The 72,089-nt window shown below is 34.4% G+C and overlaps 2 protein-coding genes across 4 annotated transcripts; both read right to left on the bottom strand.

The window, feature by feature from the left end:
• Positions 1-24,290: 24,290 nt before the first annotated feature.
• On the bottom strand, positions 24,291-39,788 carry ACD2 (accelerated cell death 2 (ACD2)). The gene is made up of 2 exons (XM_086440973.1): positions 39,368-39,788; positions 24,291-24,998 (listed from the first exon to the last, which is right to left on the bottom strand). Exons 1-2 carry the CDS (start codon positions 39,731-39,733, stop codon positions 24,390-24,392), a joined length of 975 nt encoding a protein of 324 aa, XP_086297099.1. The 5' UTR covers positions 39,734-39,788; the 3' UTR covers positions 24,291-24,389.
• A 581-nt stretch (positions 39,789-40,369) lies between these two features.
• On the bottom strand, positions 40,370-48,648 carry LOC147404881 (cold-regulated protein 27-like). 3 transcript variants are annotated; one of them, XM_086440976.1, is made up of 5 exons: positions 48,385-48,648; positions 45,200-45,412; positions 44,800-45,079; positions 40,894-41,006; positions 40,370-40,815 (listed from the first exon to the last, which is right to left on the bottom strand). In XM_086440976.1, the coding sequence occupies exons 1-5, from the start codon at positions 48,436-48,438 to the stop codon at positions 40,642-40,644; spliced, it is 834 nt and encodes a 277-aa protein (XP_086297102.1). In that variant the 5' UTR covers positions 48,439-48,648; the 3' UTR covers positions 40,370-40,641. The 3 variants fall into 3 exon arrangements, with proteins under 3 accessions (XP_086297102.1, XP_086297100.1, XP_086297103.1); XM_086440974.1 differs by having other exon boundaries at positions 48,376-48,647; XM_086440977.1 differs by lacking the exon at positions 48,385-48,648 and adding an exon at positions 45,792-46,097.
• Between the last annotated feature and the right edge of the window lie 23,441 nt (positions 48,649-72,089).

Genomic DNA, 72,089 nt, shown 5'->3' with positions numbered 1-72,089 from the left:
GAATGGATGAATTGTTTAATGGATTGGTGCACAAAATTCAATAAAATCTCAGGATTCATTTAAAATGTTATCAAGGGGGTGACACTGAAATTGGTTAAATTCACCTTCAAAGAGGTTTTAAGGGTTATCATGTATGTAAGCTCAATCGTCCATCGTCTAGCTAAGGTTGTAAATCCGGTCAGTTAGAGTAAACGTCAATATCAAGTCAACAGTCAGAAATGACCTCAAAATTTCTCAACATCGTCCAGTTGTTCTTTGAAGATCATAGTGCTTCAATCCCACCGGTTATAAGCAATATCTCAGTCCTCAGTCCTAATCAAACTCGTGTGGGTACTTGTCTTGAGTTTTCATGAGTCATTTGGGTTAGCTCGAGTCCTTTTTTCCAACAAGGTCATGTTTTCCTTAGATTGAGTCTACTCTTTCCTATTGAGTCAAGTTAGTTCATCGAGTCTATAGAGGTATCTGTTGCCCCATCTGAAATTAATCGGATAAAGGAAATTTTTGAATACTTCGAGCGTATTAACGAATTAACTAATAATTTGATAGATTTCATTTCTGAACAAGAAGATAAGAGTCGGGCTCAACCTTTAATTGAGAAAGGAAAGGTCTTTGACCTTGAAACAAAAAATAATTCCTAAAGAGATTCAAATAGAAACCATCTTATCCTTAAAGGAACACGAGGGATAATGAATTTACTCAGAAATTTCAAAAGACTTGTTCGTGTGATCATATGAGGGTATGTTAGGTACAAGCTTGGGTGTTGTTCAACACGGAATAGATACTCGTCTATATCGATGAAATCAAAGAAGATGTTATAAAATGTATCAGCACTATCCTTACATATTATCAGTCGATATAGGGGTACCTTTTGAACTGATCTCTGATAATGGGTCGTACTTCAAAACATAAATCATTACTCTATGTTTAAAGTTGAAGATCCGGAAGCACAAATCATCCCCCTACCGTCCTCAGATCAATGGAACGGTTGAAGTAGTTATTAAGAGTCTCAAGACTATCATCAGGAAAATATGTCAATCACATCGAGATTGGTCAGAAAAATTATCATTCACGCTATGGACATATCGAACTTCAATTCGATCCTTACTGGAGCTACTCCCTACTCCTTAGTGTATGGCATGGAAGTAGTCTTGCCAGTTGAAATGGAAATTCTGTCTCTCAGGGTCTTGTTGGAAAATCATTTGTTAGAAACAGATTGGGTTCGACAGCAGTATGAAGAATTAAACTTGATCGAAGAAAACGAGTTAAAGCCCTGTACCATGTGCAAGCTTATCTAAGAAGAGTCACCCGTGCATTTGACAAAAAGGTCAAAGCTCATCATTTACAAGTTAAGGATTTAACTATCAGACTTCAAAGAAAATTGAACACTCCTCCTCGACTATAGGAGAAAGTCTAAACCCAATAGGAGAAATTCATTCATTAAGAAAATACTGTCTGGAAAAGTCGTCAGACTTCAAGATCATGATGGAAGTGAACTACCAGAGTCAACCAACCTTGACCAGATCAAATGGTACTACATTTAAAGAGGCCATCTTTGGCCGAATCAATTTTCCTACTACCCAGTTCATTATCTCCTTTCTCAGCCCTTTGCAGCTTTTTTTTTAAAAAAAATGATGCCTTTTTCTTTCTCAGCCCGATCACCTAACCTAGGAGAGGGAAGATCTGAACTACGTTTTGGTCTGATCCCAAAAATTTGGGGTACGTAGGCAACCTGAGAAGTTACTTCAGGTCCGACCACATCAAAATAAAAAAATATATATATATTCCCCGACAAAGGAAAAATCTAAAAAGAAAAAAATTCAAAAGAAAAAGAAATATCATCCAAAATGGGGAAGAAAGTTCAAGAAAAAATTTTAAATGAAATGCCACACAAGGGCATTTGGGTTTTTGAGCCTCAAAATTCCTTTCTTTTTATGCCTAGTCCCAAGCCTACCTATAAAAGTCCTCCTAAGTACCGTGTGAAAAAGTCAAGGAGGGTAGCAAAGCATAATCAGACAGTAATTCTAGAACTTCAGAGGAGAAGAAAAAGATAAAAAAAAAAATGAAGAAGCCTGCTAAGTTGAAAACCCGGAAAGGACGACTTAGGCAAAAATTAAGGCAAGTTCGCAAGGTTGAAAATCTGAAAGGACAACTTTGGCAACAATCAGAGCAAAGAAAAAAGAAAGAGCTCGCTAGATCAAAAACCTGAAAAGGCGATCTAGGCAAAAATTAGAGCAAGCTCGCTAGATTGAAAACCTGAAAAGGCGATCTAGGCAAAAGTTAGAACAATAAAGAAAAACAGAAGAAAATCCAAGCTGAAAGCGGCCCGAGCTGAAACATCAGAAGTCCGAATCATCAAGTTCAATACTCAGCTTAAACCAGGCATAGATTCAGAAGCCACAAGTATCTTGTCTATGATCGATCTGAAAATTCTTACTTCCCCAAGTGAACCAATGGAGAGAATGGTGAATTCTATGATGAGTCTCAAAAGGAAATATTTTGTTTTCATGAGCCTGACTCAAAATCTTCAATAAAATTAATCAAAATTAAAAGTTGGATCTTTATTGCGCTTGTGGTAATCAAATATTTCAAACCTTCATACAAGGGGCATTTTTCTTTTTCCTCTAAATATGTAATTTCTCCTCTTATACCAGGGGCATTTTTTTTTTAATGATGTGTTCAATTATTTTCAATGCCATGTTTATTGTCAAACTAGAGACATTTTGTTTTTGAGCAATGTTAATCCTAAAAGATAATGAGAACTCCAAACTTAAGGTTACCCTCTTGATAGCAGTTTTTCGAAAAACTCTTGAGGTTCAAACTCAGCTTTTAAATTTATAAAACTTTTGGATAAAACCTTGAAGTTCAAACAAATGCATTTTGAATTTCACATAGGACATAGGGCATTCATTTTGCCCCAGATCTATTCATTCCCAGTTTCAACCCCTCTTTTTCCTTTTCAATCGTTCTTTCCCAGATTTATTCATTCATTCTCAGTTTTACTCAGTCAGATGCCGCCAAGGGTTTTCTTGGAATTATGCTCAGATGCCGCCAAGGGTTTTCTTGGAACTATGCTCAGATGTCGCCAAGGGTTTTCTCGGAATTATGCTCAGATGCCGCCGAGGGTTTTTTCGGAACTATGCTCAGATGCCGCCAAGGGTTTTCTTGGAATTATGCTCAGATGCCGCCAAGGATTTTCTCGGAACTATGCTCAGATGCCGCGGAGGGTTTTCTTGGAACTATGCTCAGATGCCGCCAAGGGTTTTCTTGGAATTATGCTCAGATGCCGCCGAGGGTTTTCTCGGAACTATGCTCAGATGCCGTCAAGGGTTTTCTTGGAATTATGCTCAGATGCCGCCGAGGGTTTTCTCGGAACTATGCTTAGATGCCGCCGAGGGTTTTCTCGGAACTATGCTCAGATGCCGCCGAGGTTTTCTCGGAACTATGTTCAGATGCCGCCAAGGGTTTTGTTGGAAATATGTTCAGATGCCGCCGAGGGTTTTCTCGGAATTATGCTAAGATGCCGCCAAGGGTTTTCTTGGAACTATGCTCAGATGCCGCCGAGAGTTTTCTCGGAACTATGCTCAGTTACCACCGAGGGTTTTCTCGAAATTATGCTTAGATGCCACCAAGGGTTTTCTTGGAATTATGCTTAGTTTATATTTACTTCATGCTCAGATTTGACTCATTTCCAACTCAAACTCTTTGAAATCTATCTCAGATTTTGAGCCCACACACTTGCAAAGTTGTTACATCAGTCAAGGAGAATTTTCTAAAATTCAAGGATCTGACACTGCCAGTGAGAGCTCGCGCTCAAGGACCTGACATTTTTCTAGTTCGGGGAGAGTTTTACGCTCAATGATCCGAATACCCCGACGAATTGTTAAATCAGGTTGCAAAATGAACTGTCACTAGCTTTGGCATTCGGATATCGCACTATCTACCAAAATAGATTTGCTATCTAGTTTGCTTCAACCCTCTGCCAAAGAGGGGCATCTGTAGACACCCCATTTTTGCATCCGCCTGATTAATCAAGTCGTCAACCCGATCGTAAAGGTTCCCAATGATGGATGTCTATTCCAATGCTTTATTTTGTTACCAGATATGTTTCAGAAATCCGGATGAGTTATCTCGAACTGACAAAACTTAGAAACCACGCTACACTAGGAAAATACGACCCCAGAAACATAGAAATCAACCAAAAAGAAGCTTCACGATAAAAATCACTAAAAATAACTAAATTACCAAAATACCCCTAACATCAAAACAACCCTAAAGCCTACATTACGCTTAGGAAAATCCGTTCAAATACATAAAACGACAAATCGAAACCAAATAAATCATTTTGCCAATTTTCACAAAATTTGACAAAATTACGAAAATACCCCACATAAAATTCACGACCATTTCACACACAAAATTTCATAAATGACAAAAACCAATATTCCCATTGAATTCCTTACGAAAAACTGATTCCAAAACATCCTGGAACATTGAAAAACGACTTAAAACGTAAAAAATCTTCTCCGAGGGTAAAATGGTAATTTCACAATTTTAATAATTAAAATTTTTGAAATTAATAAATAAATCATTAAATAATGTAAAGTGAAACATTAATAAAATTAATTATTAAAATTTAAACCAAAAAATTTATCAATCAAGTTTTCAAGCAAAATTGTTGAGGGTTCGCAAGATATTTCTTTAAGGACCCCTCCATTTGGGGGTCCAAAGAATTAAAGATATAATAGAGAGGGGTTTTCCAAAAATTTAAAGTCAATCAAGCAAGACTAAAGTCAAGATATTAAAGTCAATCAAATAAGACTAAAGTCAAAATTAAAGTCAATTAAGTAAGACTAAAGTCAAGTATTAAAGTCAATCTCATAAGACTAAAGTCAAAATCCTAAATCAAAACCCTAATCTAAATTAATCAAGTCAATCTCATAAGACTAAAGTCAAAACCCTAAATCAAAACCCTAATCTAAACTAATCAAGTCAATTTCATAAGACTAAAGTCAAAACCCTAAGTCAAAGCCCTAAAGACTAAGTCCATCTCATAAGACCAAAGTCAAAACCCTAATTAAAACTCTAAAAGAAATCCTAATCAAACCTTAATGCTTCTAAAAACTTTATAAATAGGAGCCTCCATACCCTATTTTCGTATCAAAGAAAAAACTCGAGAAAAAATAGGTGAAGAAGCCTTCACAACCTCCCCAAAACCCTAATTTTGGAGTCCCAACTCTTCCCTAACACCCCTACTTCGATTTTAGCCTAAAAAACACCTAGAAACCTTTCAAAAACACTCCAAAATCCACAACAAATTCAAAGCATCCAGATCCAAGAAGGAGATACCTTGCCTCGGAGATCAGAAATCAGATCCGGAGACAAAACGAAGCAAGGAGTACGGTACAATGAGCTATTTTCACCAGATCTGAGGGAATAGTACTTTTGCAGATCGAAGGTAAGATTTTTCATTATTTTTTTAATCTAGGTTTTGTCATTAGCGATGTAGTTATATTTGGAATAAGTAAAGACCGGCATTGGTCGGGCGGGGTTGGTGCCTAATACCTTCTAATCCCGTAACATGATCCCCGGATTCAGATTTCTGTAGTAGATTAGTTCTTTTTTATCCATTGTAGAGTCAGTTTGGTTCCTAAACCATAATAACTAGGTGGCGACTCCCAAACCTCAAGGGTCAAAAGCGGATCCGCGCACCCTGCGGATCGAGGGCTCTTTCACAAAGTCATGATCCTGTTCCTACATCTGATAACAACATTAGATGTTGTCAAGAATGGTCTATCCAGTATGACAGGAACATAGATATTTTTTCAATGTCAAGAACCACAAAGTCAGCAGAAAAATAGAAGTTTTTCACCTTTGTAATTACATCCTCCACAATTCCCTTTGGAACGTTAATTGATTTTTCGGCTAAACTCAATGTGATGTCTGTAGGTTTGAGTTTTCCCAAACCTAATTATTGGTACACAGGGAATGGAAGAAGGTTCACACTAGCCCCTAAGTTTAATAGACATTTCCTAATCATGGTATCCCTAATATGCATAGAAATTGTGGGACTGATAGGGTCTTTGAATTTAGGTACAATTGTTTATTGGATCAAATAAGAAGATTGAGCTATCATCACAGCCTTTCTTGGCACAAGGGTTTTCCTTTTAGCTATGATAAGATCTTTGAAAAATTAAGCATGGGAGGGAATCTGATGAATTGCATTTAAGAAGGGTATATTGATTTGTATGTTTTTAAACACTTCAAGAATCCCCTCTAATTATTTCCATTTCCTATTTTCTATAAGCCTATCCGAGAATAGGAACTTGGGAATAGCTAGTTGTATTTCACTTGGTGGAGGTGTTTTCTTTTGCTTGTCATCTTCCTCTATTGTAGATGCAATCGGGTTCTTAGCTTTTTTCTAGGGCTCATGATTCTCTTTGGGCCCGTGAACCTAATTGTCTACTAGTTTTTCATAACGTAAAATGTTGACTACTTGGATTGAGTCATTAGAGGAATCTAGGTGACTTGCTATCTCATATTGCCCTTTTTGAGCATTGGAAGCATGTCCTCTTGGATTTGGAATTGTTTGACTAGGGAATTGTCTCTTATTTCTCTCCCCAATAGATATAGCTAACTAACCAAACTGAACCTCCAATTTATTGATTGCTTGCGTATTACTTGATTGATTTGAGTTTGGTTCTATTTGATATGTATTTGTTGTTGCATGATTCGTTGTTGTTGCTTTAACAACTCAGTCATCATTGTTTCTAATGGGGAGTTTGTTTGTGCAATTAGGGGAGAGTAATTAGTTATAAAGTCGACAACAATCACCCTTTGATCAGAATGTTGAGAAGGTGAAGAGTATTGATGTTGCGAAACCAAAGTTAGGTTTGTAACAGGTTGAAAATGTTTATTATAAACCTTTTGAAAACTTGGAGCACTACCTTATTGGATAGGTTCATTTTGATAATAGAAAAAATTTGGGTGAAACCTATTGTCAGGGTGGTAAATCTGACTATAAGAATTTGGAGTAAGTTTCCTAAAGGTGATATAAGACCCAATAGCATTGGCATGATCTACTTTTACTATAAGTAAACTTGGACAGCTCTCGAGAGAGTATTTGAAACTTTTTGCATAAGAGACATACTAATTGTGGATCAATTGTGACATGTATTGGTAGGGTAGTCTCTTGGGTATTAGTTTTGATATTGAAAGCATCAAGTTTCCTATTTAAGTTTAGCACCCCACTGACTAGGCTTGACATGATATTTTTGAGATTTGGATCACTTTTGATCTTATTCATGCCTGGTCTCTTAGCTCTCATATCCTCTTTATCGAAATCTCCTAGGTTGGTACTCTAGTTTCGAGCATTTTCAATCAGTTCAACTAAGTACTCGTAAGCCTAATTTGGAATTTTATTCATAAATTTTCTTTTGTGCATTGACTCCAATAGGATACATTGGGCTGATGAAAGGCCTCGATAAAAAAAAAGTTGACCAATTGGGTTTTATCTATCCCATGGTGAGGGCATTTGACTAGTAGGTCATTGAATCTCTCCTATGTTTGGGAGAATTCTTCATCAGGTTGTCCTTTAAAATTTTGAATGGCATTCTTAAATTATTTAGTTTTTGCCATTAGAAAGAATTTGACCATGAATTTCTTTGATAACTCATCCCATATGATGATAGAGTTAAAAGTCAAGGAATTTAACAACGCTGCTGCATAATCCAAAAGGAAAAGAGGGAATAACCTTAATTGACACTCTCCTCATTCAAGTTACCATTTTTAAAGGTTTGACATAAGATCAAAAATTAGTTGAGATGGTTGTAGGGTTGTTCACTCTCAACCACATGAAATTTAGGGAGCATATTGATTGTAGCTACCCTAATTTCGAATTGCACTGCATTGGTTACTGGCAAGGCAATAAAAGAAGGTGGAGTGGTTATGTTAGGTGCGAATAACTCATTGAGAGTTCTTTGTTCTTCTATGGGTTAACGTGGGATAGGTGGTTGAATAAGTTGCTGATCCATGTTTAGGATAGGTATTGGATTGAGATCTTATAATCTTTGGATCAAATGGTTCAAGACGTTCTTGTTGAGATCTCCTACCTACCATATATTATAGACTTGCACAGAATACAGGAAGGAATTCACACGGCGCTCTATGGGCTCCTATAAAGTAGACAGTTCTTAACTGTTTCAAAAAAATAGTCTAAGCCTCCAATCCAATTCTCTAAAATCAAAGTCAACCAATTCAACCCCCAAATCAGAGGTGGTGCATAATACTGAGCAAGGACATTCTTAAATCACCTTCTCATTTAGAATAGAGATAGTCTATCCCCCTCATACAATAAGGTGCAGTGGGACAAAATTTTGCTTAGGCATTGATCTTGATCAAAAAGTACAATTGGTACAACTTAAATTAGCTTTGCCTATTGAACTCGATGAGCCATAACATCAAGTCTATTCAAATTTTAATTAATTTTTGGTTGATTGTGAATTCAATTTCCTAATAGGAAAAGAAATCAGTGATGAAATCTGATTCTTATCTTATTATGTCATCATTATAAGGAAGTCATTTTTACTAAGTACAATCCGAAGTGTGCAATTAATTCACCCAAATTTAGTACAGAAACCCATTGGCGGTAGTTTCATGGGGGAAACGAGTTTTACCTCTCTTTCTAGATGGGAGATGAACAAATTGCGTCGACTCGAGCCATTGACACCAATTTCAGTGTACGAATCCAATGAGTTGACACAATTGCATCCCACAGTCGTCTATCCCTAAAACTATTACATTTCGAGCCTTCTTGGTCAATTAAAACAAATTGTTTAAAACTAAATAAAACTCTACTATAAGTCTGATCTTGACAAGAAAAGAAGAGAGAAAAAAATGCTGTTGCTTCTTGATGAAGATTTTGATCTGGATGACCGAATAAAAGCTTCAGTCAACACTCCATTTAACTCCTCGCCCTGAAAATAGCAGACAAATCCAAAGCTATTTTTTCGCAAAATAATTCAATCAATGCAAAAAAAATTTCTTAAAATCAGATGCGTGTATCTCAAGGATTCATCGTGTCTCTTAAAGTGTTATAGGCACTGCAATCAAAGTCTAGATTTTCTACAAAATATTTTTTCTACATTCTTTTGAGAAACTGCAAATTAGAACGAAAATATTTTTAAAATTTTTAAAAATTAAAATTCGGATTTGACAAAAAACCTAAGAAAACTTATCAAAAAGAAATTGAATCAAACCGTTGTCCCCAGAAGTAGCACCAATTTGTTTGTTGCATAGATTATCAATGAAAATAATAGAACAAAAATATATAAAAACCTTGGCAAACAAGGATCGATCCAAAGAGACAACATTGATCCACTAATTTCTTTTACTTAAAAAAGTTAATCAGGTTCAAAGTATGCAAAAGAATTAAATTAAAACTAATTTAAAATAAACAGGAATGTGATTCACAATGTTAAAAATTAGATCAGTCAAATCTACCAAAATAATTCACCTTATCAAATTATTTATTTCTTATTATCTCCATCCAATTAACAAAAGCTAATGTTATTGGATCGAAAGATGAAATCTATTAATTCAATTATTAATCCCAAAATTATATGACCATATTTAATAAGATGAAATCAAAAATAAAATATTAAATCCCTAACAAAGCATAGTTTAACATTATCTTATTTAAGATTAAACAATCAAAATCATGAGATTAAATAATTTTATTCAATGGTTACTACTTAAGAAACTGGCATCATAATAAAACATTCACATACAATCGAAATAAATAACTATCTAAGATGATCTTGTTTGGGCTTCATTGACCTCTCTAATGAAGATCTATCCACAAATCATATCAAGAATCATAAAAATAAAATAAAAATAGAAGAATAAAATATTAGGGAAGAGAAAAAAATTATCTTTATTTATCTCGATCTTGAATTTGACAGAGTATCCTTTTACTTACTAAGTTTCCACAGAAATTAACCTAAAAACTGTAAAACTGAGAAAAGAAAAAAAGTTGGAAGATTATTTTTTTCCTTCTTTTTTTCTTTTGATCTCTTATTTGGCCTCTTATTTATAGAGGTCGGACTAGGGTTCCTTTCAAATTCGAGACACTTACGAATTTTACAAGGACTCAAAAATCTAACTTGTTATAATGTAAATCCCGCCGCCTCACTTGTACAAGAATCTTGAGGAAAATATTGTCACATCATCGCACCGCCCAAAGTGTTTACCCCAACGTTGTGCTTGTGGGCCCAATGCGTCCCAATTTTGGTCTACAACTTTTTCTTAGGTCTTGGATTGCAATGTACCTCTTTATTTATCTTTGTTTATCCTTTTGGCTCTCGCAATTTTGACCTATTACACATAAATAATGATAATTAGTCCAAAAAATAAACAATAATAATTGTAGACTATCAACGTATTTTGTCTATTTAGGGGATTTTATGCATTTTTTAACCTTAAATTCTATGTAAATATGGCCCTAGAATCAACTTTCTAGGCCCTAATCATATGGGGAAAAAAAAAGAAATTACATGTATTGTCCTCAAAGTAATCTATTTTGTAAAACTCTTAAGTTTAGTAAAAGCCTAGGTGTTTCATCATAAGCTAGAAAATAGTAGTTTTATGATGCATGTAATGTTTTGAATTCAAAACTTGTTTGAAAATATTTGTTTGTCTAGAATTTGTTTCAAAGTTTATTTGATTGATGAGATTTTCTCATTGCACGAGTAAATTTCAATGGTGAGAATTTTTGTGGTGATTTCATTCTTAATATATCTTCTAAGAAATCCCAAATTGACATCATGGCCAAATGGTTTAATCACTCCACTCTACCAAAATCCTGAATTTTCTCATTCTCAGCAACAACATGGCCCTAATCTCCCTTTTTTTTTCAGTGACGCGTGATCTAAGTCAATCTTTCCTTAGGCTCCATCACCAAAGGTGGGTACTTTACTTCATCTAGACCTTAAGTACATGGCTTTGCTCATTATGTACCATTAAGCCTATTTGAGAGCATCCTCCTCCACTTGTTGATGCAAAGAGTGGTTATTTCAAAGGAGTTTCTCTAGGAGCTCCCTCTATTATTACTATTGTTTAACTACATATTCATTGATCAAATTCAATTATTGCTACAACAATTGGACTTCCATTAATTTTTGTGGCTGTGATAGTAACATTCTTGTTCTTTTAACAATCTTGCTTTGAATCTAAGCACGAAATCAAATATTAAAGAGAAAAATCGAGTGGGAGTATCCCACACATATGCCACAAAGTTGTGGAGGTGTAATTTTTTATATCCTTTAACCCTTCCTTCCACAATCTCCAATTCATGTTCCCTTGGGTGTCCTTCCCTTTGCTGGTATGCTCAACTTCATGCTTATAACTTGAAAGGGGATATACTCAAAAACTAGATAACAAGTCATATGAAATGGGGTTAGGGATGTTCTGAATAAATCATTACATCCTCTTTTACACAGTTACTCCTACATTAGCAAACCCAGTAGTCAAGACCCTAAAAATACTCTAACAATCAAGTTAGGGGATGAGTTTAGCAACATAATAGCAAGAGTATTGAAAATTACATATATTTATCTTTCTTGAACCCTTATTTATTGATTTGCTTCCCAGTATGTTCCAAACCCAAACTACTTAATTAGAGCTTACCTTTATTATAAGTTTCCTTCCAAGAATTAACTTCTTTTTTTTTTTTCAAGACTTATTTTAATTGGCAAAGTCTTTAGGTGTGACGCCCCGCCAAACGCTAACACAAATCCCAAGTTCAAATCTTGAGGTACTAGATTGCATCTCAAAAATCTTGACATAGTCCCCTCTGCTTATGTTAGCGCTCCACGAAACTCAAAATCCTGATAATCCAATATAAAACAAATACTGTATATAAAATGCAAACATAGAAATAACAGCAGAAGACTAAATACATTAAATACGTAAGTAGATCACAGTGCGGAAGTTTAACTGTAACACCCCGTGTTTTTAACTCATATCTCGAGGAGATCATATAGTATTTATTCGAAGAATATTCTAAAAAGGAAACTTAAAGTAAAGTACTCGGATGATTCTATGTTCGTTTTTGTTGAAAACCGACTTCGCCATTAGTTTCAAAATGATCGAAATATATACTTTAACCTGTAAGCAAGTTTGAATTCAAGTTTGGGTGGAAAAGTTAACCAATCCTCGAATTTCGTGTTGAACGGGACCCAAAATAGAAAATTTTTGTTAAAGGGAGAATCAGGAAGATTCGACCACACCATTAGGACCGCAACAAAAAATTATTCAAAATAGTATACTCGTTCATCATTTTTCGAGTCCGGATAGTCAAGTTACGATCGAAACTAAAAATAATAAGAAAATTACAAGTATGCCCTCGCCCCTTGTTATAAAAGAAAATTGATTTTCTTTTAAGTCATTCTCTTTCTTCTCCAAAGCACCCAAAACTCAGATTTTCTCAACCTAAGGTTTTCTCTTCTCTTCACTTCAAGATTCGTTGAGAAGGAAGGACCGTTGAACCCCGACGAAGAAGACAAAGTTGTCGGCTACAACCTCACCCTCTTTGTTAACCCATTCACGTTCGTTTCCTCACCCTCCACTAAAAATCAGCAAGTAAGTTAGGGTATCATCAAACTCGGAGCTTCAACTTGTTAGTAAAGACTCATCTTCTAGTGTAGAAGTAAAGGAGAGTGCCGTCATCAAAGGAGTTATAAACCCTCGCTCACTTTGCACCAAACTCAACCCAACATCAACTCTTTTGCCACCAACCTTGATTATCGTGCGAGTACATCACCTTTGGCGTCCACAAACCAAGTAGGGGACTTTCAATTCCTATTGGTAACTTTAGATTTTTGAAAATGTGCATTTAGGGATTTTGATGAAAATGTGTTGTAGTTGTAAATCGTAGAAAACTTTTGTTTAGTTTTAAAATTCATGGTAGAAGTAGTTGTTTTAATGTGTTTTATCAAATTTTGATAACAAACTCGTGGGTAGGCCGAATGGTTGGAAGAACAGAAGAAGAAATCGAAAAGGGGATCGAAAACTCGAAAGTTCGAGTGAGGTTCAGGCTGTCGGCGGGAACGGTCGGTGCCACCGGCACCTGCCGAAGGCATTCTGTCGGCCCACAGACAGAATGAAACTTTTGCCACTGACAAAATCAAGAGAAACTTTTATACTGTCAGCAGGAAGCGTCGGTCCCACCGACATCTGCCAATGACCAATTTATCGGTCCCACCGACAGAACTATGGTTCTGCCACCAACAGAAACAGTTCTCTTCAGAACTATGTTCTGACTTTTGCCTTGACCTCCAATTGCCTATATTTGATTTTCCACCCTTCATTTCATTAAAAATATTTTAAGTAAATGGAAAGTAAAAATTTTACTTTAAGTTCTTTAATGAAATTAAGGTTTTACCCCCATTTCAGAACAATGGGAATGATTTCGAGATCCGAATCTCAAAGGATCAAAATCCAAATTTTGGTTTCAAGAATAAAACGTAGTTTTCGACGTTTTCGGCAAATTTTCAAAATGTAATAACTTTCGCATTACTTTGAATTAGATTTCAAGAACTATATGGTGTTGAATCTCGTGATCGAGACTTTCATTTTGAAAAATCTGTTTTAAATTTCGAGAACTTTGAAAAATTGAGTTTCCGACACTTAGCCACATTTTCACCAACTTTCCTTATTTTTAACAGCTTTGATCCCATGCATCGCCGGGACCTTATTTTGAATAAAATTTGATGATTTTCGATGGAAAGATCAAAAATGACTTTGAAAGATTGAAAATGAATGGTTTGATTTGAAGAGAAGAAAAGCGAGAATGTCGAGTAAATGGGAAAAGGGATGAACCGGTAAAATGTCAGAGTCACACCCTACGAGTAACGTCTGTATTTTACATTGTATGTTGTATGTACGTTGGTGAAAAGATATCTAGGTTATTAATGAAAGGGTTGTATGTTTATTTACGATTATGTTAGCGTGTGCGTTGAGTACTGTTATTTATTTTAGACCGGGTGGTCACAGTTGCATGGTAGGAACTGGATATCCATTATCAATCATGTTCTGTTAATTTCTCTTTTGTTTTAAATGAAAAATCATATATATACGTAGATATTTTGTAAGTTATTAAAGGGTTTGTAAATGCCTGAAGGGATAGTGCGTCACATCATCCGGAGGGGTGCACTATCCTGGGATGTACGGTAGGGATCACCAAGCTCATACGTGGTATGGGACGCGTATGAGAGTGGAGTCACAACTGGAATCCGGGTCCATTCGTTTCTTATCTTTACCAGTGAACGTGTATTGTAAAGGTGGTCGTATACGAGTGAAATGTTATTTTGGGAATCACATGCACACCTGATAGGCATAGACGAAGATGATTGGTCAGTGATCACTAACAATCTAGTAGTAGTCGAACGTTCTGACACATCGAAAAGAGACCCATTGCTTACAGTCACGTCAAACGGTCCGCCTGAGCAGGATAAATGGTCACCAGTGTGGTAAGTCGGTGAGCATTGGGATTATTTCTCCTAGGAGTTAGTTCATCCTAGGAGTTGTACATAGTGTTTTGAATCGAGTGATAGGGCTATGTTAGAGTAAGCATAAATTTTTGTAATCCTGTATATTTTACCATTTTGCGCCATTCTGATCTCACCTTACGCCATTCGTCACTCATTCTCTTCCATACCTTGTATGTTTTTGTCACATGTTATATTCAGGATTTGTTTGATTATTGTTTTATCAGGTTTGAGTTCCGTGGAACGCTAACATAAACAGAAGAGACCATGCCGAAATTTCGAGGCGCCACCTAGTACCTCGAGGCGGCCTTGGGATTTGTGTTAGCATTTGGCGGGGCGTCGCATTAACAATATACAAGATTACAAAAATACTCTCACTCTAACATAAACCTAACACTTGACCCCAAAATCTATATACATCCTAAATGAAACTGACAACACTAAAGAGTGTAGTCCTAGTGCTCACCATGCAACAGACTCTAGTTGTCAGTCTAACCAACCAGATACTCCTCACTTGCCGACTCAGTACCTGCCTCAACAACTACAAGTTTTGAAACTAAAAAAAATAGGAAAAAAAGGGTAAGTAACAATGGTTACCAGTAACTCTACAACTAATTCCTATTAATAACATCTCCTAAACATGGTCGAATAAGCATACTAAACATTTTAATATATGCAAAGCTTTACAAAATAAAATACGATTAACTGGTACATATAGCCAAGGATGAGCAACTAAACATTTTAAAAGATTCGCATAGCATCAACCGTCAATACTCACTATACATTTCCGTTTTTATATAAATCTATATAACAACATTGAAATAGTAAACATACTTTTCAGTTTATAATTCAAAATAGAGCAACATGAACATAATAAATATTGGTGGAGTAGTGGAATTAAAGAGTTGGGATTCATGACTGGATCGCTTCCAGTCAGGATATGATATTCCACAATACAGCCGTAGTTCCTAATTTTGTGGCTGGTCGTTGTTTACCACACTTGCAGGACCATTTATCTACCTCAGGCTGGTCATTTGACATCACCGTAAGCAATGGATTTCTTTTCAATGTGAGAGAACGTTTGATTACTCTAGATTGTTAGTGATCACTGATTAATCGTTTTCATCTATGCCCATCAGGTGTGTATGTGATTCCCAAAATATACAACTTCATTCGTACATGACCACTTTTATAATACAAATTCACTGGTAAAGATAAAGAGGAATGGACCCGGATTCCGGTTGTAACTCCACTCTCATACGCGTCCCATACCACGTATGAGCTTAGTTGTTCATATCGTACATCTTAGAATAGTACACCACTCCAGACTATATGACGTACTACCCCTTCAAGCATTCACAAACATTTAACAACTCATAAAATAATTACATATATATATATATATATATATATATTTGAAAACACAAGAAAAATTAACAATACAAGATTGAGAATGGATATCCAATTTTCTATCATTTAACTGTGGTCATGCAGCCTAAAATAAATAACAGAACATAATCAATACTCAACGTCTTATGCTAATAGAATTTAAATAAACATGCAACCAATATCATTATTCTTGGATATCCCTTCACCAAACTACATACAACACAACATCGTAAAATGCAGACATCACCCCTTGGTCATATTTCCTACCTGCAGCCACATGTCAACTCATGGAGCCTGTCATGTGTACCACTACTACTACACCGCTATCCCAATTGATCTCAGGCCTAGTTTGGCACGTGCATAGGATATGGCATCTCATCTTTTTGGTATTTTTTCTTTTCATTTTTTTTAAGCACAACCACCCTCTATCAATCTTTCAAAGTGATTTTGATCATTCAACCAAAAAATTATCAAATTTTAATTAAAGGGTCCAAATAAGTACGCGAAGTCAAAGTACTAAAACTAAGAAAGCCAGTAAAAATTTGGCTAAGTGTCGGAAACTCCATTTTTCAAAGTTCTTGAAATTGAAAACGGATTTTTGGAAATAAAAGCCTTAAACACGATATTCGACATCATACAAATTTTATGGATTAATTCAAAGTAACACAAAAAATATTTAATTTTGAAAATCAGACGAAAACGTCAAAATTTTACGTTTTGTTCTTGAAAAAATCGGATTTTGATCCTTTGAGATTTGGATTTTAAAACCATTCCCATTATTTCAAAATGGGGGGTAAAACCTTAATTTTATTAAAAATGACATTTACTTAAATGTTTATAGTGAAATAAAGGGTAGAAATATATGTTCAAATTAAGAAGAGTTCAGAACAAAAGCAGAAAATAGTTTTTCTCAAAAAATTTCAAGGCACGATGAGATCATGTTTTTGGACAGTGGCACCGTCAACAAGTTTCAAACTTGCAAATTTCTAATTTTTCGTTATTTCTTTCGGGTTTTTCACTCATTCTTCAATTCTACTAACACACCCACGAATCAATGCTAAAATAATATGAAAACACATCAAACCATGAGGGTTTTGGTGTGATTTTAAAAATGAACGAAGTAACATCTTACGATTTAAAAATAAACAAGTTTTGTTATAAACCTAAACGCATATTTTCGAAATCTACAGCTATTAATAAGAATTGAGGGTCCCTTACCTAAACATTGTGGTCGGATATGTGAAGCTAGCATGAAGGTCAAAGTGAGACCACAAGAAACTCGTGGTTGAGTATACTTAATGGCGAACGAAATGTGGTTGGCGATGATGTTCTTCCTCCTTCTACAATATAAGATGATCCTTTCTCTAACTCAAAGAGACTTTGAGCAAGTAGTATCAAAACCCACTCACTATTTTTTATGAGAGACTTAGAGAAATAAACGAAAGTGGAAATCAAATTGGGTGAGGATATAGAACTTGTCGATGCCGATGATTTTCTCTCTTTCGTCGACGATCTACTCGGACTCATTTGTGATAGATCTAGATGGAAAGGGTGGAAACCCTTGAAGGTTTGGATGGTTGGGGGTTTAGAGGTCATTGGAGAGAAAGAAATGTAATAAAAGCATAAGTTTATTTTTTATAAAAAGGGCTGAAGGGGCATTTTAGTACTTTTCACTTGTTTCTATTTTCGACGGTAACTTGGCTATTCGAACTCGAAAAATGACAAATGAGTATTCCATTTTGAATAATTTTTTGTTACGGACCTAATAGTAACATCGAATTTTCCTGATTCTCGGTATAACGAAATTTCACTCTTTTAGGTCCCATTCAACACAAAATTCGAGGATTTTATAACTTTTCATCCGAACTCGAATTCGAGCTTGCTTATAGGCTAAAGTATATATTTTGATCTTTTTTAATCCAATGGTGAAATCAATTTTCATAAAAAATGAACATAATAATATCTAAATATTTTACCCTAAGTCTTTCTTTTGTAATTTTCTCAAAATTTTACTATTAGAGTTTTTCGATATACGAATTAAAAATTCGGGGTATTACATTAGGTGATGATACTATAGACCTAGATTCAAATCCCACCAACACGGTGTTACTGAACTCATTACAAAAAGGTTAAACTCATGCCACGTATCTAATAGCTATTTTAGCACGTTTCTTGGGTGTACAAGGTGTTCTCCTTGATTTTCGGTTCTTGGTTTGTAATTGACTTGCAACATGCCAAGCAGAACTCTAGTAGAAAGTTTTTTTTAATTTACTTTAATATTTTAGGTTTTTTAGAGATCTTCTATTGCCACACCAACTTTTTCTAATGACACCCCAAGATATGTGCTAATTCTTTGGTGATTTACATATAATTCGGGTAATCTTATTTCTAATGAGATCAGTAACTCAATGATATAGGAAATTGAACCCACATCTATGGTATTATTATTCATAGACTTATACATACATCAAATAACACTCATAATGGTGATTTTACAACAAAGGCGACTTGTAACAAATTCGGAAAATTGAGTAAGATTTTGATGTAAGACATCTACATAAGGAAGTCCATAATTCTTTTTATTGAGCTAACTCAATCAAAATTCAAGTTTGACCAATCTGATTCATGTTAAACCAGTTGGGTCTATACTCAAACCAATTTTGATTTCAATCATATATATTTAGTCTATTTCAATTTTAAGCAATATAGAAATCATTTACTTAGTTTCTATTTCAACTTTAGGAAGTTTCTAATAGTTTAATCTCTAATTTATTTTTAAGTTTCTATTTTGTTCTAATTTCTTTTTTATTCTTTAAGTTATAATTACAGGTACTTAGAAGTGTCTAAATTGAGTTATGATAGATTTAGAAAGTTAGTATTATGTTATAGATAATTTAGGTAAGTTACTTTTTAGTATTTTAGAAAATTTCTAAGTTGTTATTATGAAATTATCTATATAAGGAGTTTCAAAAATGAAATTCAATGAATTCAAACATATTAATTAAATTTTATTTTCTCTCTCAGTTACTTTCTATCTCTTTGTTTTATTTCATGGTATTACTTGTTCATCAGTTGAATATATTGATTCATATTGATTTTGTGTGTTCTATTAAACACAATCTCTTAATTCCTTTTGAATCTATTGATTCACAGGCTTCCGCTACGTCAGATGATATCAGAGCTCTTGCTATAATCTACAAAATATGGTTGGTGAAGGTGATTTTGTTACAAAATCTTAGCTAGAAACTCAATTTGAAAGGCTTGAGGCTAAAACTATTACCAAGTTGGAGTCCCTTGACATCATTGGAAATGAGACAAGCAAGAAACCATTGGAAATGAAAACCCCAAGAATTCGCACCACCCTTCCATCAATTCCCTTCAAAATTAGCCCCTAAGATAACAATTAATGAGATCAAGATAACAATTTTCAAAATTATGCAAAGAATTTTAATCATACCTAAATTTCACCCCATGTTACCAAAAACCTTCAAACCAATCCTACACTACCACGACATCAAAACCCTTCCTCTAATCCTTTTTCACAACCACAAAACATCAATTGGGTTAATTCAACTATGATGCCACCCTCACTCAGCCTCTCTACTTAGAGGCCCCACCTCTACAACACTCCTATAGTTTGTTCAACCCTTCCATGCCCTTCCCAATCCTACTACACCCTCCCAGAACTTTTTCCAACACCCAATATTCTTCAACAATCAACATTCAATAATGTATTTTTTGGATTAAATTGATTCCCATCTCACCCGTCAAGCCACCAAAAATATCGCCTATGACATTAGTTTTCACCCACTCATGCACATCCACACCTTCTCTCTCTTTGAGATCAAAAAATTCATCACAATAAAACAAGTTAGAAAAATGGATATCACTGGAAGTAGATTAGAAAGCGAGATGTATAGAGAACAAAAAAAAGAAAAAGAAAAGTCTTCATAAACAACTCAAGGACAAGTTTTTTTTCAAGAATGGGGACATATGTAGGACATTTATGTGAGGACAACCAGGATTTCTGATCAAGTTGACTCAGTCAAACCTGGTCAACTCGAGTTTGACCAACTTGGTTCGATTTGACCTAGTTGGGTCTATATCAACCCAATTTTGATTTCAATTATATGTGTTTAATCTAATTCAGTTTTAAGCAATTTAGAAGTCATTTAGTTAGTTTCTATTCAACTTTAGGAAGTTTCTAATTTATTTAATCTCTAATTTGTTTTTAGGTTTTATATTTTGTTCTATTTTTATTTTTATTTTTTATGTTATAATTAGAAATGTTTAAAGGTGTCCAAATTGAGTTATAATAGATTTAGAAAGTTAGTATTATGTTATAAATAGGTTAGGAAAATTACTTTTTAATATTTTAGAAAGTTTCAAAGTTATTATGAAGAAATTATCTATATAAAGAGTTTCAAAAACAAAATTCAATGAATTTAAACACATCAATTAAATTATATTTTATATGTTAATTATTTCTATCTCTTTGTATTTATTTCAAGTTATTGCTTGTTTATCAATTGAATCTATTGATTCAAATTGATTTTGTGTGTTTTATTGAACACAATTTCTTAATTCCCTTTGAATCTATTGATTTGCATGCTTCTGCTATGTTAGATTTTCACTATAAACTAGAACCACCTTTGAGTAGGCAAATGTCAATTTTTTTACAAAAATCAACCAACTTATATAAATAGTAAGAATAAATGTATAGATATAAAATGAGATTTGTGACCATTGCATTTATAATTCACCTACATAGGTCATGTTTGGATACAAAGCAGAAAATAACTATGGAAGAAAGTAGCTTGGGAAAAAAGTAATTTTTAGAAAATAAAAAGTAGTTTTTTTTTAAATAATATATTATTTTTAATATTTTAAAATTAATTCAAAAAATTTATAATTATTTTTAATTTTCAAAAAAAATTCACTTTTTAAATGTGTAGATAAGTGGGTTTCGAAACCTTTTCGGAAAGTTTGAACTCATCTACGCGGGTTTAAGAGTCATCACCATTCAAAGAGTTTGGGTGTGAATAGACACCTCAAAAAAGTTTTAAAATATTTTTTTTTTTTGGACTTGTAGTGACTCACATATTCAAATGATAAAGGAAAAAAATTCATCTAAAAAACTAAGGTAAGGAGGTTCAATTAAGGGATAAGGAATTTGTTAGATACATTGTCTCTCCCATCCTAAAATACTTACTAATAGTTGACTAAAGGTGAGATTAGAAACTCATTTTTGGATTTTGAAAGTGAAGAAAATTATAGAGAAAATTAATAAAAAACGACTATAACCTAGTTTTAGAAAACTAAAAAATTAAACTAATGAGCAAGCTAAAAATGAAAGAAAGTGCTTGTTGAAAAAAATTTTAAGCCTAGGATTTTCATGGAAATCTACATGGATTTCACCTTCTTAGATCTCAAAGCTCTTTTAGGAGATTATGTGTTCATTTGGGAGTTCATTTTTGTTAATTTAGCCTTTAAGATGTATTTACAAATTAGACACCACCATGGAAAGACTAAGGATCTTATGCATAAGTTATGTCTTCTTTGTGATGTATGTGCACATAGTCTATATATGTAATGGACTTAGAAAAAGAAAAATACCTCTAAAGAATGATTACTTTCTAGCTCTTAAGCCATTAGAAAAGAAATAAAGAAAATGTATATTCTAAGAATTTAAAATTGCAAGGAATTAAAGTAAAAAAAAAAAACATCTATATTAGAAATTTAAAACTTGCAAGAAAAAATAAAAAAGTAAAACACAATTACTTTAATGATTTTATGAACTTATTGAGGACTTATAGAAAGAAATTACCTTTAGGAGGGTTTACTCTCTACCTCCAAATCTCAAATTAAATAAGACTAAGATCCACATTGCTAAAAGTAAGAAAAGCTTAAATATAATTTAATTAAATATAAAAGTAAATTTGATTAAATATAAAGAGGGGAGTAAGGAGAAGTAGAAGATTTAGAGAAAGGATTACATAGAAAAATCAAAAAATTACAACTACACTCCACCTTGATCTTTTCTTCTTCTTTTTTCTTCTCCTTCTTATTGGTCAAAGCTTATTGGATGTTTGAGAAAAGATTTGAACAAAATTTTGATAGGCTAGAGGACTTTGAGGAGAGACTTTGGATCACTTGAGCACATCTTCATTTTGCTTTGGATAAGGGTCTTATTTATATGATTTTGGGAGTCTTTAGGAATAAACTTGTCTTAAATCCTAGAGTTCCCACTATTCTCAATAAAATCTCAATGAAAGACACCAAATACCCCTATCAAAGAGTCATTGATTGACTTTTACAATCCTGTAAGTCTAAACAATCCTGATGATAAAATGATATGATTGTAAACGATAATAAGTTCTAGAGAATTCTCAAAGAAGGTTAACATGGTATAATGACTTTGATTTTGAGTCAAACAAAAAGGAATTAGGCTAGATGGCATGTAAATAGATGGTAGGATTTTTGACATTAATGTCATTTAGCTTAGCTAGCTTTCTAACAACCCAAGGTTAAGAGAGTCTTTCTACACAAATTCTAGAGCTTTCAAAAGGTTTGACAAAATTGTCAAAACCTTTTGAAATTAGTCTAATAACATTAAACTTTCTAAGATTAAGGATAAATTTTTAGGACATAAGAGTAAACTACCTTAATTTGAATCTAATAAGATGGGGTTAGGGTAGTAATTACACTCATGTGAGGACCAATACTTGACCAAGGTTATTTGTTGGAAGAACAAGGAAATTACATGAAGATCAAAATAGTAAAATTATTGGACAGTTAAAAAAAGGGTAAAAGAGTTATAAAAAAAAAAAAAATTTCTTGAGGGAAAATTCATTAAGGAGAGGATTTAAAGTGTAATTTCTCTTAAGAACATTTAAGCACACATGGGATTGTAATTATCTAACAGAATTGGCCTTGAATGAACCAAGGCCTAAACAAATTTATGCGTAGTCATGAATGACCCCCATGCTAAACAAAATATTCTTCTGATTGTAGTCACCCTTGACTAGGAAAAAAAATTACCTTGGCCATAGGTGAGGTATGACCAAGCAAAAAAATGGCCTGGCCATGGGTCCCCCACAGCCAAACTCAGAATTTGAACTTGAACTGGCCCCTTGGGCCTTGTGGCTACTTGAAAGTTGAGTTTTAAGGCCCTTTTAAAATACACCTTGGGTCAAGCCCATTCTCAGAAGATTTTTGGTGCTCCCTGGCCCGGCCTAAGCAAAAGTAGGGCGTTTACAAAATGTATCCAAACGCCGTCATAATAAAAGAAAAAAGTTAGATGTTTTTAAAATCTCAAGATATTTATCAAATGACGAGAAATCAAATTGAAATAGTTTAGAAGCACTTCCTACAACAAGTCATATCGTGCCGGTAGTTCAAGCCTTGGGTTTAGCAAGTCAATGTTTTTTAGAGAGCAAGATTGTCAATGTGAATCATCCAAACATTGACTCATTCAAGATCCGATATGATTCATCCGATATTTTGAAAATATCGAATAGGTTAATAAAATTTGACCAAGCCATCTGAATTATGTATTTTATTATTATTAAAAATGACTCATTTTTTTTAAATAATTCAATTTATCATCTAAATAAAAATATGATTGCAGCCGAGCATCTTCGAATCCACCTTATTTTACAAAAAGAAAAGAAAAAATATATAAATATAAATTAATAAATAATTGTAATGAAGACTTGGAGGATTCAAATTGGCATCCACGAGGACGAGATGGAATGGAATATTGACTTTTACCGATTTGACAACAAAACTGGTTTCTTAAACCATTGTCACAAAATTCTCCAAAAGTTTTAAAATTCGTAAAATTCTCTGAATTAGGGATTAAACATTAAATTGATGAATCAATCAATGATTCTTCAATCAATAGTAGAACATTCTTCACCTTCAATTTGAATTTTTTTTTTTTTTTTTTCAGACATCTTGAAGAAGATGGGGTTTTTAGAGAGGTTGAAGATGGTGTGTTTTGATAAGAATTCCACAAACATATTTTGAGCCGTGTTGGAGTGACCTCAAGCTGGACCTCATTCACTACTTCTTGACGTGAAAGTGGATAGAAACATAGATGCTTTTTCACTCATATCTCACTAAAAAGCATATATGGTTCCCCTTTAATTTCGTGTTAAGAAGTGTGATATGAGGTTCTATTGTGAGCTCACTTCCCCATCATTCAAACATATTTTATACAATCTCCAAAATTTTGCCTACTTTTTTTCAAGTAAACTTTCTCAAATTTATTGCTTAATTTTTGCATAATCTCTGGAATTTTGCCTTAATCTTTTTTATTTTTTTTTTTACGAAACTTTCCTGAATTTATCGAAATTAAAAATAAAACAAAATAAAATTGAACCAGCAGCACCAAATAATTACCGAATTCAAACTTAGTTACTATATGCTTAAAACCATGATAACCACCCTATATCACGTCTTGGAAGCCTTTTGTATGGCTCCAATGACTCGGTTGGCCACATCTGGACCGAACAATTTTGGCAAACTCGATTCAAGATCGATCTCCACCGTCGTTTTCCTAATCAAAATATCCCTCTTTTTAAGATCAGATTTATCATCTTCCCCCAACTCTTTTCCACCACATGCACACTGATTCAACCAGATTCCCAACACTTCCTTGGCAACCGGGCCGACATGATCCCGTATGATCTCCTCCACACGTGCCGGTCCCCCTACATCGCAGTTGATAACAATAGAAACAGCGGCAGGAGAAAAAGCGGCACGTATGAATAAGGAAGAGGAGAAGTAGGGCCGAGCTTCTGGGATTTTCTCAAGTTGTTGTCTTTGTTTGTCCAGCTGCGTTTCATTGTAGAATCTCTCTAGGTAGTCCGAATGTAGAATAAGGTCCTTACGAGGAGGTAAATCGAGGAGGAGAATAAAAGATGTTGGACTGCTCTGTAGGAACTCAATGAGGAAATGTGGAGCATCCGTATTGGTTGCGAGATATGCTGTGAGGGTAGTTATGTCCAAAGCTCCTGATGGCAAAGCACAGTGGAGCCAATTTCCCAATATAAAGTCAACCTGGGACACATGGCACACATCAATGGTATTGAGTAATGATCATCTTACTTCTTTTATTATTAGTAATTCTTCTTATTGTAACCCATAGGTCTGAGTCGCCTGACTAAAGCTCGATTAGCAAGGGCAAGGCAACTGGCCCACAAATCACACATACTAGGTAAACAGGGATAAATCTCAGTGGGTGGCCAATAAGGGGCTTGAGCTAAAGACCTCTCCGTTTTTTTTTTTTTTTTGGAGGGATGTCTTGGCCACTACGGCCAACATTTGTTGGTTTGGTTATAATTTTACTTTCATCTCCCCTATTGGATACACCAAATGAAAGATATCTTTGAGGTACAATGCAGACCAATCTATTTTAGGTCCACCCAAATGGTGAATCAATAACACTTTCTTTACTTAGTAAGATTTTTAGCCTTACTAAGGGTCATTTTGATCTAATGCACTACTATACTCACAATCCAACACTACAACCCTCTAGAGGTCATTGAAAAACTCATATCCAAAGAAGAAAAAAAAAGTATTTCTGTTTGGACTTGATCCAAGTTTTTGAATTTCCAACCAACTCAAAAAATTAAAATTCAATGGTGAAAAATATATTTTTTAGAAAAAAAAAAAAAAAATTCCTAGAATTTTGCCGTCTACAACCCTAAAGCATCGGATCATGGTTTTGGAGACCACAAGTTGAGCCCAAGGACCCTTAGTAAGGGTGAAATCCTTAGTGAAGCTAGTCGGACTCATGGTGAATCTACCCACTAAACTGGGTTGGGTTTTTTTTTTTTTTTTTTTTGGTATTGTATAATTTCCACATATGGGGAGGGAGTAGTCCCTACGCCCTAACCTAACAGAAGTCTCCCATCATGCAACAAGATAAGTCAGGAACCCACCTATTGCTAGTTTTAGCATTGAGCCAACCCCCAGGCTTACCCACCTAAAATTAGCCACATTGATGACTTTTAGTCGTTGGATTCAAGAATTATTCATCATGGCTATGATTCAAACTCCTAGAAATCACTAATTAGACCAATCTGGGTGTTAAGTTTACTAGGGGTTGGGTTCATCAAAATCATAATAAACAACACATCATCATCATTCTGACAAGAAAATTAGTAAAATTTAATGAAATAAACTATTAGACTTGTACTTATCAATTTTATGATTTTTCTAAGTCCATTGTTCATCATATGTTTAGTAATCTCATCTTTCCTAAGAAATGCAAATTATTCCATTCAATCTTCATTTTTTTTGAGTCACAAGAAGGGTGTATACTTTGTAGGTTATTTCTTTGATTGAATTGAAGTTTCTTCATGGTAAATGGACTCTAAGGAACCTTGATCTAGGACATCTACATGAGGAAGATCGGAATTTTTAGATCGAGTTGACTCAATCAAATCTGGTCAACTCAAGTTTGACCAACCTGATCTTTGTTAACCCGATTGAGTCCATACTCAATCCAATTCTAATTTTAGTCCTATGTGTTTAGCCTATTTTACTTTTAGAAGTTGTTAAGTTAGTTTCGATTTCAATTTTGGGAGATTTCTATTTTATCTAATTTTTAATTTTTTTATTTTCTAATTTGTTTTTAGGTTTTTATTTTTTTTTATTTTCGTTTTTATTCTTTAGGCAATTATTAAAAGTACTTAGAAATGTCCAAACTGAGTTATAATAGGCTTAGAAAGTTTTTATCATATTATAAATAGGTTAAGAAAGTTATTTTTAATATTTTAGAATGTTTTCAAGTTATTATGATGAAGTTATCTATATAGGAAGCTTCAAAAACGAAATTTAATCAATTCAATTATATATTCTCTTAATTACTTTTTAACTTCATGCTTTATTTTATTTTTTTAAACTATTGCTTCTTTATCTATTGATTAACACGCTTCCACTGCGTCAGACCTATAACTCATTTGACAATAGTCAAAGAGTATTTTACCAAATCATGCATGAAAGATTGGTTAATTATCATACCAAAGAGTTTTGAAAGTATTTCTCAAAACGATACATTTAGGGAGCAACTAGTTGTACACCAACTAGAACCGATTTTACACCATTACTTGAACATTCGCTCTTGCACTATATTGCCATGATTGCACTCCTAAAGGAAAAAAAATCAAATTGCACTCTTTTTTCTCATTCAATGTATATATATATATAAGAAAGCGAGTACGAAAAATAATAAAGTTGGAGAAATACTATTAAAAAAGAGGGAGAGAAAAATAATTGAAAGGGGTAATATTGAAAAAGGGAGAATAAGAAAAGAGAATAAAGTTAAGAAACTTTTGAAAAGAAGCAAGGTAAACCCTATCCTCGAGATACATTATTTATGATATAAATCTTGAGATAAAAAAAGTGAGATCTATTGTTGTGTTTTATTATATAGTAGAGTTCGTCGCACGAACATCCTATTTAAGGTTAAGGGAGGTAAAAACGAAAAATAATAAAGTTAAAGGGGTATTATTAAAATAAATTTTAGGTTAAGGGGATAAAAGAGGAAAATAATAAGTTTGAAGGGGTACTAATAACAAACAGGGAGATGAGGAAAAACAATAAAGTGGGTGTTAAAGGAGAAAGATAGTAAAGCAAAAGGGTATTATAGAAAAAGGGGTAAAAGAGGAAGATTATAAGATTAAAGAGATATTATTGGAGGGAAAAAAAAAGGTGAAGAGGAAAGACGTTAAAATTGAAGGGCTGAAAATGAAAGACAATAAAATGAGTAAGATGAACTTCACAAAATTATAGTTGGATGGGATATTTATTTCCTACAAAATTATAGCAAAGTGTACCTTACAGTTGGATTTTATTATTATTATTATATAAAGAGAAAAAAAAGTGATTCTTCCTCTTCATCATTCAACAAAAACAAAGAGACTAATCAAGAGCCAACACAAACAGAGGGCATGGCGTAAGCTAAAAAACAAAAAAACACCTTTATTGGGGAAATCATACATAAAGGGATTATACCACAAAGGAGTTGGGCCCCGATTAAGAGGCTAAGCACGTCAAGTTTGTGTGTGTGTGTGTGTGTGTGTGTTGGGGGAGGAGGCATTCTTCTAACTTTAGTTCAACCCCAAGGGTGTGGACGGACACTTTGAAGAATCCTTCGTTTAGGACATTGGGGCCAAAAAAATAAGAGCACACTTATATAAAAAGACCACACCAAGTAGAGGAGAATAATATATTTAGAGATATATTGAAGACACCCAAGGTTATCCTTCTTCAAATGCAAACACCTATTTATAAAAAAAATCCTTCTTCGGATTTCAAACCACCATCCAAATTATTTTAATAATAAGATACAAGCATTACTATAATAGATAGAACACATAATAGAAGTATTATCACATGAGAAACAAATTCTTTCTTTTTTAAATATTCTTTATTTGGTTCCATGGTGCAAATGAATGGCGAGAAATGATTTGACCCCAACACACCAAATATGTCACTATCATTTTACACTACCCTCCAATTATCTTACCTGGAGCTAATTAAATCGAAATCCTAGATGAAGACGTAGAGAATAACAAGAACTACTTCTTTCATACAACTACGGTCAGAATCGAGGATTGGAACTAGTATAACTTGGCATATGAGTATGCCAACCAACCAGGAGAATGGAATTATTTAAAGATGGTAATGAGTAATAAAAATAGCATGCATCTTGATAACATTCATGATGATGCCAGAGCAACCCACTCAGCTAACCCAAGACATCCATTTTCTACATGCTTAAAATTCCATTGACCATTATGGGCCGTTTGACGCTCTTCTATACAGGGGTAGAACTAGGAGTTTGCGTGAGGGAGCAACCATGAGGGGGCAACCAGGAGTAGGAAAAAAAAATTGGGGGGACAACTAAGAGTGAAAAATATTGTTGTGAGTCAACTAAGAGGGGAAACTTTTTTTGTAAGGCTAATAGTGGCAGATTTTTTTATCCGTCATTAAAATCTGTCACATCACTAATCCATAGAGTTTGAAAATCCTTGTGGGGGCTAGTGCTCCTACTGTAAATCTACCCCTGCCTCCATACGTGATTTCTGCTATACACGACGACGAATTAGTAGAGTTTACAAATAGTCCTCTCGAATCGTCAGATCTAAACATAGATTAGAATAAACTTCTTTTAAAAAAAAAGAAAGAATTTGTTTCTCATGTGCTAATGCTTGTACTATTGTCTTAAGTGTTGTCCCATATGACAATGGTTGTATTGCGTATCACATGTGCTATCTCATATAATAATACTAGTAATACATGTCTCATGTCCTGTAGTAATGTTTATCCCTTGTTAAGCGAAATTGGATATTGATTTGCAATTCGAGGAATGACTTTTATAAATAAGTGTGTTTGTGCATGAAGAGGAATAACGTGGGGTGTGTCCAATACCTGTCTAAGTGTGTTCTTCTCATTTGCTTGGTCTGATCTTTTTATATAAGTTCTTCTAAGTGTGAATTTATCGCTTATCTCCCGTATATATACCACAAAGTGTTCTTTTCCCATTAATGAGGCAGGACATTGTCCGCTTGCTACTCGTGGAACACTCACTGTGTGTGAGAGAGAGAGAGAGAGGTGCATCTAGTATGAAATTACAAATAAGTTTAAATTTTTTATTTTTTTTAATATTCAGGTGTAACCAACAACTTTGATCTCAACTAGTCATACCCTGACATTATCACTTTTAGAAGAAAAAAACATTCAAATAGATGTATCTTTCTAGAAATTACCTTGATAACCGTTAACTTTTGAAAAATATTTTAAATGGCTCTATCTTCAACTAGTAACCTAAAACCCAATACGATTTTCAAAGAAGAAAATGAAAATGATTACTAATTTTAGGAAATTTTGATACAAAAAATCAAGGGTTCCTACATTGAATTAAGAAGAGGTCGAAAAATATATATTGGCGATGAGATTTGATAGATTAAAATAATTTACAATAGAGGTCATATAACTTGTAGATGACTACTTTTGGGAAGAAAAATCAAAGGTTTTTTGTTACAAGTTGAAGATAACGGCATTCAACAATTCAAGAAAGGACCATGGTAAGGAGAAAAAGTTTCTGGTATGTTCATGTTATAGGCCCATAGTATTAGACAATTTAAAATATTGAGATTAGAGGGTAATAATCCATATATTTTGGAATTTGCACACTGACTAAAGTATTAATCCAACATTCAATGTAGAGGATCTTGTCCCCTTCCAAGATCCAATTGTATTACCTAATAATCCACTTCATAACCATACCATTGACCCTATTGGACATACTTGTACTCTCCATCCCAGTTTTTCACAGGCTTTGCCTCCGCATATTTTTCTTCAAAAGCAAGAAAATAAAAAATACCGTGGATTCACAAGCATGGTTTTAAAACTCGTTTTGACGTCTCATCTCTAAAGAGTTTGAGTCGTCTCATTCAACAATGAGAAAAATGAACTATGATTTTAAATCTCGTCCGATACGTTTGACTTGTCTATTTGTCTCGTTGGTGGACGAGTCGTCTGTCTCGAACGAGATTTAAAGAGATGTTAACAAGTGGTTTCCACCAGACATGGAGGATATAAAAATATCTCGTCAAGCGAAAGAATAGAAAGCTAAAGGACATCTCTTCTTCTCATCCTAAAGTCTACCAGAATAGAACAACATAGACTCATTTACTACTTTCCTTGAGGTTTGATAATCCTTGCATGAGCCTAGTTCAAGATCTATACTCAGATTAGAAGCCAAAAACCTCACATGCATGATTCCTACATACTTTGAAAACCCTGTATTGGAGAGATGCATGATGGGTTGTGTATTGGAGTTTGGGAAGCTTATTTAGTCTTACATCATCAGAAACAAACACTTCTCAGTCGAGGAAAGTTGATGTACCTATGGGCCAATTTCAATTTTTATTATGATGGTTAGCTTTATTTAAGTAGAGTGGTTTGACATAAAATGAGTAAGAACTGAGATGTATAAGGACAGTCAAAAGCATCAAGCATTCCACTTCTCAAAAATTTCTTTTCATGGAGCCACCTAGACTTTCAACCTCTTCTTCTAGTTCAAGCTTTAGGACCCTACTTCATCCTTCTAAGTTAAGACTGTTTTTTTGACGTTAAATATCTTCCTGAAGATGAAAAGATACCAACAATTGATTTCCCCAATTCTAAGACGTGTGGAGTGTTGTTCTCACGTTCTAGGTTCAAACAGCTTGAACCCAACTTCATTTGCTAACCACTAACCCTATACCTATCCAAAAAAAAATGGATTCCCTATTATAAATCCGTAGCGTGTCTACATTTATCCTCAAACTCCCTTAAAAAAAATTCATAAAAAAAATTAGTAAGACTTTCAACAACCAAATCTATGAAAGAATATATGCAAGCTTCCAAGTTTGACCAATATCCTATTTCGGCAATATATGAAAACATTTCATCACTCTTTCTCTTCCCAAAGAGCTTCTTCAACCATGGTTACAACAAGGATTCACTCATCTCCACTATAGAGTCGTTAAACTTGCTTTAACCTTCCATGGTCGGAAAGGCCTTGTAGTGGTTACCAACATGGCTCTTCTGGACTCTTGATTTAAAACTCTACTTTCCTGACTGAGATCAACATGACCAATCCTGATCCTACCTTCAAAATCCCGATAGTTGATTTCATGGACGATGACACTAATGTGTACCAAGTAAATAATGAATTCAGTCATATTTTGTGTGATGTATGTTTGTGTGATGCTTGCCTCGATGCTACTGATGAAGTAGAAATTGATTTCGAGGTAGATCAAAAAATTCACTCACTCTAGCAAAGGAAAAAAAACAAAATCTTCTTAGCATATTCCACTAGAATGATACAAAGCAAATGATCCAAATGTCGGAATTCTTTGAGAACAATCAGGCAAATTTGATTATTTTGTTATTTATGGTAACTCTACCAAAAATCCAAAACATCTACCGCTTCACCAGCCACACCATTATCATCTCCACCACCCAAACCCCCACTTAAACGTTGCCATCAGGAGACCTCAACTTCTATAGAAGCTGAAGCCAAATTCAAATAATCTCATTCTCACTCCACAATCCATTATTGTGACATTCTAAACGAAAAAATATTGTTCTTCATAAGATTCTGGCTAATCGAGAACGCTTACCTCAAACAATTTCAAGGGAATTTGTCTTCTCTAGACAAAATTACCATGAGCCTTAAACAAAAGCTGTTAGAGCTTGAGTCAAAACTGTTCACCATATCCAACACAATCAAAGACTTTGCTTATGCCTCTCATCTCATCGGAATCAAAGAATCTCAAAGATGACATCTTGAAGCACAGTTATGATCACTGGAGGAAGTCCAATTAAAGGAGCAGTCTATCCAAACCTCTCCATATAAACCAAGTTTTTTCCCCTCAATCAATGATAATGCTTGACTACAATCCTTTTCAATCCGACAAAATGTTCCCTAAAAAGATATTCAAGAACAAATATTTGGATCTTCATCCAAAGCAAGCTCTTCAAAACCAATAAAGCATTCAAAAGGGAAATAAAAACACTTGCAAAAAAATAATAATAATCTATGATCTCCCAAAGTTCCTCATGAACCCCTAATCTAGGATCTTTCAATCTATGCATGGTGCCAGTTGAAAATGTAGGATCTTGACTCCACAATCATGAACGTCATAACCAAACTGGTTTCCATGTTTATTACACAACTTTGGGAATGGTGGATAAATCATGGAAAGTATCATCAGAGATAAACCATACAATCACAATCAATTAACACATTCTTATCATTCCTCCATCAAGAATTCATTGGATCTCCTCTTCATCACACTGATCAAACGAGAGAAGAACGCTTGCAACTGAAGTGTTTTCTTATGAAAGAAAAGACTGTGAAAAGCATTATGATAACATTTCAAAAAGATACTATGCTATCAACAGCATGTATGACACCAATCTAAAACAAGCCTTTCTAAGTTCTCTCCCTAAGTCCATCGTTAATGAAATTATGAAGTTCTAGAAGAAAAATGCCTCACCCTACCATTTGTCACACTTTGCTATGGCATACTTTACTTGCTTTGGCAAACTCTAAGAAGAAACTAATAACTAATCACATACACAAAGCAAGATTAACATGGTTCGACTTTTGATGCCTACTCCACGGGAGAAGAAGAGGGAGATTCTTCTTATTCAAGTTGGTTCTCTCAATAGAGATTACAGAACTTAAATAGAAAAAAAAAAGGGCGGGGGGACCACAAAAGGAAGTTCCAACCATTTAGGAAACCCAAAATTTAGAAAGGCTAATCGATTAGGGATTGGATTCTTAATCGATCGGATCTCACCTTCTTTCCCGCTAACACTCCCTCTCAAGTTGGTGCGAAAATATCGATCAAGCCCAAATTGGACAAGATCTCAAAAAACTTTTACGAGGTCAATCCTTTAGTAAATATGTCTAGCAATTAATCGTTACTGCAAAAGTATGGTGTGCAAATGATATTGGCTTGAATTTTATCATGTATAAAGTGAAAATCAACTTCTATGTGTTTGGTCCGTTCATGGAACACGGGATTAGAAGCAATGTGAATAGCAAACTTGTTGTAATAGGTGATAACATTCATTGGAAAAAGAGGCTTCATATCCAAGTCACACAAGAGAGCTTTAAGCCAGATTAATTCACTTGTAATAGAAACCATTGCACGGTATTTTGCTTTAGTGTCGAAACATGCTACAACAAATTGTTTCTTGCTCTTCAAAGTAACTAAATTACCACCAACAAAAGTGCAGTATCCAGAGGTAGAGCATTTATCAGTCGAACTTCCAAACCAATCAGAGTTAGTGAAACCTTGAACATTGGTATGACCATGGTTCCACATCCATACACCACAACCAGGTGAACTCTTCAAATAGTGAAGAATTCTATGAACAACATTCATATGGACATCTTTAGAGTCATTCATGAATCAACTGACCAAGCTAACAACAAAAGTAATATCTAGTCAGGTGATGGTCAAATGGATGAGTTTACCAACTAATCACTGAAACTTTCCCACATTCTCCAAAGGCACACCATCTGAAGTAAGTTTACCATAACTGTCAGAAGGAGTGATAGCAGGTTTTGCACCAAGTTTACCTGTCTCCTTTAGTAAATCAAGAACATATTTTTGTTGATTGAGAAATATACCTTTCTTTGAATGAGCACCATTTGAAGTCAGTTTACCATAACTATCAACAAGAGTGATAGTAGGTTTTTCACCAAGTTTACCTGTCTCCTTTACTAAATTAAGAACGTACGTTCGCTGATTGAGAAATATACCTTTCTTGGAATGAGCAATCTCCATACCCAAGAAATATTTCAAGGTTCCAAGGTCTTTGACAACAAATGTTTTGCTAAGAAAGGATTTCAACTGAGCAATTTCTGAAATGTCATCCCCTATAATAACAATCCCATCCACACATACAAGAACGACTACAGTACCCCCTACACCCTTTTTAAAAACATGAAGGAATCAGCAGAGCTTATTTTAAAATTGTTTCCCATAAGAGTTGAGTTTAGTTTTGCATACCAAGCTCTCGGTGATTGTTTAAGGCCATATAAGGCCTTTTGGAGTGTGCAAACCAGATCTGTTTGAGATTCATGAGGGTGTCCGGGGGGAGGCTCATGTAAACTTCTTCTAGACCACCGTGCAAAATGGCATTGTCACATCCATTTGGAACAATTTCCAACCATAATTAACTTCAGCAGATAGAAGGACTCTGATAGTGTTCATCTTTGCAACAGGAGCAAAGGTTTGGTTGTAGTCAACCCCATGAGTATGAGTAAACCCTTTGGCTACAAGACGAGCCTTATTCTTTTCAATGGATCGCAATATAAGTTAAGTTATTCTGAATAGGGAAGGTCGCACTATGATAGGTATAGAAATCATTCATTTTAGCTGGAAGATGACTTGCTCTAGAGGACCGGCATAGACATGAAGTTTCAGCAGGGGCAGTTTCTAGCAGAATCATGGTAGAAGTCTCTGGTTGGGCATCTTCAGATGGAGTAGGGGTAGACACAGTTGAATGTGGGTCTAGGTTGGAAATGGGAAGAAGCACCATAGGCAACATATCATCGAAACACTCCCAGTGTAAAATTTTCCTGATGAAAGAAAGGACTATTTTCGACAATCAAACATCCCGAGAAACAAACAATTTTTTACAATTAGGATCGAAGTATTTGTATCCCTTTTGAATGAAGGAGTGACCTACAAAGATGCACTTGACAGCACGTGCGTCGAGTTTATCTCGGTGGGAGGAAGATATATGAACATAGCATAAACACCCAAAGACTCGAAGATGAGATAGATCAGTATCTTGATTTTTAAGAATTTCAAGAGGGGACTTGTGCCCAAGAACACAGCTAGGAAGGCGTTTAATTAAGCAAGCCTGTGAGAACACCATGGGACCAAAATTGTTTCGAGATGTTCATTTGGAACATGAGAGATCTGGTGGTTTCTAAAAGATGTCTGTTTTTTTTCTTTTGGCTACACCATGACTTCTTAAATAATTAGGAAGAAGATTTTTGTGAATTCTGTGCCATTATCAGATCGTAAAATTTTGACATGAGCACCAAATTGGTCAACAATCATTGAATGAAAAGCTTGAAACAGGAGCGACGTCACTCTCGTGCTTTAACAAATAAAGCTATGTAGCATGAGAACGATCATCAATAAAGGTAACAAAATAACGATATCCATCATAAGAATCAATCGGAACAGACCAAACATCAGAATGAATTAATTCAAATGAATTAGCAGAGGCAGATAAAGACTGACTAAATGGTAAATGAGTCTGTTTGCTAAATTGACAGACTTCACAAGTAATAGAATGAAAAGAAACAGTAGGAAACATTAAAGATAAAATGTGGTCAGATGGATGTCCTAGGCACTTGTGCCAGATGTTTGGCTTTTGAACAATCAAAGCTTGGGAACTTTGTTGAAGAAGATACAACCCATTAGAATAGATGCCTTCTCCAATCTTCTTCCCCGTGATTCAATCCTGAAAAATCACAGAGGTAGGCGAAAAAATAGTATCACAGTTCAATGAGTTGGTGAGTTTTCCAACAAAAAGAAATTTGGAAGGAAATATGTAAAGAGCTGATGAACTGGGATGTTCAAAAAAACTCTGATTTGACCACATCCATGGATAGGAACAGAGGATCCATTAGCAACAGAGAGTTTTACCAGTTTGAGAAGTAAAATTGGATAAGCACTTACGATCATTGGCTATATGGCCAGTAGCTCCATAATCTATAATCCATGTGCAGGTATTAAAAGTAGAAGAGAGGAAGGCTTGAAAATTACCTAAGATTTGGCTAGAAGAAGATGGATCAGAAGTGGAGGACTCGGGCTTACTTAACTGCTGTAGAAGTTTAGCCAATTGTTCAACTGAGATAGAGGCATCTGAGGTCATGGTATTGGCTGCTTTGTGGTGCATCTCTCCTTCATCAAACTTCGGCTTTAAGTACTGATGAAGGATCCAACAACAATGCTTACTATGACCAATCTTGTTGCAATGATCACAGCGACATCCCTTCCCTTGATTTTGGAGAACTTATTTACCTTGCCTGTAATCATCCTTTTTGTTGTTCACTAGTAGAACACTAGTCTCAATATTTATGGCGGTGGGTGTAGATTTATCACTCATAGCCCTTCTTCTGGTTTCCTCTTGCTGGATAGTAGCACAGATGTTTGAAAGAGAGGGAATTTCTGATCCTATCAGAATTTGACTCCGAAGATTTTCAAAACCAGGGTTTAGACTTGCCAATAATTAGAATACTTTGTCTTGTTCTGCTTGCCTTTGAAGAGTTTTAAGATCTATCGTGGGAGGACAGTAAATATAGAGTTCATCCCACATACACTTCATCTTGCCCAAGTGTAAAAGATTTGTCTCCCTGTTTACATTGATTGATATCTTGTTCAATTGCAAGATCCGAGCAGCATTATTTTGCTGAACATATAGATCTCTGACAAATTCCCAAAGATCCTTAGCACTCTCAAAAAAGGTGAATATTTCAGCGATCTTCGGTTTCATAGAATTAGGGAGCCATGACATAACCAATTGATCCTGAGATTGCCATTCTTCAAACTTGAGATCATCCAGCATAGGGGCAGGCTTAGTGCCATTGATATGACCTAACTTCGATTTTCCACTGAGCAATAACAACACTACTCGAGACCAGGGAACATAATTCAATCCATTTTAAAGGAATGAAGAGAGTTTCATGCTTGTATTGGTACCATCAGATTCAACAATTACAAAAGAATAGGGTAATGGAGGATCAGAGAAAAAAACTGAAGAAAAACAACTCACGGCTGAGAGGCAGAGGAAGAACTCTGCCTTCTTCCTTGATTGACCAAGGCGGATCAGAACGCCCGCTCTAATACCATGAAGAAACTAATAAATAGCAAAATCACATACACAAAGAAAGATTAACGTGGTTTGGCTTTTGATGCCTATTCCACGGGAGAAGAGGAGGATGATTCTTCTTATTCAAGTTGGTTCTCTCAATAGAGATTACAGAACTTAAATAGAAGAAATAAAAAAAATAAAAAAAAAACACAAAAGGAAGTTACAACCATTTAGGAAACCCATGATTTAGAAAGGCCGACCAATTAGGGATTGGATTCTTAATCGATCGAATCTCGCCTCCTTTCCTGCTAACACTCTATAACCAGACCAAATTCCTCAAATAGATTGAGAAGATGGGAAAAAAGTTTGATTCTGCTGTGAAAGAAAGCTTTAACTTTCAATCAAATGCAGTATGAAAATGATTGTTGTTGTTCTACATGTTTGTTTCCATGGAAAATCAATTTTTATGAAATTTGAAATCCATGGAAAAATGGGTAGGGTTAGAAAATCAATTTCAATTGTTTGATCGCATCTAAGACAAAATTATGGGAAAAATCTAAGGAAGAAGGAGAAAAAGAAGAAGAAAGAGAACGGGGGTCGGAGGGAGGAGAAGAGGTTAGGGAAAGAGAGAGAGAGAGAGAGAGAGAAGAGGGTTGGGTAAGGGAAGAAGAGGAGGAGAAGAAGAAAGAGAGAGGAGGCGGTGACGATGGAGGCAAGACAAAGGGAGGATGAGGAGGAGAGTAGGGGTGGTGGCCGACGACGACGTCAGAGAGGATGACGGTCATGGCTATGGTGGTGGTAGTGGGGAAGAAGAAGATAAGAGATTAGGATTTTGATTTGGGGAAGGAAATGTGGAATTGATTTCATTTTTGTATGGGTATGAGTAGAAAAATGAAATCCACACTTTGCTAGATTTATAAGAGATGATGGAAAACTGTTATTTTCCATGTCTAAAACCAATTAAACACATAGAAAATGGTATTTTCCTTGAAAAATAGTTTTCCAACTTATTTTTCATGCACACTCAAGCACACTTCTAATTTAATTGCACCAAGAAAAATGAGAAATCATGTTTATAGAAAAATATGTAATTTCCTACATCATTATCTATTTAATTTTATCATAGGATGTTATAAAAAAATAAAATAAAAATTGTGCCAATAGAAGTTTTCTTCTTTCTTTTGTGATGGAAAAGAAGATAAGCGGAAGAAAATGGGTATGTTGTGATTTTTATATTTTTTAAGATTAGTTTGTGATTTTCTTTGAAGAAAACCATAAAAGGAAAAAAAGAAAAAAGATTATGATTATTACCCTTCTTTAACAATTAAAAGATTTGAGATAAAAGATTAGGATAGGAGCCATTCTAAACTGATTTCCTTCAACATTGTGTGGACATGGCAATGTGCAGAGAACCATAGATTTTTTTTTTTTTTTTCCTTGTAGTGAAATCATTGAATTATTATTTTTTTTTTTTAAGTGACAATCTCCCTAGATATAAAAGTGATTATCTCGTACGTTTGGAGCAATCAGCGAGATCGTAACTTTGAAAAACCTCCGATCTCACTTTTCATGTTTTGGGAATTAAACTGAAGAGTGACCTAAAATCAGAATTTTGTCGTATTCATCTCACGAAATAGTAATTTACCCTATATAAAATCCTTAGATTTTGATTATAATCCAATTCATTACTAGCACATCTTTTAAGAAGAGATTTTTACTCACAGAAAAGTCAATCTAGCATTTGATAGAAATAGAAAGTAACGAGAGGGTGATTTTAAAAAATTGGGGATGCTTTCAAGATTCTATGAAATCCTTGATTAACTTTAAGTGAGAAAGAATTATCATTTTAAATTAATTTTGGAGACGAACAACACGTGGGTTCGGGTTCATTTGATTGATCCTTTCAAGATTCAATGAAATCCTTGATTGACTTTAAGTGAGAAAGAATTCTCATTTTAAGTTAATTTTGGACTAGAATTAGGAGGAACAACAGTGAGAGAGAGAGAGAGAGAGAGTACCGGTGAGCCCTGTTGTCCGGATCTGATGTGGAGAGAGCCTTGGGAAGTCCCACTATCGTTATGATAGAATTGAAGGTCTGGTGGGAGGGAAGAAGGGAGGAGGTACGATTGGAGGCGAGTCTCCATCTCCCACACAAGCTCAACCATCAGATTGCGATGTGTAGCTGAGAGATGTGGGAAATCCATGAATCCTGATCGTCTATCTCTATCTCTAGCCCTATCCTCGTGATGATCTATGTTGGTAGATGATGATGATGATAAGATTATGGAAGTTCGAAATCTCGACTTACTCCTTAATTTAATAAGAGAAGGAGAGAAGGGAAGTGGCTGTGGAAATTGGTGGATGGTGAGGAGGAGACCAACCATTGATCGATTTACTTATTTTAATTTTGTTCACTCGCTCAGTTTCCTTTCTACTTCTTCTACTAGTTAGTTCGGCTAAGCCAAGTAAGATATTTTTTTTGGGCTTTTCTAATATCCAACTACGTTTGACGCATAGCATCCAACAGCGTAACAGATGCATGTTTCCTCAATTGCACGTGGTGCTGTGAAAATGAAATTTGTTTGGTGCACATGACACTGTGCTGTGCTCTGCTGAGCTGAGGTCGAGTTTATATGATTTTCCTTTGTATCACAAGGAAATGTATCTATAGAAGGCCTATCAATTGGGTTTGATTGTCCATGGAAGATGTTAACTGATTTAAGAGATCTACTGAATCAAGTTTGATAGTGAGCAACTCTGTATTGGTACCAATACAAGATTTCTCAAACAATTGTCGTACAAACACTTGATGTGCTAATTTGGCCAAGACACCACCCCCACTATGATGGTTTAAAACTTAATTTACATATCTTAATGAGGAAATTCTAACACTATAGTAAATAAAACGTAAAACTAATTCTTGTCTGTCAACCCACCACGCCAAATTAAGGAGTAAGTTAAAACTTACAAAAGAATTTCATTCCAATGAAGTAAAATTCTTAATCCAATAAAAATGACACTGTTAGTTAGAACATTATATCTATATATATATATAAATTTATATGAAGTCAGGCATCCCAACACCACCACCCATACACTTTTCATAGCTTAATAAAAACATATAGGTGAGAAGCACCAAACACCAATTCTTACAAGAACCCAAGTCTAGGTAGTAATTGACCCACCCCCACCCTTTGAACCCTCAAAGTAAGCTTCAATCAAGGAATTTAGTACCAACTTTAGTAGAAGCTCTCTCTTCTCATTCGTGGATTAGTCACAAAGCTTTAATTAGTCATCTGGCATCATCATTGTGTTCATTCTGCTCCTGCTCTACAAAGTTAGCAAACCCATCCATGTTTTCTGACTTTCTTATTGTATGAATAACGTTTAATTTATTAGGAGAAAAACAATTCTCACTCAGATCTGCTGCTGCTGCCATCGTAGTAGACTTCCCTGTCGGAACAACCTGAAAAAAATGCTAACACGATATAATGATATTGGACTTAGAAGAGAAAGTTCAAAACAGATCAAATCTGGACATTACTTGATCATTGGATGAAACATCAGTGACTTCCATCTTCATCCGTTTTGACTTGCGTAAACTGCTTAGTTGCTCCTCTTCATGGTCTTCATCCACAAAGTTCTGACCTGAAACCTCTGCAAGAACCCAAACAATTTAATCATTTTGTGCAAGTATACAATTACATGATAGCAAATTGCCACATAGATTTACTTTAGAACTATAATTTCCTAGAATTTAATATTCAAGGGATGTGCAAAGACATGTATTTCGATCAGGACGGTGCAATCTGAAGTCCAGCCATTGCATAATCTGAAATCACATTGATTATTGGGAGATCCTCACCATCGATCCCATTAGTGGCTAAAGCTTTAATAGCTAAGAGATGGTCAACTAAAAATAAAGAAAATAAGTGAATGGTTGAGAATAAATAAAAGTTGGTATGCCAATAGGAGCTCTCTCAATTTTATTTTATTTGCTAGATTTCTACTTTTTGGGGTTTAGGATTTTATATGGGCCTAAAACTAATCCTAAACAACTATTGAACAAGTGTCATACTGTTTTGTAATGTTGAGATTATAATTTGAGCCAAACCTTTGTAATGTTTGAAGATTGTGATTTAATCTTTAATTTGGGTGTGATAAATAATTTAAGAAATTGAGGTGCAATAAGTAAAAGTTGGAATGACGATAGCAGCTCTCTAATTAAATGATTAAAATCAAAGCACGAGACATGTTCCACACATAGCTTTCATTTTTTACAATGGTATATAAACCATAAAGGGTGCAAACATGAATGCTATATAACAACTGTCTCAGTGTTGTAGTGACCCTAAAAGTGAAACTTTGGAAGTGTTGTACGGTTGCTGCAAACAGTTGCTTGATCAAAAACATAAACAAAAATGAAGAGAAATACACTGTCGGTGTTTTTTGTGATTTATATGCACGGAAAATGTGTTGTAAATTATACGAGACAATCCTCATATGGACAAGTGTCAAAACAAGGGGAGTGGGCTCCTCCATTTATTCTTCCATCCCTTTTTTAATATTAAATTTTTTTCCTTTATTTGAAATTCACGGCTTTCACTAACTTTCCTGAATACCCTTTCCACAAGTCCCTCAGGAGCTATGTGTTGAAGCTTTGCTTACAAATGGTAAGAGCTAAGAAAAGAAACTAAAGTGCAGCGTCGATTCTTGCAGGAAAGGCAACGTTATTCATCCAATAATGAAGAACAAATGAAGACATCTTAAACTAATAAGCACAAGTGGTAGGCTAAGAGCAAAGAATAAGTTCAGTGTCAATTCTTTTAGGGAATCTTTTTCATTCTATAACCAAGAATCCAGGAAGCTATCTGAAACAAATAAGCCACCGTTGACAGTAATAAGTCACCAAATTTCATTCAGACTACACTTACCAGTCAAAGGTCAAACCGTGAAATTTAAAAATGATAAACTAGGCAAAATATTGGCTTTCTAGATCTACATTGTACGGTTAGGAATTGAGGTCACTAGTTGAGATATCAGCTTTCTCAAAGCCTACACTAGATTTTCTTTTATAGGTAGCCTACACTAGATTTTCTTTTATAGGTAATCTACACTGGATTTAGGAGGCTGTGAGCTGGCATGAAGCATGAGCTTGTCTTTGAAATGATTCATTTCCAATTGGGACCAGCCATCCAGGAGAAGAATAAAAAATGCATGTTTATGCAGGAGACAACAACAGTCATTTTGAAAATTTTAGTTCTCATTTTGTCCGCATCATTCTGGACTTCATCAGTTTTCTAATGAAACCATCACCGATAGAAGTAGCAAACTAAAATGAAAAACAAACAACTAAGAAGAGGTACCCTTTTAGTAGATCAAATGTAGATCTTAAGAGCTTTCTGCCCGATGGGATAAAGTAGGTGAAAGTTTTTTTTTTTTTTTTTTTAAGCAAGAGAGGATTCACTTTTTCTATGGTCATCAATGGCAGAAATATCATGGTTAAGACTAAATGATTGATGCACCACCCCACCCGGAAAAAAAAGGAGCTTCAATGCGAAGGGACATTACAAAAACTCACTCATATGGGAGAAGGCAAGGAAGACCTGGAAGAGGCTTTTCATGGTCTAGAATCTTTCAAAGTGATACTAAAAGGTATAGTTCAGAAGTGTAATTATGTAACAAAATTCAGTGAACCATGTGTTGAATTCTATTACCATTGTGTCTTTGCCACTTGGCACTATCTCCATCATCCATGTTCCATCCCCAATTCTAAGTAAGGGGGATACATTCTCATTTGTGACTAACTATGATACCGAGTGAAATGCAACCACTTTTTCCATAAACTCAAGTTGTTTGAGTAAGTGCGCTACAGAATTCAGTTGTGAGTTCATAAGTCACTTGGTAATTAAGTTGATTCCAGCAACATAGGGGAATTTGCACAAGTGCTTCAAGGGCTTGAAAGCTAAGTTTGCGATAATGTTATAACTTATTAGACCAAGTTCTAAGGAAACACCATGTTTTCAAGGTGAAAAACTCACAGAAAACCAAGTAGGTCATGAAGAAAAGTAAAGAGGTTGAGTAGAAGCATGAACAAGTCCCATAAGCCAGGGTCAACAAGTCCTAGGGCCAATGAGGGAGCCAACCTTTGCACAGACTGGTGCAATAAAGATTTGTAGTGGAAAGTTGGAGATAATCTTCCTCAATGGAGAAGAAAAGACCGGTGGGTTAACTGACATACCAGCAAGGGTCTTTAGAAACCATCAGAGAGCTCAAGTCTGACATAAGTGAAGGAGCAGGCACTTGTCAACATGCTAAGGGGCATGTGGTTGATTGTTTAACTACCCATATCAAAGAGATCAAGACCAAGGTCATGGTCTTGGACTCCTGGGGAAGGCATGAAAGGTTGTCGATGGGTACTTAAACCCGTCATACAGTAGTATGGGCAGTATGCCACAAAGTTGGACAACTTCCTCTGGCAAGTTGAAAACTACTTCAAGTACATAAAGCTCAGAGAAACATCCTTGAGATGGTTCAGTCATGCTCATGCACAACATAGACAGATGACAACCCCCGAAAACAAAAAAACCAAAACCAAATAAAACAAAATAACAAAGAACAAAAATAAAACATTGGGGGTGGAGTCCAAGACTTGAATTTGACCAATTGTAGTCAAATAACTAATTGATAGAGGCAACAAGGGTGAGACTTCAATGAGGGCCAAGGATTCCATACAGAGGGAAATAAGCTTGACTGAAGGGAAGACCCAAATGGCATTGATGAAGAAGGGAAAAAAGCATTAATCAATAGAGGTGAAAAGGGTAGGACAAATTCCACCAAGAATATCTTTGGGTACTTCATATTATTCAAATGACAGGGTAGGACAAAGTCCCCCAAGAAACCCTAGTAGCAAATTTCTTCTACCCATCATCCTACTTCCGCTTTGGAATCTAGTTCCTACTCCCACTTCCCGTCATAAAACAGTTCAATTTCTAGTTTTCGATGACGTTCCCACTCCCAAAATAAAGCCACTACAGGACGCTTCCAATAACTAAGGGTGAAACCCATGGAGAATGCATTGTTGTACGTGGACATACTCATTAATGGGAAAGTGAGCTATGGAGGACCAAGGAGTGAAAACAACCTCTTGTGAAACCCATGGAGAATGCAATTGACTTTCTTATTTATTAATTTTACTTGGTACATTAGTAAATAATGTAGTTTATACCTCTTGTGAGTGTATCATAATCAAATGTTTTCTTTCTTCATATTGACAGTAGAGTTAACATCAACAATATACATACAGGACAAATTATATTAAAGAAACATAGCATAGAAATCTGAATATTAGTCAACTAAAATATGAAACTCTGAATGTGAAACATCATTGTGGACATGGAAAAAAGTAGGAGAATTCCACAAAAAGACAGATTTCTAGTACAAAAGCTACCTTCATTGCTGCAGACAGAATCTTGCCAACCTAGATGAGAATGGTATGTAGTAAACTCCTTTGAACCTGTTGACTGGCATCCTAAGCGGATTGATTTAGTGCAATTTGCACCATTTTCTTGCAGATTGGATATTGTTAATTCTTGGCGTTTCCTCGCGGACTTGAAATGCTGGATCCATGGATTAGCCGGAAGAACATGAGACTGATCTGGTAGATCAGATCGAGGTTGAGCTCTTTCAAAATTAAGCTTTTTCCAACATCCACTTTGAATAACCTTGAACTGGAAAAGAAATAAAAATGGAAGGACAAACGAAAATAAAGACATTTTTAATTTGAGGCATAAAAATGGTTAATAGATAATAACATAGATTGAATATATCAAACAGATTAGGTTCCAGACCTGTCCTGAGGAGATATGGGTGTTTGCACTCAATTGTTGTGATGAGTTTGGATTCAGTGGGTTCTTTCTTCTGGAGCTCCAATCAAGCAAATCAATGGAACGATATTCATGATTGTATAATTGACTAACAAATGATGCTTCCATGGAATTGAGATACAAACTGTGCTTCTCATTTGTCCATTCTGTGCATACTGATTCAGCCATCTGCAGGTCCTGATATGGAAAAACCATCATGAGAACACATTTTTTTCCTTTCATTTTTTCATAGGCAACCAGAACTAGACATAATTTTAGGACCATTTTGAGGCTGAACCAACAAGAGTTGACAAGAAGAAAACATATTGAGAGTTTACTAGAAAATAAGGGGAATCAATCTTAGTAGATCAACTAGAATCTAATAGATTTTAACATTCATTTCAAAGATAATGGATATTGTCTTAAGAGGAATCTAACATTAACTATCAAACATTTTTAAATTAGATGCCCGTTTTTTAGGATTTGGGAATTGGTGACTAACACCGTCACATCAATTCCTTATCCCAAATATAGGGGTCACAAACCTGATTTAAATTGGTTTTCAGATGAGACTTACATTTGATGAAATCTTCAATCTCTACACTGGGAATATGGTTGAATTGCTCCCAGGAATCAGAAGTGTTTGGCTCTACTCATTCAAAATAGAAGTAATCCTTGAGCAGTTCAAAAAATTGTTAAATTTACAAAGACTAAAGGCTTCACACCATCCCTTATTTGTACAGTCCAAAATTTTAGGTTAGATTCTTGGGGTTCGTGGGACCTTCACTCTTCAGATCCTTTCTAACTCCTCGCATCATCATCAAAGTCTTGTACCAAAATTTCGGTTGGCTCCTCCATTTAATTTTTTATATGACCATGTCATATAGTTCTAATGCAAGACGGTGAGGGAAGAAAAGAAATTTGGAGAATTAGGGAATTTGATTTAGGATTTTGAGTAAGGATTAAGGGATTTTGGTTAGGATAGCCTAAAAAGTAAAATGAAAATTTTATTTCAATAAGGGGATAGGCGATTTGGTTTAGAATTGGATTGAGGATTTGGATAGGATAAGGGAAAATAAGGGGTTTTTGGTTTAGGATTGGATTAAGGATTTGAGTAGGATAGGGAAAAATCAGTGGTTAGGGAATTTGGTTTAAGATTGTGTTATGGATTTGGGTAGGATAGGGTAATTTAATTATGACCTTTTGCAAGTATGGCCACAATCCCACAAAGACCAAAAATACTAAGGAGGCAGTTTAGTAACTTTAGCTTGTCTTTTATTTAAGTTTATTAGGGAAGAAAAGAAATTTGGGGGATTAGGGAATTTGGCTTAGGATTTTGGGTAAGGACTAAGGATTAAGGGTTTGAGATTGAGTTTACGATTTGGATTAGGATAAGGTAAACCCAAAAGGTAAAATGAAAATTTTATTACAAATATTGTAGGATAGAAAAAAGGAGTTAAAGGTTAAGGTTTGTAGGGTAAGGAAAGGATTAAAGGTTAAGGTTTATAGGGTTATGATTAAAGATTAATAGAATGGAGAAAGGTTAAAAGATTGAGGTTTGTAGGTTTCTAGATTCAAGAAAATCAAAAAACAACAAGGATAAAAAGAAAATCAAGAAAAGAGAATTCTTGATGGATTTAAGATTTCAAGAAAATCAAGAAACAATAAAAAGAAAAATGGAAAGATGATAAGATAATAGAAAAAATAGTACCTTAGAATCACACAAAGAATGGTGGAGAACTCACTTCACTCCATGAAAGAAACTCATTCTTTATTCATCAAATTCTTCGTTAAAAAAATCCTAATACAATCTATATATAAAAAAAATAAAGCCAAGAATCATAATCAAACTAAAATACCAAATAAATAACATAATTACGTAACTTTCTCTCTCTTATTTTCAAACCCTAATAGACTTAATAAAAGACAAACTATAGTTACTAAACTTCCCTTAAATATTATACTAAGACGATGGACTAATAAAACATGAAAATAAGTCCCAAAACATAAAAATAAAGTCATAAAACAACTCAAAACTATAAAAATAAAAAAACTAATGTAAAATAATCTCGAACGATAAATTTAGACCCAATTAAGTAAAAACCTAAATAATTACAAATTTTTCGTTGGAACCCTTGACCATTGACTTGATTTGCATTCCACATTAAGTTCTCATCCTTTCATACCCACAAGAATTAAGGGGAGCAGCTTCCCCAAGCGTACAATGTTGCGTGTATATTTTCCTCTACCGTCAGATGTGTCATACCGTAGTTAAGCCTCGTGACCCTCTTATATTCATTGTTTTGATAAGTGTAAAAAAGCCTCTTATATTCATAGTTCTCCCATACTCCAAAAGATCGGTCTTTTGGAATAGTTGGTTGGTTAACCTGGTATCAGAGCGCTAGATTCATATAGGTCATGGGTTCAAATCTTTCCACCCTTATGGGTGAGGGGGAGTGTTGAGTGTATATTTTCCTCTACTCTCGAGTGTGTCATACCCCAGTTAGGCCCCATGACCCTCTGACCCTCTTATATTCATAGTTTTCTCCTCCAAAAGATCGGTCTTTTGGAGTGTTGGTTGATTAACATATAGAACACGAAATAGAATAATAATAACTCCTCTCCTTTTATTCATAAATTTACTCTCTATGTAAATAAACAGTCATGAAACAACTTACTAAATAAGTTTTCTAACAGAAACAACTACTAATTCTACTCCTACCAAATAACTAGGATTATATATCAAGCTAGAAAACAAGAAAACTAATAGGCATTAGTTATCTATAAAAATCCAACAAATACAACAAAGAAACAATCTCAATCTTTTTTCTCATCTAGTAATCCCTCTTCAGCCAAAGTAAAGGAAAATCTTGTTGTCAATCAAAATTGATAAAGAACCTAATAATAATCCACATAAATTATAAATAAATTAATGGCATCTCCAAGTTTTCTATCCCAAAATGACAAACATCGTTTGTAAAAAAAAAAAAAAAAAAAGTTGGATCACAAATTTCTCGAACAACAACGAAATCAAATCTAAATTTCACATTCTTAAATTGAAATCTCAACAACCAACCAAACATAAAAGACGCTGGATCTTCTACAAAATCCATAAACAATTATTCTCGAAAAATCAAGAAAAGCAGAAGATAAATCGATACCGTGCTCACAATTTCTTCTTCCCGAGAAAAATCTTTCGAATTGTATTCAGCAGAGCCGGACATATCCGAGCTCGTCACAGCCTCAGTCTATCGATCTTGCAGAAGAGGCGATATCAACTTGTGAAGAATTGCGTTCATTTAGATTAAATATTCGATGCAGAAATCGTCTCTAAAGTTAGAAGAGTCGTCGCTAAATTGACTCTTCTAACTTTAGAGGAAAACCCTGATTTTGTGATTCCTTCCTCTCTGCTTCTCTTGTAAATAATATCTTCTCTTGAACCGAAAGAGAAACAAGAGGCCGATGTGCGTGTCGTGTCGTTGGGCCCACAACTAGTCTTGTGGCGGTTTTTACACGTGTCAGCACATCATGATATACCAAGTCAGCAGCTCTTATAATATCTAAGAACGCGAGCTAGATACTTTTGACGGCAACTTCAAAATATCTTGAAAGGTTTGTTTTTGAGTCGTGCTGCGGTGACTTTAAGATAGGACCTTACATCGCACATCTTACGGTACCGTCAAAATTATAAGATCCAAAAATGCTTTTTAGTCGTATCTCGAGAGAAGCATCTACGGCTCTATACACTTTCACGTCAGGTTGGTGTGGGATGTGAGGTCCAATATTGACGTCACTTAGGCATTCTCCTTTGTTTTTTCACAAGTGGCTGCACTTTTTAACTATTTACGCGATGCCTCGACGCAGTAAGAAGTTATGAATTACGAAAACTTATTTGAAAAATAATGTAAATAAATTATTTTTATAACATCAGTAACGACTTGAAAAGAGAGCTGCTATCGACACCCCAATTTTTACTTATTACACCACAATTTTTTAACTTATTTATCACACCCCTAGGTAAATATCAAAACACAGATCTCCAACATCACTCATTCGAACAATCCCAGTAGTTGTTTATAATTATGATTAGGCTCATACAAAATCCCAAAACCCAAAAAGGAAGAAATGTAGCATAAAAAACTTATTTGCACCCCAATCTTTACTTATTCTCAATCATTTACTTATGAAATTTTTTCCAAAATGCAGGCAATTTATGTCCAAATTTTGATTTCGATACACTGTTCATTTAATTCACAAAATATGTGTTTTCTAGTGAATTAGTCATTTTTACTCTTTTTAAATCTGTCAAAGCCGGTAGCTTATTAAACCAAATCTGCATGATCTCTCCCAGAAGCATAAAAAGTAGGATTGTGCCATTTAAATGAAAGAACTCTCGTTGGAGAAATTTTATATAAGAAAAATATGAGATCGTATTATATAAATATGTGAAATTGAGAGATTTGTAGAGATATAGAAGGAGTTGTGATTTTTATTGGCAAAACAAGAAACCTAAAACTATAGGAAAGAAGAAAATAAAAGATATCTAGTTCCAAAACATAGAAAAAGATGGTATTTTTATTGAAAAAAAAATTAATAACATAAACAAAATGATTAAGGTTTTACGATGACGGTGGCACCATCACCAAATAATAGTGCACTAAGATTGATGTGCTCGATGAAGCTTGAGCTCTGATACCATGAAGAAATTTAAATTTATTGAGATTCTTTGATGAATATTACAAGAGCCCCAATAGGGTATTTATAGACATTACATCAACCAAGTTATATGAAAACTACATAATATAAATATTCTAGAATATCTCAATTAATATATTCTAAATATCAATATATATTCTAGAATATGCTTCATCACATCATTCCATTTGTGATAAAATACACTAAAAATATACAATGTATCTCATGCATCTTAATACAATGCATCTTATTCTCTAACAATTGCTTATCTCTTTCTTCTCTATAGGTGAATTGGGGGAAAGAATACACCAATAAGGGGAGGTGAAAAAGCAAGAAATAGGGAAGTAGAGTAGTTGGCACACGCTGGTCAATCTAGTACATAGTCGTAAGGAAGCTTGTTAAGAAGAAGGTAAGGATATGAAATATAGAATATAGTAAGTATAAATAAGGAGAAGAATAAGAGGCAAAGGTACTCGACCGATAGGGGTCATTTTTCATTTTAACCATATTTATCAAAAATATCTCCTACACTTTTGACAGTGGCAACTATTTTGACCTTAAGACCGGATTGCCTCGTTTATTTCAATTACCCAGATAATGCTAGGTTATTAGAGAACAGGGAAAGACTCTACTAGAACTTGGCGTATGATACAGGGGATTTGGTGAAGTGGGCGTATACTAAACGGGGATTCGGAATAAGGTGACTTCAACCAATGTTGACTCAAACCACCGATAAGCTTCTGTTCTGCTGAGCCCGATCCGCCTAAAGAGGTAATGGCTCCTCTGTGACATAGAAGGTGGGGCCCCCAAGGAAGCTTCAAGTTTAGTGCTTTTAAGTCTAGTGTTTGCCTGCTACTTGATTGAACGTTAGAGTATCAAAGCCTCGCCCGAGGCGAGGGCCTCCTTCCAGCTCTGTCTCACCTTCGGGAGAGTATGGATAGCCTTCAATTAACCTTGCCAAAGTCAAATGAGGTATAAACTCATAGTGCGGTGCGATATACTATTTCCGGATATCAGGAAAAGAGAGTTTCTTTTTGAGTTAAAAGCATTTGTTAAAGAATAAGATGCATTGTATTAAGATGCATGAGATACATTGTATATTTTTAGTGTATCTCATCACAAATGGAAAGTTGTGATGAAGCATATTCTAGAATAGATATTGATATTTAGAATATATCAATTGGGATATTCTAGAATATGCTTCATCACAACCTTCCATTTGTAATGAGATACACTAACAATATACAATGTATCTCATACATCTTAATACAATGCATCTTATTCTCTAACATTTATAATCAATGAATTCGTTGATAAATTATCGGTGAGATTACTAATAAGCCAAAATCGTTGGTATTTTATCACTAAATTCGTAGATTATAAAAGTGACGAAATTCAGTTTAAAAGCATGTTTTGAGAATTAAAATGAATAGTGTACCGAACTCAGAATTTCGTCATATTCAATACACGAATTGTTAACTCAACCTTCACTTATTTTCTTTGTTTTTATTTGGAGAGTAATAAGTAAAAGTTGGGGTGCCAATAGAAGCTCTCATTGAAAATTACAAAAGAAAATAATAATAATAATAATAAATAAGTAAATAACAATAATGAAACACATTCTGAACAAGTATTTTTGGAAAAAAAAAATCAGCTCCTTCGAAACCTCTAACCCCATCAAAAGTAGTTTACAAATTAATGGTAAAAATTAACGGTTTACGATTATTCAACTTGTAAATCACTTTTGATGGGGTTAGAAGTTTTGGAAAGGGATGATATTTTTTGTGAGGATGATCTCCTTACCATAGAGATCACCCTTAAAAAAATTTCATCCCATTCCAAAACTTCGAACCCATATAGGAAATCATTTTTTACAAGTAATTTGTAAACCACTTTTGATGGCATTAAGAGTTTTAGAATGGGGCAATTTTTTGTGAGGATGATCTCCTCACCATAGGGATCATCCTCACAAAACAATCATCCTATTCTAAAACTTTTAGCCATATAGGACAAAACTTTGGTTTCCTATCTTGGTTGTCAAGCATTAGCCTATGTATATATTGTGAGATTTATAACATACAAAAATTTGATTCACATAACTATGAGTCTATAATTCTCAAGATCAAGAATCATTCATATATCTCAAGAAACATATTCATGTTCCTAAGAATCAAAGTTTAGGGTACTTACCTTGTGCCATAAGTCAAATCGATAATCCAAGATTATGTTGGAGGTGTGCCTTTCGTAATCCACGTGTCAATGATTCGACATGCGTAAATCCTCAATCGTGTTCTTCAATTTTCCAAACTCACCTTCTTTCTCTTCTCTATGTTGGATCGACTAGAGTTCTAGTGATTGATGGAAATCACCACGTTTCAGAACCCTATGAGTGTATGTGTGTGTCTTTCCATTATAGGGTGCCAATTCACTTAAATAGAGAAAAATAGAGGGCCTAGATATTATCTTTTAGTAAAATTCTTATTCATCAAGGTTTCCTACTAAAACCTAAAGAGCATATTTCTAATTATAATTACATTGAGATTTATCATTTATTATTGACATCTTTAATATATAGAATCCTTGTGCAAATAAATATTTAAAACATGTAGGTCAAGTGAACCACACGAAATTGGGTTCTAACATATATGAGTCAAATTTAGTAGTTAATAATGTAGCAAAAGTTGTAGTGAAAGTATTTTTTCTTATATGAGCTAAAAGTTTCAGAATGAGATAAATTTTTTATGAGAATGATCTCTATGGTGAAGAGATCATCTACACACAAAATCTACCCATTCTGAACTTCTAACTCTAGTTTAAAAGTTGAAGAATCGTGGACCGTCAATTTTTACCATTAGTTTGTAAACCACTATTGATGGGGTTAGAAGTTTCGGAATGAGCTGATTTTTTCTGAGGATGATTTCATCACCATTGAGATTCTCCTCACAATGAAATCATCCTCACAAAAAATCATCCTTTTCAAAAACTTTTAACCCATATAAGACAAAACTTTGGCTATAGAACACTATCATATATCAATGTGGGTCCCATGATCCTTATTTTAAAGTTTAAAGGATCGATTGACTTATTTTTTGATATTTTAAAGGAAAATACTACTTGTTTGAGGGCCTCCATCAATCATGAGGTTGAAATGGGAAGATCATCTTCATCCCTCAAAGCATTTTTCAATTAAAATGATTCATTTTTCACTGTGATATGGGTTTGAGGGTCTCCCTTAATCGAATGATTAAGAAATCTATCTCATATGATAACTTATTCCTAATAAAACCAGAAAAAAAAATTGTCATCATTTCTCATACGATTGTTTGTTTTTCTTTATAATATATCATTCTTCTCCTACACTGTGACATAACAATCACTTAATAATTGTTCAAGTTACAACAACACACCATCCACATGATTTTAAAGTTTGAAAAGAAGGCATAACATCACATACCTGTACTAATATCATAAACTTTTTTGGTCTCCATTTCTTCTACTTATCCATTTTTTCCAATAATATCTCATTATAAGTATAGCAATTTTTTGACACTTGAGTCATCAAATTCATATTCCGGAGTTGTTTAGTTAGTTTTTTTTTTTTCCTTTTTTAGTGACGATCGATTGCTCCTATTATTCAAACTTTAAAGTCATGTGTAAAAGGTGTGCCACCAGAACCTTAACAACTATTGAGTGATTGTTCTCTCACATGTGTAAGAGAGGATAACATAGAAAGCGGGTTTGAAAAGGCATGTTGAACATACATTTTATTATCTTTTTTGAATTTTATAAATGTATTATTTGTTTAATATTTTCAAATGAATTATTATAAGAATGCTTTAGAAACACCCCTCCAATGTTTTGGTGATTTGTTTTCACCTCTACCTTTTCTAATAGACTATTATAAAATGATCTGAAGGCCTACATATTCAACCTCGAACGAAAGTTCCGTGGTTTTAATCCTCAAAAATAGCATTGTAAAGGTTTTCAACTTTTGTCATAGATTATTTTAACCTATCTAATCTTTGTTGGATAAGATCTTCACTCTAACACTCAATCAATCTGATTTTAAATCTAAATGGGTTAAATAACATACCTTTTGGCGAAGCTTGAATAACAAATCAGCAAAAATGAGATCCCAAAACCAGCCTTTGGTGTTCTATAAATAGATGTAGAATAGATCCGAACAATGGATCTGACCCCTTGTTACTCTATCGAACCGATAGTTGATTTCCCTTCTTCAAAATATAATATCCCTTCAATCCGAAACAGTGGTGCTCTACCATTTATCTTTATATGACGAAAACGATGGGATTCTCTTACGATCATATACAATAGGGGACGGCTACCACTTCCCTCTTTAAAGAGTCTTTCTTTCCAATTCCAACCCATCATCAAATTGGAAGAAACTCTAGGAAGATGAGAACTCTAATGTATTTAGGAAACCACAATATCCTAATCAATGGAAACTTCTTAGATAGCAAGAAATTATTTCCAACTTGGTCCCCAATGTTCTTAGCCAATAGCAATTCAATCCCTTTAAAAAATCAATATTTAATTGGACCACAAAAAGATATTTTTATTCAAAGAAAACCCAAAATAAACAAGTAGTTTTGATTAAAATTCTAACAATCTCCCACTTGGTCCAATAAATAATTTTGTTTTGCGAAAAAGACTTGAGGATTGAAAAGTTTTTACTTTAAGATCAAGTGGCCACTCTTAGTTTTAGAAAATCTTTGGCTAAGACAATTGGTTACCACTTTAACTTTCACCCAATCTCAACGACAATGCCAATAGTGGATCATGAATACTTTTACGCTCTTTAGAGTCGGCACTAAGACAATTCCATGGTCACAAAACAGGATTATCAAGGAATTGAAAGTTTATCCTCATAGTGATTTTGTAGAGTATCGAGAGATAATGTACACTCCTCATGCAATTACTTGTGTACATTCTCTAAATTCGTCAAGCTTCACATATTGAATGTGTCACTCTGATATATTACATCAACCGCTATGTGAATATCATCACCATCCTATCAGAATGCAGGCTTTATAATGCATTGCCCAAGTACATCTAGCCCAAGCTATCCTCATGAACACTTAACCGTGTTCCCAGGCCAAATCTTTATCCTCATTGCATAATGCACAAGATACAAGTATATATATATATATACCATGGTTCAACAATAATGTCAGTAGTGAGGAGCACTAAATAAAATTTTATTATTAATAACTTAACTGACAATAATAATCTCAAATAAAACATCAATAAAGACAAGATAAACCATTTAGGCTACAGAGTCAAAAGACTCCAAAACACCTATGCGACTAACATACTCCTTGAATACTTTAGGCGGGAGCCCTTTAGTAAAAGGGTTTGCAATCATTTGGTCTATAGACACATACGGTACTTCAATAATGCCCTCTCGAACTTTCTCACACACTAGACGATACTTGATGTCTATGTGTTTGTTGCTTTTAGTAGTTCTTTCGTTCTTTACAAATTTGTTCACAGCTTCATTGTCGCAAAAAATGACCAAAGGCCTGTGGATAGAATCCACAATGCCTAAATCCATGATGAAGTTCCTTAGCCACATAGCCTGTCGAGTAGCCTCATAACAATTGATATAATAAGCATACATGGTGGAATCCGCAATAATCGACTGTTTGGAACTTCTCCAAGAAACTGCCCCACAAGCAAGTGTAAAAATATATCCAGAAGTGGACTTTAGAGTGTCGGAACATCCAGCAAAATTTGAGTCTGAATAACCGACTACTTTAAGCTCGTTTGACCTTTTGAAAACTAACATAAAATCTTTTGTCCTCTGTAGGTACCTAAATACCTTCTTCACTACTTTCCAATGATCGATCCCAGGATTTTTCTAATATCTGCCAAGCATGCCAACAACATAACTAATATCTGGTCGGATGCAAATCATTGCATACATAAGACTTCCAACCGTTGAAGCATATACTTTTGAATCCACCTGGTCTCTTTCGATTTGATTCTTGGGACATTGTTTCTCACTAAAATTGTCACCTTTGACTACTGGGGTCTCACCAGGTGCACAAGACTGCATGTGAAATCTCTTAAGAACTTTCTCAACATAAACTTTCTAGGACAAACCTAGTAACCCAGCAGAACGATCTCTATGAATTTTGATCCCTAGGACATACTTAGCATTCCACATGTCCTTCATGTCAAAATTCGATGATAGAAAATGTTTCGTATCATGAAGTAGGTGAATATCGTTGCAGGCAAGTAGGATATCATCCACATAAAGAACAAGAATCACAAATCTGCTCCTACTGACCTTGAGATAAATGCATTTATCCACCACATTTTCTTTGAACCCATGCTTGGTAACAACTTGATTAAACTTTAGATACCACTGTCTAGAGGCTTGCTTCAGTCCATATATGGATTTCTTCATACTACACACCATATGCTCCTTGCCTTGGATTGCAAATCCGTCAGGTTGAGCCATATAGATGTCCTCCTCAAGGTTACCATTAAGGAAAGATGTCTTTACATCCATTTGATGTAGTTCTAGATCATAATGGGCGACTATGGCCAGAATAATTCTCAGAGAATCCTTAGATGATACGGGAGAGAAGGTCTCTGAGAAATCAATACCTGATTTTTGCTTAAAACCTTTTGCAACTAACCTTGCCTTGAATCTTTCAACATTTCCTTCTGAGTCTCTCTTTGTCTTGAAAACCCACTTGTAGTCAATAAATTTACGATTCTTTGGAAGAACTGCCAGTTCCCATACATGATTTCTTTTCATAGATTGCAACTCTTCCCTCATGGCCTCTTGTCAGTATTGAGATTCATTGCTTTTCATGGCTTCTGCAAATGAAAAGGGATTATCCACATCTATATTTCTCAATTCATCTTCTTGTAAATATACTTCATAATCAACTGCAATTGCGGACTTGCGTTCTCTAGAGGATCTCCGCAAAGGGAGAGGTTTTGAAATAGGAGAGGTTGTCTATGGATGAATTGGTTCTGTAATGGGAACAACTGGTGGATGAACTGTATCCTAAGGTGTAGTGCTCTCATCTTTAACTCTAGGAGAGGAAAAAGTAGAGTTTGAAGATATAGGAAAACCCACATGTAGAGTAAATAAGGGAGTACTCTTGCTAGACTCAGGAAAAATACTCTTATGATGCTTCAAACTCCTACTATCCTGGACATCCTCAAGGAACTTGGCATGGTTGGTTTCGACAATCTCCATTGGTCTAGATGGACAGTAAAACTTGATGCCTTTGGACCTCTCAAGATAATCAATGAAGATACATGATGTAGTCTTAAGATCAAGTTTTTTGATCTCTGGATTATACAACTTAGCCTCTGCAGGACATCCCCAAACATGGATGTGATAAAGTGAAGGCTTCCTTCCAGTCCAAATCTTGAACGGAGTTTCTGGTGCAGCTTTACACGAAACTCGATTTAGAATATATACTACAAACTTCAATGCTTCACCCCAGAAGGACTCCGACAAATCTGAATGACTCATCATGCTCCGAACTGCATCTAGATAAGTACGATTCCTTCGTTCACCAACACCGTTCTATTCTAGTGTTCCCGGAGTAGTGTATTGAGGAACGATCCCATGTTCTCTCAAATACTCTACGAATGGTCCATGATTGACACTGTCTTGATCCATCTTCCCATAATACTCTCCTCCTCTATCTGATCGAACTGCTTTGATTTTTCGATCCAATTGTTTCTCAACCTCTAACTGATATACCTTGAAAACATCTAGAGCTTTTGATTTATGATGAATCAAATAAACATACGCATATCTAGAGAAATCATTTATAAAGTTGATGAAGTACCGTTGACCACCATGAGCAGGGGTAGGAAACACACAAATGTTTGTATGAATTAGATCTATTAGCCCAGAGGCTCTGGTGGCCTCGAGCTTTCGTTTCTTGGGCATTTTACCCTTAATGCAATCCACACATGTGGAAAAATCTGAAAAATCCAGGAAGGGAAGAATGCCTTCTTTGACCAACAGATCTAACCTTCTTCTTGACAAAAGACTTAACCTTTTATGCCACAATATGGAAGAATACTCTATTGAACGTGAACGCTTGAATATAGAAGAACCAGAAGAAACACATAATAAAAATGAAGCAAAAGAACTATCTAATGATATCTGATATAATTCATCCAGCAACATACCACGACCAATAATATCCATACCAGAATAAATAGATAAGCTAGCATTCTTAAACAAAAATCCAAAATCGTAAGTATCAAGTCTAGAAATAGAAATCAAGTTTCGTCTAAATGACGGTATATAAAAGACATCCTCTAAAAGTAAATTAAAACCAGATTCTAAAATCAAGTTGCAAGTCCTAATGGCCTCGACCTCCAACACTTCTGAGTTCCCAAGGAACAACCTATCCTCGAGTCTGGGGTTTCTTCAACTACTGAACCCCTGCAAAGAATGGGTGATGTGCACAAATGCACCTGAGTCAATCCACCAAGAATTTGCTGGAATATCTTTCAGATTAGATTCAAAACATACTAAACTGATATTAATACCTTTGTTCTTCGTCATCCATTCCTTATATTTATAGCAATCCTTCTTCACATGGCCTTGTTTCTTACAAAACCAACAATCAACGTTCTCAGCTTTCCCAGACATTTTCCCTGATGCTTTCTCAAACTTTTCTTTGCTTCCTGAATTCTGATCCTTCTTTCCTCCCTTCTTGAAAACTCTTTTCTTGAAGGCCTCTTGCTTTTAGAAGATATAGCTAAATGAGCTGACTCTACTCTAAATCTCTTAAAACGCTCCTCCTCTGTCACACACAAGGTGGTCAACTGATGGAGATCCCACTTGACCTCTTGTGCACTGTAATTCACCCTAAATGTCTCAAAAGACTTAGGTAGCGACAGAACTACCATATGCTCTAGCATAACATCGTCAAAATTAATACTAGTCTCTCGAAGGCTAATTCACCATAAATGTCTCAAAAGACTTAGGTAGCAACAGAACTACCATATGCACTAGCATAACATCGTCAAAATTAATACCAGTCTCTCGAAGGTTAATTGCCAGATGTGACATCCTCAATATGTGCTCCCTAACACTTTCAGAACCATCATACTTCAAGACCATCAATCTAGCAATATAATTGTATTGTAGGGACATCTTGTTGATAACAAACTGTTTCTGGATGACAGCCAATAACTCTCGAGCTGTCTTAGTGACTTCAATACCCCCACATAGAGGTTCTAAAATGGATGCACGTATAATCATCATGGCCATCCTGTTGGCCTTTTCCCATTTTGCATAATGTGCCATCATTGATTATGGAGAAGTTGGAGTTGGAACCTCAGACATGTCCTCAATTAGTGCAAAGTCATAATCCATGCATCCTAAAGTGATATCAACACTCATGCGCCACTGCAAATAGTTGGAGCCATTCAAGGGCTCTATACCAGTCAAATACCTCTGAATAGTAAGTCCATCCATAACTGCACTGATAAGGAAACATAACTACTGTCACAAACTTCAACTTTATGAAACTTTTATTTTGTTATTTCAATTTGTACTAGGGGTTAAGTCAAATTGATCAGGGTGTTTTACCATGAGCTAAAACTTTCCACCCTGCATGAAACGAACAAGGTGCATCATCTAATATCACCTTTGGGTAAAAATTTAGATATGATATATGTCTTCTAGGACCGCGTTGGTTAAATGCGTATAGACCTAGTCACTTATGTTTAAGTTTGACTCAGACACTTTTACTACCTTTAGGCAAGAGGGTTATCTTTGTTTCCCTATGACACGTGTGACTATTCTATTCACTCGAGTTACACAAAACTAACCTGAATCACCTTTTGGCAGAATTAGTAGTCTTATGCAAATCAGTGCTACTTTGAGATTTTAATGAAAATTGAATCCCAAAATTCAAGAAAAACATAACTTTTGTACGTCGGACACCTTTAGGCAGAACGCGATTCTACTTCAGCAATGAACCCTCGAACAATTACTTTATCGATCTTCCTAAACCCTTATAGGTTAAACCTAACAATCAATTTGGACTAGACACGTATTTAGATCCTTGGTACTTTAAAGATATGGCGTATTTACCTACATTCAATATTTCCTAAGGTTTTTTCTTCAATTATTAACACTTAGTTCATTGATAGTAAAGAATGTAAGTATATACACCAAAACACTTAATTCCAAACACGTAATTCTAGTTATTTCAGAAAAATTCAGCAACTAATTATGTTCTAGTGGGTTTGAAACACATTTAGAACAATGGGTCTCGAAAAGATCTTCTAATCGAGTACTCATGGGCTCCAAACGGACTTCAATTGTAATCCAAGGGCATAAAAAAAATATTTTATATCAATCAAAATAAATAAATAGATTATTTAACGTTTTGATTAAACGGTCCCTTAACAAATAATGCATTCTTCAAACAAACAGTTCCTTTTGACAAGTTGGATAACATTGAATAATAAAAATAAAATAAAAAATAAATCAGTTATCATGTATTTGAACAAACAAGCCTTAATCATTAATATAACACATACTATGAATAGTGATATAAATGAGGCAACCAACATAGCTGAGTCAACTCAGTTAAGATGTTGAGTCAAAATAATTTGATCAAGGTCAAATGGGTCAACGGGTCAGGTCAACATATGGTCTGACCCATGGATCGAATCCAACCCTATACCTTAAGTGAATTGTTTTAAAGAAAAAAAGCAAAATCACATGGTCACTCAACATTGACCAAGGTCTAAAACCAAACTTCATCTTCTCCAAAATACCTTGCTGTAACCTTTAAGAAGAAGATGAAGTTGACACTATAAAAAATTACCATGGGTTCAATGTTCAGCTGTCGAGACGGAAATCCATGGATATGAGATCGACAATCTCATCTCCGACTTCAATGGAGTACAAAAACGAAAATCCCCATGGATTTACAAATAAAAAATAAAATCAAAAAGGGATTTCTTAGAACCCTTTAATGGCATACTATAATCGATCTTTTATGTTAAAAATTGAACAAATAATTAAGTGCAAGAGATACAACCATGCTCTGATACCAATTTGTTGGATAAGATCTTCACTCTAACACTCAATCAATTTGATTTTAAATATGAATGGGTTAAATCACATACCTTTTGGCGAAGCTTGAACAACAAATCAGCAAGAATGAGATCCCAAAATCAGCATTTGGTGTTCTATAAACAGATGTTGAATAGATCCGAATAATGGATCTGACCCCTTGCTTTTCTATCAAACCGATAGTTGATTTCCCTTCTTCAAAATACAATATCCCTTCAATTCGAAATAGTGGTGCTCTACCATTTATCTTTATATGACGAAAACGATGGGATTCTCTTACGATCATACACAATAGGGGACGGCTACCACTTCCCTCCTTAAAGAGTATTTCTTTCCAATTCCAACCCATTACCAAATAGGAAGAAACTCTAGGAAGATGAAAACTCTAATGTATTTAGGAAATCACAATATCCTAATCGATGGAAACTTCTTAGATAGCAAGAAATTATTTTCAACTTGGTCCCCAATATTCTTAGCCAATAGCAATTCAATCCCTTTAAAAAATCAGTATTTAATTGGATCACAAAAAGATATTTTAATTCAAAGAAAACCCAAAATAAACAAGTAGTTTTGATTAAAATTCTAACAATCTTATCTTCAATCCATTGTTTCAACCTTAGATTAACCCTTTGTAGAAAATCCTAAATATGTGTATCCCAAAATTTCATTGTTTACTACTTCATAAAAATCCTATCTTGATTATTTTTTCTTCTCAAAACCTATCATCATAGTCTTCTATAGTAAATTACTTTTAATTTGTTTAACCTTGTTTGTAATACACCATTTCCTACCGTGACTTAATCTTCATAGAAAACTAGAAATGTTCTTACCCAAAAAATGCATCATTTTTTTTTTTTTTGTACTTATAAAACTCTGATCTTGTATTGAGGTTTGAAAGTAGAAGTAGATAGAATCTTAAGGTGTAGCAAATCCATACACTTCTTGGACTCTTAAGTAATTAGTTACAGATGAGTCAGACATTAGAATCTTGAACTAATTATTTCATTTTCATAGCATTCCTTAATTTTCTATAGTTGCTAACTTTTATGAATTATTCTTATGATAATGGGCTCCTTGTGATCAAAATAGAGATTAAGTAGCTTTTAAAGTCCTCTATATTTTTAATAATTCTCTAATTGTAAAAATGGGAACTATATTGAGAATCAATTTATAAGAATCCAAGACTAAATTTATTTTCAAGATTTGTGGTTTTCCTCGAAAAAATCCATGTTCTTTTCTTCTATGATTTTCTATTTTTTCACATCTTATCTTAAGGCACTAAGTGAAAATTGGAAAATTCGAAATAAAAATTTGACAGGCCAAGACCCACGAATTTTAGAAATTGAATTTTGATGGTCTAGGACCGTCGAAATTCTTGATGGTGCCAAATTTGACAGCTTAGAGCTATCAAATTTCTCTCATCCTTCATTAATTAAACAGTTTCGGCCTGTCGAAAAAAAAAATTGAAAATGAAAAATTCAATGCCAATTCGACCTCGTGGTCTGTCGAATTTTATGAAATTTGACGGTCCAAGGCCCTCAAATTTGGGCTTCTTTCACATTGTGAGGGCTGTTATAAGTAGTATTATAGTTACCTATCCTTAAGTGTTTCTTCCCTTTCTTTTTCTTTTTTACTCTCTTTATATAAGATTGACACACATGTTACTAAGGCTTCACACAATAATGGCAATCACATAGAGAAGAAGATCGTGGTATTCATTAAGCGTCAATAACTCACACTTGAGGCTACAATTAAATTGGAGTGATTGAAAAAGATAATAGAATATGGCGGGATCGATCCATTGTTTGGAGAGTTTACACCATAATGGAAACATCGAGGCTTGGCTCCCCAAAAGTCCTACGATGGGATCAAACTCCACAATTTTTCACAACGAGCATATGACAACATATCCTTCATAATGATCAATTGTTGACCGAGATGCCCTTGCTCTGGAAAGTGGGATACAACTACGTCCTTTTCGCCTCAATAATCAACTGTATATGCATGATATAATGATTTCTTGAGTACTATAATGTCCCCCTATCAATGTGTCTCATGACATCTTTCCACCTCGTTTCTTGAGCCTAAGTTTATTAGCTTTTCGAGAGCTACATTTCTTGTGAAGAATTCATAGTTAAATTCCTTACGAATGATAGTCTATATCGTTTTAATATCTTTGCTTAGAACATGATTGTTGTAGACACCCCATTTTTGCATCCGCTTGATTAATCAACTCGTCAACCCAATCGCAACGATTCCCAATGATGGATGTTATTTCCATTGCTTTATTTTGTTACCAGAAATATTTCAGAAATCCGGATGAGGTATCTCGAACTGATAAAACCTTAGAAATCATGCTACGCTAGGAAAATACGACTCCAGAAACATAGAAATCATCATCTTGCAGACCCAAAAGAAGCTTCACGATAAAAATCACTAAAAAATTATCAAATTATCAAAATACTCCTAACATCAAAATAACCCTAGAGCCTACGTTACGATTAGGAAAACCCTTTCGAACACATAAAATAACAAATCGGAACCAAATAAATCATTTTACCAATTTTCACATAATTCGATAAAATTACGAAAATGCCCTTCATAAAGTTCACAATTATTTCACACAAACCAATATTTTCATTGAATTCCTTACGAAAAATTATTTCTAAAACATCCTAGAACATCGAAAACCGACTTAAAACGTGAAAAGTCCTCTTCGGGGGTAAAACGGTAATTTTACAATTTTCATAATTAAAAATTTTGAAATTAATAAATAAAACATTAAATAATTAAAGTGAAACATTAATGAAATTAATTTAAAAGTTTGAACTAAAAAAATTGATCAATCGGGCTCTCATGAAAAATTGTTGAGGGTTCGTGAGATATTTCTTTAAAGACCCCTCCATTTGGGGGTCCAAAGAATTAAAGATATAATAGAGGGGGGTTCTCCAAAAATTAAAGACAATCAAGCAAGACTGAAGTCAAGGTATTAGAGTCAATCAAGTGAGACTAAAGTCAAAATTAAAGTCAATTAAGCAAGACTAAAGTCAAGATATTACAAGTCAATCAATTAAGACTAAAGTCAAAATATTAAAAGTCAATCAAATAAGACCAAAAGTCAAAATCATAATAGATTTCTAATTAAATAATAACTCTATCTAATAGAGTTCTAACTAAAAAATAATTCTACCTAAAACAATTCTAATTAAAACACAATTCTACCTAAAACAATTCTAACTAAAACACAATTCTAACTAAAAGAACTCTAATTAAATACTAACTCTATCCAAATCAACCCTAAAATTTTTTTATAAATAGAGGTGCTCACACCCTATTTTTGTATCAAATCATAAACCCTAAGAGAAGTAGGTCTAAAAGCCCCCTAGCCTCCCATAAACCCTAGTTTTGGAGCCCCAACTCCTTACCTAACATCCCTTCTTCGATCTTTGCCTAAAAAACACCTAAAAACCCTTCAAAAATACCCCAAAATCCATTAACAAACTCGATGAATTCAGATCCAAGAAAGAAGAGATACTTTGCCTTGGAGATCGAAAATCAAATCTGGAGACAGAACGAAGCACGAAGTACGGTACAATGAGCAATTTTTGTTGGATCTGAGGGAACAAAGTCTTTGCTATCGGAAAGGTATAACTTCTTATTTTTAATTTATTATTATCTAGGTTTTTTAGCAATGTAATCTATTTGGGAAGTTAGTAGAGACCGGCTTTGGCCGGGAGGGGTTGGTGCCTAACACCTTCCAACCCCGTAACATGATCCCCGAATTCAGTTTTTTTTGTTCTAGATTAGTTATTTATCTATTTAGAGTCATTGATCGGTTCCTAGACCGTAATAATTAGGTGGCGATTCCCAAACCTCAAGGGTCAAAAGCGGATCCGCGCACCCCGCGGATCGAGGGCGCTTTCAATTGTAGCCAAATTATATGATTCATGATTATGAAAGGCATTTGAATGGATGTAATTTCCCATGTGCTCTTTAAATGTAATTCTCCATGTGTTTCATAAAGCTTACTTGCTCTGTACTCATAGTTATTTTTAGACATTGTGTAGTAATTACGTTTTTACTATTTCAGGAAAGACTTAATCTGTAAGTTTTCTCCCCCTGTGATTTCTATAAATTGGACAGAGATGCCACTATCTTATCCTTGTGGAGGAAACCTTGGGAATTACTTTTGAGTTTTAAGCCTCGGTAAATCATCAAATAAAAAAAAACTTGAGAATTACTTAGTTATTAGTCTTGGTTTATCGCTTTTTTCATTAGTGCATTTTTAAGAAATAAATATGTCTTTCTTTTAAATGTAATGCCATTCATCATTAATGCTTGAATTTTTTGCTCTTGGTACCACTGAGCTAGTTTCTTTCTATTGACTTTACCGTCATTAATTAGTTCTCATGTGTTTCTTGCACTTATTACGCCCATGTCCTAAGATATTTTATAAATATCTGACTTAAAACCTATTTGTGTTTCTACGTCATTTTTTTTTCCTACTTTGAGATCAAACCACCAAATCCAATTTCTCCTTCAACCTTTGAGTTTTGCTTTAGGGCTCTTAGGTAAGAATCAAGAGTTCTACTAAAAGAAAGTAAATGACAACTCGTCAAGGCCACTGATCCAGCTGAGAAGACTTTCATTTGGAAAAAAAGTTGTTGCGACCTACCTTTTTAATCCTAAAACCCAGTTGAATTTAAACTTCAAAAAGGTCGATCACAAGCCTTTCGTACCAGAAGTGGTTTGTAAAATGCACATTTTTTTTTTTTTTGGAAACAATTCATCATTCAATTGAAAACCATCACAATCTTTCATTAAATACTAATAATTTTACATGGATAACATTCTTAGTACCATATGCACAATTTTTAATAATGATATAATAATAAAAAAAAAAAATTTCTTATTTTATCTCGTGCATCTACAATGTTTTTGTTCTTTAGAAACTTGCTACGACTGAAATAATGTAGGTTAAATAAGGTTGTAACGAAGTTATAAAATCTTGAGAGTCAGAGATTAATCTACAAGGATTATGTAAAAATAGAAATAAAACAAGAATGAGATCAAAAGAGATTTGATTTAAACTATAAAAAAGATGACTTTTCACATTTTCGTATGAAGAAAAGAAATTAAAAAACGCTAAGGCATCAAGGATCCACTCAAAAATCACAATTTTATTCGATTAACTTTTTCTCGATTAGCTTTAAATAAAGATTCTCCCTAACCAGATAATATAACAATTAAATAAAAAATTATTTTATAAAGTATTTTAAAAAATATAAAATTGTTACGTGTAACACATTCACATACCATGTGGATTCTTTTAGCAATCAATGTAACATTCATCCATAAAGAATCAAAGAAAAATTTTCAAGCATTCAATGTAATGATCGTAAACACAAACTTAAATTTTGTTTATAGATATAAAATTAAATAAAAAATAATTAACTCACCTTAAATCAATTAAAAAAAATATAAACATTAATCTACTATTGTTGATAAAAATAAAATTACAATCTTCAAGTTCCACCCTTAATCATAGTTAGGATTTTAGTTAACAATCTCGATAGACGAGTCCATCAAAATTATTGAATAAAAACCTAGAAAAATAAATTAAAAGAATTAAAAAAAAATGAGAGAGATTAGATAGAAACAAATAAAAAGTTTAAAGAAAATAAATAATAGTTGGAGAATAAAAGAAATATGAACAAATTAAAATAGAAGGTGATAGATATTAGAGGGGATAAAATTTAACATGTGGATGAAAGAGAGAGAGAGAGTGATAAAAATAAGAAAGATATGAGAGAGATGTATGTGATCTTTTAAAATAAGACAAAATATGAAAGGATTTGATACTTTTACATAAGAGAATGTGTGGAGATTTCTACTTTAAAAAAAAAAAAAAAACTTTAGCACTTCCTTTAACTTGTCTCATAATTATTCATCCACCCTTTTGCTTGTTTTATTCACTAAAAATTCATCTTTAGCATTTTTCTTCCATTTTGAACTTTCAAGACCTACAAAAATGAAAACTCAACTAATTAAGTTATATTAACCAAATTAACATTAATATCACCATAAATTAAGGATAAGCTAAAACTAATAACTAAGTAATTCCCAAATTTTGTGTGGTCCTTTGGAAGGTGTCTGCAAAAATTTAATCAAATCATAAGTATTTCATCTATTGATGATTCATGGATTTTAGGCTCATGATCTAGTATTGTCGTCCATTCTTGCCCCATTGACTAGTTGATACTCGTGATTTAACTAAATTTGCCTTGATTTAGTGTGTGCATGTGTAGTTTGTCAAAGTTTATTGAGATTTTGCACATGAGGTTGGGTTGATTCAATGCAAGTCTCAAAAGTGTAATTTCCACAATATCTAACCAATCTCAAGACCCCATTTCCATAGGTTTGAATTCAAATAAAAAAACACTCTAAATTTTGTAAGTTTATCCTTACTATAGTAGTAAGTCTATCCTTACTAAGGTCTCAAACCTTACTAAGGGTCATTGAACTCACCTGGAGTACCACACATTCTAAATCTCTCTTTTTTTTTTTTTTTTTTAATGCTTTTTAGAAGTTTGTTCTCTATACCTTGTAGCATATGTTCAATACTTTCTATGTACTACAAGGTTAGCTCAACAACCCTTATTTGACTTGGGAATTTACTAGTTAGTAAGGCTAGCTTTTCTATAACAAAAAATCAAAGGAAAATCATGTACCTGTTAGCTTTGCTCTCAAGATGGGGAGATATCCAAAAAATAAAGATGAAAGCTTTAGACCCTTAGAGTAGTTATACATTAGCTTGGTAAGATATCCAATAACATTAATGCTGGAGTGACATTGGATTTACTACGATTGTTACATTTCTAACGAGAAGGTACAGACATAACCGTAGATGTTTTTATCGTATCGCGAGGAAAACATCTATGGTTATGTACGCACCATCACGTCAGAAATGTAGAAATCGTAGTAAATCCAATGTCACCCCAGCACAACTCATTCAATAATAAAGACTAGAGCTTTTGATTTTTGGAGTAGTTGCACAAGAGCTTTAGAGTAGTTGTACAATAGCTATTTCACATAAGAGTCTAGAAAGAGAGTCAGAAAGAGTGAGTATTTCTTTTCTCGAAAATCCTTTATTCTGCTCCTCCTTACGACTTCAACACTAATAACACAATAAATTGATAAAACTTTTTATATTTTCTTATTATTGACTAACAAGCTTATATATACACCAATGGAATACCAAAATATTGTTGAAGATCTTACAAACTAGGGTACTGTTACAAACAAACTCCTATGTCTATGGAATACAACTAGGACTATTTGAAAATACAAACAAATACAAATGAAGTATTTGACAGAGGGGTAAGTTAATTGGTAAAAACTGCTCCTCTATTAGGCCCCCTCAAGATGGATCTCAGGCAAGAAGTCTAATCTTGAACTTGAGTTGAAGGAAACATTGTCGAGGAAGAGGCTTTGTGAGAGCATCAGCAAGTTGATCTTGAGAAGAGACATGGGCAACACAAAGAGCACCATTTTGAACTTGATCTCGAATAAAGAAAATATATTACAACATGCTTCATTCTTGAATGAAAAATAGGATTGGAATAAAGCTAGGGCCCCAATGTTGTGACAACAAATTATGAGACAACAGGAAAGCTTAATACCAAGATCATATAAAAAGATAACAAATCCAATTGAATTCAGCAATAGTATTTACAACAGAACGATACTCTGCCTTAGTAAAGGATTTAACAATAGTCTTTTACTTTTCAAAAATCAAAGAAACATGGTCTTTACCAAGATACACAACATAAGCACTTGTAGAGCAACACAAGTCTTTGTCCCCTGCCCCATCAACATCAGAAAAGGCATGTAAACTGATAGACATGTCATGATTAATTTGTAAGCCATCATCAATAGTGCCAACCAGATAACGTAATAGTCATTTTATAAAGGACCAATGTGCAGTTGTTGGGCAATACATATACTGTGACAGTTTGTTAATAACAAAAGCAATGTCTGGCTTTGTGATTAGTAAATATTGAAGGTTGCCAACTACTTCTTGATACTCAGTTGGATTAAACAGAGAAGAACTTGAGTTTAACATGAGTGATGGATTGGTTGGTATTATAGTGAGAATAGACTTGGTTTTGTGCATTTTTGTTTGAGTTAAAATATCCATAAGATAACACCTTTGAGATAGTAACATGCCATTTTTGTTTGAGACAACTTCTACATGTAGAAAATAAGTTAACAACCCAAGATCTTTAATGGAAAATCGTTCAGCAAGAAGAGATATAAAGTGATTAACTATGACATCATTGTCTCCAGTGAAAATTAGATCATCAACATAAACAAGGAGATACATGGTGTGGCCATCAGCATGAAAGACAAATAGAGAACTATCTGCATGCAAATTCTTAAAATTAGATTAAAGAAGAAAGGTTCTAAGTTTATGGTACTAGGCCCGGGGGGCTTGTTTGAGGCTGTAAATTGTTTTTCAGAGTTTGCAGACATATTATGAGTTGTCTTTATCAACAAAGCCTATCGGTTGGGACATATAGACATTCTTTGAAATATGACCTTGAAGAAAGGCATTGTTGAGATCATGTTGCCTTAAGGACCAGCCACGGCTCACAACTATACTAAGAACAACTCGAACAATGGTTGGCTTGACAATAGGGCAGAATGTGTCTTGGTAGTCTATTCCAGGATGTTAATGAAAGCCTTTTACAACCAAATACGCCTTGAACCTATCAACAGAGCCATCAGATTTGCGTTTGGTTCTAAATTGTGACTTGTATCAGGTGGAATTAGCTCCCATGTTCCATTCATTAGTAAGGCATCATACTCTCTAGACATAGCTCAACTCCATTTATGATCTTTGAGAGCTTGGGTCAAGGTGGTTGGTTCAAGGTCATTGCCTCTGGATAGTTGGGTGTGAAGATTCTTTTTTGTGAGAGGTTTATGATAATTATTTTTGGATCTAGTAGTCATGGTGTGGATAAGTTGTGGTGTTGGTTGTTAGGAAGTGATGTTAGATGCAGGTTCATGTGAGTTTGATATAGATGAGGTGTCATTCAAGACTGGTCTTGAAGAAACTTCGCTGGGGGATTATTGAAGAACTTCTACTACAGATAACAGATTGAGTTGTGGTATAAAAGATGACGAGGGGATTCGAAATGGTGAGGGAATCCAAGTGGCAATGGTGTTGGATTAGGGATGAGGTGATGGATTAGAGAGATGGGTGAAACGAAACATAGACTTAACAAATCTAACATGCCGAAAGACATATTTTTGAGATTGATGGATTAAGGTAGGAGTAGGCACTTTGAGTTAAGGAGTATCCAAGGAATGCACATCGTTTTGAACGATTATTTAGTTTGTTGGATGTATATGGTCTAAGCCAAGGATAGCATAAACATCTAAAAACTGAGTTTTGAGTAATTAGGAGCGGTACTAAATATGTTTTCATATGGAGAGGAGAGGTTTAGTGTGGATATTGGCATGCGATTTATTAAGTAAATTGTTGTGGCAAAAACATGAGTCCAATAACTTAAAAAAAAGAGGCATGAGATAGTAATGTTAATCCAATCTCTACAATGTGAAAATGTCTTCTTTCGGAGAAACCATTGTGTTCAGGTGTGTGAGGTTGTGTAGTGAGATGAGAAACACCATTGGTTGAAAGAAAATGGGCAAGGGCTATGTATTCACCACCATTGTCAGAATAAAGAGTTTTGATAGTCTTATTAAAGTGTTTTTAAACAATAGCTTTAAATCTAATGAAAATAGCTTTGACTTCTTATTTTTGTTTAAGAGGATATAACTAGATATATATTGTGCAGTGATCAATAAAAATTACGTAATATTTAAAGACATCATTTGATATGATTGGTGAAGTTTAAATATTAGAAAAAATAGTTTCAAGAGGTTGAGAAGAGACAATTGTTGATTGAGAGAAGGATAATTCATGACTTTTATTACAAAGACATGCATTACATGAAAAATCAGATGATAAGGAGGATAACAAACCTAGTTTATTTCTAGAAACAATCTGTTTCAGAAGTGGAAAAGTTGGATGTCCTAATCTATGATGCCACTCAAATAAGGATGTCTTTATGTTGGAAAAGGCTAGCAATGGTGGAGATACTGGCCACTTATAAGCTCCATCTTTAGTTTGGCCCCTTGGAAGTGTTGCCCTCCTGCGAAGTTCCTTCACAAGAAAAGTAGTTGGTAAGAATTCAATTGAAACATTACTTGAGACATAAAATTGAAAGATTGAAATTAAATTATTTTTCATATCTAGAACACAGAGGACATTGTTCAATTGAAAAATGTTTTCTTAGATTTTGAGAGAAGTGGAACTGGTATGTGTAATGGAGAGACCCGAGCCATTTCTAATCATAATGTCATCCGAGCCATTGTATGGGGCATGCATGGAAAGATTGCTTAGATCAGATGTAACATGGTGAGAAGCACCACTATCCAAGAGCCATGGCATATTTGTGAGAGTATTTGCAACATAATGAGCCCTTGGCTGCCATGGGGAAGTAGGATGACTGTTCGAAGCATTGGGGTTGTTGGATATTTGAACTGGTACTAGGCGGAATGATGGACACCTTTTTGCAGCATAACCTTGTATTCTGTGGATTTGACAATAACCCAAATATGGACGAGATGGTCGATTTCCTTGAGTTGTGGTTGGTCCATTGTTTGGGGTTGTGGGTTATTGGTTTGTATTGTCCTAAGGACGAGGGATTGGGGTGCCTAATATATATTTCCTTTTCTCAATTGGATCTTTAATTCACATACCAAATGAAAGTCATTTCGATCTAAGGGTGACTGTTTACACCCTTGAACCTAAACAATGGTGACTTCTTCAAATTCACAATTAAGCATTCTCAGACTCTCATCCTTATCTTACAAGAGTAAAAGAAAGTGATGTATGAGTTAAAAGAGAGAGAGGATCCACGACACTATTGTCCTCCATTGAAAATAAAGAAAATAAGCCAATTACTTGGGACTCTTGTAAAAATGTCAAAAACCATGAGCATA

This window comes from Akebia trifoliata, chromosome 4 (genome assembly GCF_017979445.1).
Source record: "Akebia trifoliata isolate Shusen 1 chromosome 4, ASM1797944v1, whole genome shotgun sequence".
Lineage (NCBI taxonomy): Eukaryota > Viridiplantae > Streptophyta > Magnoliopsida > Ranunculales > Lardizabalaceae > Akebia > Akebia trifoliata.
Note: the sequence above shows the minus strand (reverse complement) of the source record. Positions and strands in the feature narration are given on the sequence as shown.

Bases quoted from the DNA above. Each gene is read 5' to 3' on its own strand.
- ACD2 (XM_086440973.1), bottom strand. From the start codon at position 39,733: ATGGTTGGTCTCCTCCTCACCATCCACCAATTTCCACAGCCACTTCCC. The intron at 24,999-39,367 runs GTACTCTCTCTC...CATGTGTCCCAG, and splicing joins CCGGACAACAGGGCTCACCG to GTTGACTTTATATTGGGAAA.
- LOC147404881 (XM_086440974.1), bottom strand. From the start codon at position 48,438: ATGTCCGGCTCTGCTGAATACAATTCGAAAGATTTTTCTCGGGAAGAA. The intron at 45,413-48,375 runs GTATCGATTTAT...TTTCCATATCAG, and splicing joins AAGAAGAAATTGTGAGCACG to GACCTGCAGATGGCTGAATC. The intron at 40,816-40,893 runs GTAATGTCCAGA...CATTTTTTTCAG, and splicing joins ATGTTTCATCCAATGATCAA to GTTGTTCCGACAGGGAAGTC.